At 42.0% G+C, this 72,089-nt stretch overlaps 5 protein-coding genes and 1 long non-coding RNA gene across 8 annotated transcripts in view; 3 read left to right on the top strand and 3 right to left on the bottom strand.

Annotated features, from left to right (window-relative positions):
* Nucleotides 1-28,408: 28,408 nt before the first annotated feature.
* LOC130140520 (uncharacterized) lies at nt 28,409-29,582 on the bottom strand. Its single transcript, XM_056320106.1, has 4 exons — nt 29,552-29,582; nt 29,163-29,474; nt 29,000-29,087; nt 28,409-28,912 (listed from the first exon to the last, which is right to left on the bottom strand). The coding sequence occupies exons 1-4, from the start codon at nt 29,566-29,568 to the stop codon at nt 28,409-28,411; spliced, it is 921 nt and encodes a 306-aa protein (XP_056176081.1). The 5' UTR covers nt 29,569-29,582.
* Nucleotides 29,583-39,122: 9,540 nt separating this feature from the next.
* Nucleotides 39,123-39,710, top strand: LOC115663377 (uncharacterized). The gene has a single exon (XM_030585386.2). The coding sequence runs from the start codon at nt 39,123-39,125 to the stop codon at nt 39,708-39,710; it is 588 nt and encodes a 195-aa protein (XP_030441246.2).
* Nucleotides 39,711-40,880: 1,170 nt separating this feature from the next.
* Nucleotides 40,881-41,597, bottom strand: LOC130140508 (uncharacterized). Its single transcript, XM_056320061.1, has one exon. The coding sequence runs from the start codon at nt 41,595-41,597 to the stop codon at nt 40,881-40,883; it is 717 nt and encodes a 238-aa protein (XP_056176036.1).
* A 4,580-nt stretch (nt 41,598-46,177) lies between these two features.
* On the bottom strand, nt 46,178-47,662 carry LOC115663378 (uncharacterized). Its single transcript, XR_004003430.2, has 2 exons — nt 47,589-47,662; nt 46,178-46,612 (listed from the first exon to the last, which is right to left on the bottom strand). It is a non-coding gene; the product is annotated as an uncharacterized LOC115663378 (long non-coding RNA).
* A 12,436-nt stretch (nt 47,663-60,098) lies between these two features.
* LOC130140500 (uncharacterized) lies at nt 60,099-60,626 on the top strand. Its single transcript, XM_056320035.1, has one exon. The coding sequence runs from the start codon at nt 60,099-60,101 to the stop codon at nt 60,624-60,626; it is 528 nt and encodes a 175-aa protein (XP_056176010.1).
* A 6,374-nt stretch (nt 60,627-67,000) lies between these two features.
* The window catches only part of LOC115690071 (integrin-linked protein kinase 1), an 8,850-nt gene continuing 3,761 nt past the window's right edge, over nt 67,001-72,089 (top strand). Inside the window, exons 1-5 of one of the 3 annotated variants that reach the window (XM_056314251.1) lie at nt 67,001-67,866; nt 69,039-69,113; nt 69,217-69,312; nt 71,093-71,178; nt 71,315-71,435. In XM_056314251.1, the coding sequence (XP_056170226.1) occupies nt 67,543-67,866; nt 69,039-69,113; nt 69,217-69,312; nt 71,093-71,178; nt 71,315-71,435 (702 nt within the window). In that variant the 5' untranslated portion in view covers nt 67,001-67,542. The remainder of the gene's footprint in view (nt 67,867-69,038; nt 69,114-69,216; nt 69,313-71,092; nt 71,179-71,314; nt 71,436-72,089) is intronic. The other 2 variants (XM_030616308.2, XM_056314248.1) reach the window with 2 other exon arrangements.

Below are 72,089 nucleotides of genomic sequence, written 5' to 3'. Positions count from 1 at the left end.
CCAGGTACGTCCCGCTGATAATTGTGTTAAATGGTTTTGCAGACGGGAGGTATAAGGGGTGCAGTCTTTGTTAACCTTTATTTTGCAGGATGGTGTCGAGAATGAATGTGAAATGATTATTTTAGAAGTGCTGTTTGATTATAAATTGCTATGCGTGCATTTAAATAGTTTTAGCATTACACCATTGGCACACACCACCCGTGGCCCAACCCCGGCTACACTTAGGGCTACCTTTATGAGGTATGTGTTTAGGCGAAACTGTGAGCCGATTGCTCATGGGATCGTTTAAATACAATATCGATCACCGAGATGGAATAATATTCTTTCACTTTAGGATGATTGCCTATTGGGATGGAATCTCTTATTCATTAAGGTGGTGACCTCGAGCCTTTAGAATACCTTACCCTTTTAGGCGTCAAAACCTCACTAGTTGCATTTGCTTGTCTTTGTGGTTGGTATACCTAAAACCAAACCGAAACATTTTGGTAAGCAAGTATCGTTCCATTTCCTTCTTTTATAATTTTGCAAATTAGTTGGCACATTTTCAAAAAATGCCTAAATGATGATCAATGATTGATTTAAATGTCCTTTCCTATTAGAATGAATGATTAAGGCGTCGTACTCCATTATGACCATTCTTTCATTTTTAGATGAAATGTATAGGTCCGCGACATTCAATTGTTTATCCATTCATTTCGATGTATTCGAAATTGTAAACCATAGTTTAGGACTTTATGGTCTATATGGAGTGTGACGAAATGGGCATTTACATCAAACATTGAATTCATCCCTGATTTCAACTATATGTTCTTTTAAGACCTAAACGGATTTAAAGTGACATTTGCATTACTTTTTAAGTATGCAAGTATACGTTACCTCCATTTTACCTCAAAAGGACATATAATTTAAATGGAGACATTAAAATTAATCAGTAATCCATGGTGAATAATAATCAATTTCTTTTACGTGCTTTAGATCGAAATGGGGAAACTAGACATACAAGTCATTCCGATTCCAAAGAAGGAGCTTTTGGCATGGTGGGTAAACATGACAAAAGACAACAAGAGTACATTGTGCCAAGCACGCCAGGTGTAGAGCCGTATGTTCCCGAAGAGGTTGTAATCGACGTGGAAGAATAGGAGACACGAGCCAAGGAATATGAAGAGGCTGAAGCTACCTTAGCTAGCAAGAAGCTCAGACTTGTTTAAGCTAGTGTTCCCCTATTTTGATGTATAGCATTGTAATAGAAATTTTCAAATTTGAAACAATTGCTTAATGAATAATTGCTTAATGAAGTTTCAAAGTACATTTTGCAAAAAGTCACCATGGATTACAATTCTTTGAATTGTATGATTGCTTAAAAAAGATATTGATAAGAAGTTATATGCAAGGCTAAAGCTTGCATAAAAGATCTTATCCTTGTTAATCATAAGAAATCATATAATTAAAAGAATGTAGGGTTTCATGATTCTTTCACTATTCTAACAATGGGTCTTTTTTTGAAGTAGGTTGTTTAGAAACGGAAGGTAAAAGACCTCGAACTCGATTGCAAATAAGAATGGCGAAAGAAGAAACTCGTACTCGACTAACTGAGGTTGAGAACCAAATGACCCAGATGGCCGCCATGATGGCAGAAATGAAGGCTTTTGTTCTCGCATCTCGAGGATCTTATCCTACTATTCCAAATGTGGGAATTTCAAATGCTACTGAAACACCGATTGAAGACCCAGTTAGAAATCAAGAACCAGTTCGAGAGAACCCACCAAAGACTACACCTGAGGTAGTGAATTTGGAAGAAGACAACCCAACCAAGAAAACATCCAAAACAAAAAATGAAAAAGAGGCCAAGAGATTGGCCAAAATTGAAGAATGCCTAGAAAGTTAAGATTATGAACTTCAAAGGTTCGACAAATTCTCGTCATATGCGAAAGTTATTGTTCCAAAAAATTATAAGGAACCGAAATTCGTGAACAAGTATGATGGCACTGGTTGTCCCAAAAGCTATTTGAAATATTATCTCCGTAAGATAGCGAGATATTCAGATAACACGCCACTTCTTATTAGCACATTTCAAGACAGTTTGAGAGGAGTGGCCCTGCATGGTATACCGCCCTCGACATAGAAGACTTCACTGAATGGGACCATTTGCGGGAGAATTTCTTCGCCAGTACAAGTTTAATATTGAAGTACTCCCAACTAGAGAAGATCTCGTCAGAACCGAGAAACGGAAGAATGAAGGGTTTAGAGCCTATGCTCAGAGATGGAAAGCTGTTGCCTCACAAGTAAAGCCTGCCATAAGTGAAGATGAACTCATTGAACTCTTTCTAAAATCATTGCCAATTGAGTACTATGATAAGATTCATGTATCAGGCTATCAAACATTCACCATATTGGTAAAGGTAGGCGAGAGAATTGAATGGGAATTGAAAGAGAAGAAGGCTTAAGAAACAGCAACACGAAGGCCTCACCCTGGGAGAAAAGACAAAGAACCCATCCGAGAAGTGGCTATAGTGTCTAGCCCAAATACTCATCAAGCATCATTTCTAAAGCAATCAAATGTCGCCTGGAAAAATCCAAGGCAATTCAAGCCAAAGAAAAGGCCCGTGAGACAATACACACCATTGCACCGACCTCTGTTGAAACTATTACCAATGCTTCTAGAAAGACATTTGGTGGTCAAAGAGGTACTGAGGGACAATCCTACAAGACTTCCTTGGTACGATGAATCAAAAATCTGCACCTATCACATAGGAGAAAGGGGACATGATGTAGATAATTGTCTCACTCTAAAGTACAAGGTTCAACAGCTCATTAACAAGAAGATATTGAACTTCCAAGAGCCCGAGCCAAAATGTACATCAAAATCCTCTTCCCGAGCACAACACAGTAAACATGATCAAAGATGCAGAAACAATGATCAAGCCTGATGATGAAGATGAATATGAAGTCAAGATTAAAGCTTCTCGATTATGAGATGCCCGCTTTCGTCAAGAAGCGCTCCTAAAAGGCGAGATTGTAGACAACTTGGAAGAAGACTCCGAAGGGTATAACTTCCAAGTGAAATATACCCCACCGCCATGGACATTCAAAAAATGAAGTAATTGTGCCTAATGGCTAGGGTGGTATGGATGACGAAATCGGTCCTGAGGAGAAAGCTCCGTTTAAGAAGGAAATGCTTCAAGATGAAACAGATGAGGATGAAAAGGAGAAAGAAAAAATGTGAAAGGCGTTTCACCCAGAAATCATCCAGGAAAGGCGAAACCATAGACTTACTCGGTCAAGACAGCGGTAGATACAATTACTGTGTCAAATATACTCCACCACCATGGGCGTTTAAAAATGAAGACATACCTGATGGATAGGGTGGCATGGACGAGGTCCCGATCAGCCAACTAAATCTCGAAGAGAATGAAGATCGAGAAGAGAAAAAGAAGAAAAAGACTCGCCAAGGTGATAGGCGATTTGCTTGCAAAGCACGGAAACAAGGTGAGGTTGTTGATTTCCTGGATCAAGATAGTGGCCGGTATAATTACCGTGTCAAATATACACCCCCTCCGTGGGCATTCAAGAATGAAATGATCATACCTGATGGGTGGGGTGGAATGGATGCTGACGAAGCCAATAGAAGCATGGTATCCATGATTACACCATTTCTGATCAAGCTTGATGAGGTAGATAAATATAAGGAGGAAGAAGGTCCTGTCAAACTAATCACTATCCAACTTCCCATTGATCAACTAAGGATTGAAGGAGAAGAAACACAGCCTGTGATCATCACTCTCCCTCCAAAAGAAAAGTTTGATACTAGGCATGTACCTTGGGATTACTCTCCTAAAGAAGTTGATGCCATAACCCGATCAGGGAGATGTTATGTCCCGAAAGAAGGTGAGCACGAAAAGAAAGGAACAACCGAAGAAGATGTCAAACAATTACTTCTAGTCATGAAGACGAGCGAATTTGAGGTAATTGAATAGCTAAGAAAGATGCCAGCACAGATTTCTCTATTGGATCTCTTCAAGACTTCAGAAAGCCACAAAATGGTGCTTATGAAGCTTCTCAATGAAGTACACGTCCCGGAGACAATTAATGAAGTACAATTGGAAAACTTTATTGGCACTATTCTTCTGAAAAATCAAATTGCCTTCTCCGATGAAGATTTCCCAATCGACGGGCGTTTCCATAATAAGGCTTTATATATTGCCGTCAAATGTCGAGGTAAAGAGGTATCACGTGTGCTGATTGATAATGGTTCCGCACTTAATTTGTGTCCACTAAGCACACTGCATCGCTTGGGGATTAGCGAAGAGCTCATCAAACCTTCTAAGGTAACTATGCGCTTGTTTAACGGAATGAAGAAAGACGTTATTGGCGATATCGAGCTCGAGGTGAACATAGGCCCTGTGCCTTTCCTAATTGACTTCTAAGTAGTGGATATTCCGAGGACTTTCAACTAGTTACTCGGAAGACCTTGGATTCATATGGCTGGTGCTATTCCTTCAAGTCTCCATCAGAAGGTCAGGTTTATCATTAATGGCAAGATGATCACCGTACATGGGGAGACAAATTTCACCACTTACAAAGAGAGTGCAATACCGTATGTCAAACCCGAAGTGAAAAAAGAATCAAGCTATCATTCCTTTGAAATGATCTCAATGGTGCAAATCCCTGCTGGGTGCATCATAAAATCCCCAGAGTTCTCAACATCATCCATTATGTCTGGAAGGGTGCTATGCTGGTATGGATTTACTCCCGGTAATGGTCTTGGATTGAAATCCTAAGGAATCAAGGAACCTATCACTCCGCTTGCCACAAGAATGAAACACGAAGTAGGTTATATTCCAGATAGCTCTAAAGATCACCATGGAGGCCAAGGTCGTGGTCAAAAGAACCATGGAGGCTATGGAAGCCGAGGTGATCACATCATTAATCCATCCGTATGGAAGGGTAAAGTTAAAGAGCCTCCCTATCATCAGATTCACATCAAAGAAACTTTTTCTGGACCTTCCAAACTACTTCAAGAAGAAGACTTACATGCAGAGGAAAAATATGTTCTGCTTGGTTTATTCGAAGAGAATACCATCAACATCATTATAACCGAAGCAAAAGATACCTACGCATTAGAGTAGGAAGATTCTCTTGAACTTTTGCTACCAGCCTTTTCCATTGCATTTTGTTAATTACAGTTTCAAATTTCTTGTGATTTCATTTGCAATTTTAGTTCAGTTGCAATTTACATTCCTGTTGATATAGATATAATCACGTCTTTCAATTCAATAAAAGTGAGCAAATATTTTGTTAAAGACATATAGAAACGAAACCAAACCTATGATGAACATTGTCCTCATTCGTGAGGCTTGAGACTTTGGGTTTCTATATTGCTCCTCATTGCGAAAATGATTTTAAGAGCAAGAAAGTCTGATGATATGAGGACTAGCTCTGTCTTTATATTCTTTCAAAATGAATTTCAAAATGAATTTCCAAAAGGTTTTTCATAAGACCACATGCATTATTTTACTTCGTATGTGATTACTAATCATGTTTGTTACATGTCAGGCATGAGCATTCACATATCCATAATAGGTTCTTATGTGGCCCAAATCTTTCCGAGGAGATCGCTTGCGATGTTGAAGAAGATAACGAGGATGAGGAATGGGTCGGAAAGGAATAGATTCGTTATGAAGAATCAAAGCCACTCATATTAGAGAAAACGATCACTGTTAATCTGGGCGATAAAGAGAATCTCAAGAAGGTTAAGATTGGAGGAAGTCTTCCCTCAGCGGAAGCAGAAAGAATCATAGATTTGCTCAGAGAATATCAGATATATTCGCATGGTCTTATACTGACATGGCAGGCCTTGATCCAAGCATAGTTGAACATGTTTTGCCAATCGATTCAAGTATTCTGCCAAAGAAACAAAAACTTAGGCGAACGAAGCCGGAATTGGCAAAGAAGATAGAAGAAGAAGTCATGAAATTGCTCAAAGTCGATTTCATTGAAGTGGTACCATATCCAGAATGGGTTGCCAACGTAACACCTGTAATGAAAAAAGATGGTCGAGTACGAGATATAATCAAATCCTCATGAAGAAAGAGGATAAGGCGAAGACATCCTTCATAACACAATGGGGCACATTTTGTTACAAGGTGATGCCTTTCGATTTGAAAAATGCTAGTGCCACATATCAAAGGGCAATGGTAACTTTGTTCCATGACATGATGCATAAAGAAATCGAAGTATATGTGGACGACATGATCGCAAAATCCAAACAAGGAGGGGATCATGTTGAAGTGCTTCGCAAGTTGTTCGAAAGATTCAGAAAATACAAGTTGCGATTAAACCCCAACAAGTGTGTATTCGGGGCAAAATCTGGCAAGCTGTTAGGATTTGTGGTCAGTAGCAGGGGCATCAAAATAGATCCCTCCAAAACCAAGGCATTTCAAAATAGAGGATTTAGTAGTGAAGAAAGTCATCGTCAATAATTCAGATCCTCGTGGCAAATTCACTCTGAATTATGAAGGTCCATACATTGTCAAGAAAGTCATTCTTGGAGGAGCATTGATTCTTGCAGATATGGCTGGAACAGAATTGGTCTATCCTGTAAATGCAGATGCTGTCAAGGTTTTCTACCCATGAAATGAAGACGAACATTCAAGAAGAGATTTGGGTCACTTTAGAACATGTGCATATCATGCATACCATGCATTTCATGAACATGTTTATCTATTTTGCAAAAGAAAGCAAAAGGAGTCCGAACCAATGATGGTTTCATAATCTCCAACGAAGTTGTCAAATAATAGAAGGAAGTATCACTTCTAATTCAATTTTTCCGTTGATATTCTCTAATGTGCTTTTCTTTTTTTTTTATCATCCCCAGGGAGACAAAGAAAGGGGAGCAACAAAAGAAGAATCCCCAATGGAACCAAAACATGCAAACAAGAGAGATCTTGGTAAGTTGATCAGACAGGTATCCCTAAATCGTGAGTACATGTGTTAAAAAAGTTGCCTTTCTAAGAGAAAATCGAACTTCTTCTTCCCCAAGCGAAATGACACTAAGACTGAGCAAAACAAAACAGATTGTTTTGAAAAGAAAATACCTCAGAAATGTTTCTGTTGACATCTATTTTTAAATTGCCCAAAGTTTATTATACAAAAATTAGGAATTAAATTTTTAATTCCTAAAAAAAATTCAAAAAATATATTATAAAAAAAATTTCGGATTGGGCCGGGTCGACCCGGCCTTCTCTTCTTTTCCCCGCACGACCCAACCCGTCCTTCTTTTTTTTCTTTTCCTTTTCCCCGCGCGGGCTGGGCCTGGCCCGACCCAGCTCCCTTCTTTTTCTTCTCCCCCTACGCCGGCCTGTCTCTCTCTCTCTCCCCTATTCGCCCCTGTATATGGCCGTAGAAGCGATGACCGGTGGAGCAGCCTTGACGTCCCCATCGAGCAGAAGGTAGACAAAGGGGGCACGGCAACGGGACTGGCATTGATGGCCAGTCCCGTCCTTCCCCAATTCTCGGCCTCCTCTCTCTCCTACTTCCTTCCTTCTTCACTGACTCGGAGCAGCCCCTGCACCGGCCTAAACAGCCACAAAAGTCTTGAGCAAGCCTAGGCCGGTGCAGGCCATTAATGGAGAGGATGGAGACAGAGGTGAGCAGCCAACATCTGCTATAAAAACCGGCGAGGAGGCCAGCCAAACGGGTCGGCCGTTTGAGAGACAAACAGAGAGAGAGAGAGAGACAAACAGAGTGAGAGAGGGAGATTGAGAGGGTACCGAGAGCAAAAAAGGCGAGTGGGTGATTTACAGGGACCGAAGGAGAAGCAGCCCGTCTCGCCGGTGCCCCCAGATCAGCCGGAGACCTCTCCCAGACGCACCGCCGACCGATGAGCAGTCTCGGCCCTGTTTTTACCCTGTTTTTGTGCACCGGTCGGCCGGGACTCGCGCCGGCCGTTAGGCGTGAATCCCGGCCCATAACGGTCCTCCTCCCGAAACATAGTCGCCGTCGAGAGCCAGCCGTGGCCGTCGGAGTCGTTCGGAATCTTGAAACAGGTCGAAATCTCTCGTTTTAGTCTGTGCACGCCATGTGTTTGTCGAAATGCCTCAGTGAGGCCGAACTGTTTTTGGTCGCCGGCCGGCGAGCGGGTGGTCGGACGGCAGGCCTCGTGGTCGGAGAAGGTAAGTTGGGCGGAAACCAAGGCCATAGGTGGCCTGGGTCGGCCGGCGAGACGCTGGATCTCGCCGGCCGAGGCTCCCGCGTGTCTACACACGAGGGAACCGTCCCTGGACCGGCCTGCAAACCGGTCCAACCGATCTGCAGGCCGAATAGGGCCGGTTCGACCTGGTCGGACCAGCCCTATTTTGTCCATATCTATCGGACCGGGCCCCAATCGAGCCCGACCCGGTCCAAACCCGGGTCAATGAGCCGAGTTGACCCCTGACCCGGTTTGGATCCGGAGATCCGACCCGGGTTAACGCGATGGGTCGAGTCCGTTGACCCAGGTCGGTTTCGACCAACCCGGATCCGCCGACCCGACCCGATTTTTAATATTATATTATTATTTTATTAAAAAAATATTATATATATATAAAAAATTAAAAAAATTTTCTTTTAAAATTAGGTTGTAATTTAGACATAGTATTGTATGATTTATTTTAATTATGTGATATATCGTAATGTTTTAAATTATTGTTGTATTATTATGTATGTTGTTTTTAATTAGATTAATTGCATAAATTGTTGTGTTTTAAATGTTGTTCGCCTTAGTTAGGGCTAGAACCTTAGGTTGCATGTCTATTTTGACTGCTAATCGTTTATGATTATGCACTCGTTTGATCACCTCACATGTTAGGAGAAAGGTCCTAAAATCAATCCAAATTGCCTGACAAACGTTTTCCGAAATGGACAGGGTAAAAAGGTACCGAAAGGGCATTAGTTATCCAACTAGTGTAACCAAGTCCACGAACTCATTTAATCTCTGGTTCGTAGAAATAGGGTGATTCTCCCATCACCTTATTTGGGTTTCTAATCGACCTACCCCAAATCGATTAGTGGCGACTTCTTAATATAAACCACTTGCAGGTTAAAAACCTAAACCCTAAGTCGCGATATGGTATGGGCTTGAGAGAGCTCGAGTTAAGTCCCGAACTTAGACTTAGCGTGCATCAGGCAAGACCCCTTTTTTGTATGTTGAGAAAAACGAAGGTCGGTCGCGACAGTTTCAAATCAAAAGTTTTGAAACACGCTTTCTTTAAGAATGCATTAAGTATCAAAATTCCCTAAAAGGGATAATTTGACAAAAGGCTTTGAAAAATTTCAAAGAAAAAGTTTGGATCAAATCAAATGAAAAGACCTTCAAATGATGAAAGGTAAGCCGTATCCAAACACGTCCCCTATACACTCAAAGTCAAAGTGAAGGAGTGAGTGAGAAAAAAAAACTCATCCAAAGGAAATAGGGGATGTTCGCAACGATTACATAGATTGAAATGATGAAAGGTAGTTTCACTATCCCGAACGCATGCTTATCCTTGCAAACCAAATTTGAGCCGAAACAGTGAAGAAGTTTTTCCAAAACAACCCTGTTAAGAACCACCCCACATTGGGGCAAACCAGAAGGTTTGTGGTTGATAGCTATGGAGAATAGGATCAAGAAAGATTCTATTGCATACTCTTGCATCAATCTTTCTGTGATAACTTCATATGAAGTCATATGGAAGCTCAAGACATCCTAAGAGGAAGAAGAGCACTTCATTTCTTATACCCAAACACATTACCTTTGGCAAAGCCCAATTGAGCCTGAATATTCATTTCAGAACCCTAAATTGGTGATCATCTCTTCACACTGGAGCATGAGCATATGATCCACTTTGAATAGATAAGAAACAAAAGGCATGACACAGAGTCCTTAGAACTCAAACCGGTCAAAAGCTAAAAGATTAGAGGATGCAAAAGAATCAGGGGCATGAAAAAGCAGTGTGCTTGGTAAAAGCAATGCCAAATGCCCAAGAAAAATGGGAAAGAAAAAGAGGGTTCAAAAGAAAGCTCGAAATGACAAAAAAAGTCATGATAAAGCAAAGCCAAGATTGTGAGAGATCATAAATCACAACAAGTGGGTCTAAGCGAAAAAAGAAATCTTAATGAACATTTAGGGGACTCTGATGTTCATAAAAAGAAAGATCCCTAGTAGACAAAAGAAAAAGGGTGGCGATGCCAAGAAGATCACCAATTTCATAAAAACCCTGAATTCAAACAAATGAGCCTTTTTTGAGCCTACCCAATACCAATAATACAACCTCTCCCCAAAGACTCTTTAGATTGGGATGTTGAGAGTAGAAACATGACTTTATGACAAGAAGTCATCGCTCAAAGAAGTATGCAATAATATCTTGTCTTGTTCTCGAGGTTCTTAACTTGTAGACTCGAAGTCAGATATGATGAAATCCCTTTTCGTGGCCTCAAAATGCCTATCCTTTGAATAGCCATTGACCAAGCCAATATTATAGTCCTCCGAAAGACCTTATCGAATCAATTGGATTGTATACATTGCGAACATCTCCGAATACCTGAGGATTGGTTAAGAGAGATAAAATTAAGGGATATCAGACAATTCCCATTTCAATTAGATAAAGAAAAGACCAAGTTCATAGATTAAGACAAATCCTTTCTAATGAAGGTCTTCCAAATGATCATTTCAAGTATTTCTTGAAAGATTACAAGCACTTTGTTCAAATAATTCCTTGAAAAGGAAATTTGATTGTCTAAAATGCATTAATGCAAAGAATGCATGCTTCTAAACCATGTTTCAAAAGTTTTTGGTCAACTTAAAATCAAGTTTTCAAACAGTTTGTGGTAAGCTAAAAAAAAAAACCGCACTTCATACAGTTTTGATTAATTTCAAAACCACTTTTCAAAATAGTTTTTGATCAACTAAAAACCATACAAAGGTTAGTGAAACCTTAAAATCACATAACTCATGGTCAAGGCACTCATTGTTTGAAGCCTTCTTAAATCCTGCTGGCGAGGAGTCACCAGGCAAATCATCAAGACCTCAGGCGAGAAGCCCCAGGTACACATTGTTCAAGTTCTTTTCAAAGTCCTACTGGCGAGGAGCCACTAGGCAAATGCCAAAGTCCTACTGGCGAGGAGCCACTAGGTAATTCCCAAAGTCTTACTGGTGAGGAGCCACTAGGCAATTTCCAAAGTCCTACTGGCGAGGAACTGTCGCGCCGCGCTTTTTTTGGGACTTTCGGGATTTGCGCGCTAAGGAGCTATTTTCGTGTAAGGGTCTCTCCCAGATCATACCTCACGTGACAGCAGATGGTAATTTCCTATTTGATCTAAGTTTTTTATTTTAGAGTCGCCACTAATCATTATTGATAGGTTAACTAGAAACCTAATCGGGATATGGGAGAAATACCACGATTCTACGAATCAGAGATTCTGAGTATGGGGACTTGGTTATGCTAATGATCCTGAATGGAGATCCCTAACGCCCTTTCAGTACCTAAGAACGATACGATATCTAACGTGTCATGCAAGTTTCCAAGGCTTACCCACTAATTCTATCCATTCTAATCGCGGGGAAAATCAATCAACAATTAAATGCGCAATCAATGTCAATCAAATCAATCAATCCTAAATTGTCTCTAAAAATTAAAATCAATCAAAACATCTAAACCCTAGTGAAGCCCTAAAAGCTTATTTATTTCATGATTTGTGTCTTTTTAGGGTTTTAGGGTTTTTTAAGGGTTATAACATCTGAATTTGGGATTTTTCTAAAAATTCCATTTGGGCACTTTCAAAAATTCAAATTTCACTTTCTAAGGTTGGCCACAGTGTTTTTGAATCATTATGTGAATTTTTGAAATTTTTTATTTTTTTATTTTTTTTTCGAAAAGTGAATTTCTGAGAATTTCATTAACCGAGAATTGATTTTTATGAATTTTTGAAAAATTTTACGAATTTTCCAATTTTTTTAGATTTTTCTGAATTTTTCACATTTTTTATTTGTATTTTCTGAATTTTCTGAATTTTTATGAATTTTTTTTTTGAAATTTTTGAAATTTTATGAATTTTCTAAATTTTCTATTGTTTTATGAATTTTCTATTTTTTCTGAAATTTTTTGTTTTTTTCTGATTTTTTTTTAATTTTTTAATTTTTTTAATTGATTTTTCAATTTCTAGATTTTTTATTGGATTTTTTTTAAAATTTCCTGCCGAAAAGAACGAACCAGACTGGCCCGGTTCAACCTGGTTAGGCTGAGTCGAACCGGGCGTCGCCGGTAGTCTTCTTCGGCGGGCACGGTGCCAAAAACGACACCGTTTGGATTCGATTTTTTTGGGGCATTTCCTCGAGCACCTGGTGTGCATGAATTTGGTACAAGTGTTTTCGAGGCCGCCGGTTCAGGCCCGTCGCCGACGACCTTCCGGCGACTATTTTGCCGCTCCAATTGGTTCATTGCAAAGTCCACGTGTTCTATTTTTAATCTAACCTACTCAGGACACCGGCGGTCATTTGCCGGCCGGCGAAAAACCTAGTCAAAAAACCTAACTTGTCACTGACCTAAGATTGCATTTCCAGAATATATGTAACTATCTTACTCGCCTTAACCATCTAAATCGGTCAAAATAAATTCCAAATCATCAATCAAAGCCAAGAAACACTAACTTGGGATGGCCTGTGGCCACGGCAATGCTCCGGCGAAGATCTCGGAACTCCGGCGAAGGGTTTCAATGGTGGATTGATTCGGTTTATGCATATTTTCAATCAAAAATGCAAACAAACAACACAAATGTGATCAGAAACTCTTTACAAGCATTAAGAAACTCAGATTCGCAAAGAAATCACATGATCGGCAAAGTTTAGTTCAAAATCACTTTCTAGAATTCTAGAAAAATAGTGTTGAAGACTGAACTTTACCTGTTTTGGAAGTGAATCAAATGGCTCTCTCGAGCTGATTTGTGGCCATGGGGATGTTCTACAACACCTGGACTATCGAACTGTGGTCTCCACTTCGCCGGAGAGTCCCTGGATTGATCGACCGAAGCACTATTTCAAGCCTTCACAGTAAGCTCAGTTGCAGGTTTGTCGGTGAGGAAACTCACCAGCGAGACCTATTTGCCGGTGCTTTCCTTATCGGAAAAGCGCCGATCGCTAGGCCTTAGGGAGTCTCAACTCACTCTCGCACTAGAAATCGTTCTTTCTTGCTTTATCTTTCCCTCCTCTCTCTTTGGCATTTCACCGAGCACGTTCTCCCCTTCGCGATCAGTTTTTTTCTTCTTTTTGTTCCTTGATTTTTCCCGCCCAAAGTTCGTTCCAACGACTTCCGATCGGTTGGATCGAATATCTGGTGCTAGCGGGAGATTCTCCAATTGGCCAAGTCGATTTTCACGTGCTAGATTAACAGGGGAAGATTCACGAAGTCATGGGTTTGAGTTAGAATTTTCTGGGTTTGGCACGTTCTGGGGCGAGTCGGGTAAGGAAGATGGGTTCCCGGGTCGGGTCAAGTCGACCCGGCTGACCCGGCAGGCCCGATTTTGTTTTAAAATCCAAATTAAGCCCAATTTCAACCGAATTTTCAAAATTAAACCCCAAAATTGAATTCCTCATCATATTTTGAACCCACACATGTGACCTTCCCCAATTTTGTCATAATCATATCCAAGATTCCCAATTTTTTATATTCGGGTTATTAGGATTTTATTCAATTCGATGTCTTAATGACATGAGTAGGCAAAATTGGTGCCAAAATTGAATTACCCACATATGATTAACCCTAGAAATGATGGTCTCATGGTTCGACAATTTCGTATTGGGCATGATTCCCAATTTGGACTCAAAATTTCTAATTTTTAATTGACTTTTGGGGTTTTCTGATTTCTTTGACAAATTGTGCAATTGGACTAACCATTATGTAATTCAAGGTCCCAGAATCATTTGTTGTGAAGACATTATGACTAAAAAATGACTAGAAAAGATTTAATTGCATTTTTAGTTCAATTCGAGTTTGATTTTGCCCAATTTTGGGAAAAACACATACTCGATTGAAATTTTTCAAAATTAATGATGCATTGATGAAATTGGATTTAAAATAAGACTAATGACTATTTTTATGGAATTTTCTGATTCCATTTGCTATTTTTCTTGATTTTCTCACTTATTTTGACTAAAAGAAATTAAAAGAAAATGCAGGAAAATGCTAAAAAATTTATTTTTGGTTTAGAAGTAGGTTTCTAGGCTTGGCCAAGATTCCTAGTCCTAATTTTGAGATTTTTTAAAATATAAAAAAAATAAGCCAAAAATCAAGTGTCAACGGCTGCCCCTTTTTGAGATTGAGCTCATTAGGGGTTGATCTCAAAGATAAGGTGACACTTGAATTTTTAGTCGACTCAATGAATAAGATAAGATGGAAATTTTACACCAACTGATTAGGGATTTTGCTTTTGAAATTCGTGATCTAATCCAAAGATTCTCTTTTCATAACATATTTTGAAAGGTTGTTAATGATTGAGGGAAAGAAACTTACCTGTTTGTTAGCGTCTCTTTGTTGCTTATCCAAGAGTATGAATCGATGGCGGTGATGATTATGATGATTATTTAGATTTCGTGGTTTAAGGACGAACCCACGAACCATGAACACCTGAGGCTCCTCGCCTGAGGATTTGGAAATTTGCCTAATGGTTCCTCACCAGTAGGACTTTAAAATTTGCCTAGTGACTCCTCGTCAGTAGGACTTTGGAAATTGCCTAGGGGCTCCTCGCCTGTAGGACTTTGGAAATTTGTCTAGGGGCTCCTCGCCTGTAGGACTTGAATTTGCCTAGGGGCTATGCTAAATAGGTGGCCTAGAGAGATCTAGAGTCCGAGTTTACAAGTCAACAAAAATGCTTGTAACTAGCTGGTGATTGCAGGTTGTCTTCATTTCCAATGGAGGAGACCAACTTCACCCGTCCTTGGATAGCAAATCCTTAGTTTTCTTGGACAAGAATCACAAGCCACTTCAACTGGGAAGCAAGTTAAGTACTCTACTTGGTAATTACAAGGATTTGAATAAGAAAAAAGTACAAAAGAAGAGCCGACAAGGTTGCAATGATTGCTAATTTAAATTGGTATGCATATATATAGATCCTAATTTATCTTCGCTGTACTTGGGTGTACTTTTACTCTTGTAAATGAGCCATAGACCTCTATACATGAAAGAGCTAATACGAATTGTAGGCAAGGTGTATGAGTTTTGTGTCACGGGTCAGTTGTTTGGGATTGGACCCGTGCGGCGACTTAGGCTTCCTTGGATCATTGGAGTGCCCAAGCCAAGCCTTTTCTCGAGGGATCGATCGGTCACTCGCTTGCTCGGATTGTATAGAGAGAAACTTTGGGAGATAATGTTTTCTATTGCTTCAATTGTTGGATGGTTCAAATGAGGGGGAGGATACCCCTACTTATACAAAGACTTGACTCGTTACATCCGTTGATTGACATTCGATCTAGCAAAACATGGCACAATTACTGTATCATCAGTCCCTGAAAATGTTCCAAAAGCTCTAGAATATTTGGCCTGTTCTTTCTCGATCGTGTCACGGTCCTTGGCACATGGAAGACCGTGACATATGCATGAGTTATCTGTGTATTATGTTTGAATTCGCGTAGTATATGTGAGATATGAGCTGCGTGTGTATACTGGTTTGAGTGCCATGTATATGTCACAACCGCCAGTTCCTTGGCCGCGAAATAGCCCGTGTAGCACTTGATGGGACGTTCACATCAGGCCAACCTTCGTTCTATAGGTATTCCAAAGAACTGTGTGGCGAATAGCTTCCTCATATTGGATCGTATCATGCCCAACATAGTTCAAGCATCTAGTCCATCAAGAGATACACGCAGAATACTTTAGGCACAACAATTGGTTTTAACCTACCATGACCTCATTAGGAGAGCAGCATCAGTTTCGGACCAGTTTGTGCACAAGAGGTCAACCCTGCCTTCAGAGCTCCTAAGAGTATATTCATTCCATCCTAAAACTCCTAGCACCAACCATCCTGAAGCAACTCCCACAAACCAATTGTATTCGTCCCTTTTGCATCACTCACTCTTCAACCGATAATCTCAAACTCCACTCACAAGGGTTGCAAGTACGAGAAAATCATGGTCCGTGACATTCTCCTCCACTCAATTCCATAATGCCCTCATTGCGGGCTTTTCTATCGCTTCCCTGCGGTCTCAACCATTGATGCATCACTTTGGATCTTACATCGAATGGCAACACTCACCCAACATAACAGCCCACTCTACTGGTAGCTTTTTTCAATCAGATTCGTTCAGCACCTTCAGTCACTTGTGCTTTCCCTGATAAGTGTGGCATTGTTTGCCAACTGCACCTTTTGGCAACACCATCCTTTGCCTACTCGGTTTCTCATGATCTCAACAGACCAATGGCGGTTTCTCTCTTTGTTGCTAACATGGTAGCAAACCTATCTTGAGATTCATTAAATCGATCTACGAACGTTTTCCCTATTATGTAAAGAATTGATTCTTTCTTGTGCCTTTATTATCATCCTAGAAGCATGTCAAGAGCCGCACATTGTCCGAGCACGTTTTGCCCCAGGATTTACTTTATGCTCTCATGGGACCAGGTAGACCGCATGTTTTTTTTCCGACTCAACTCACCTACCGGAAGATCCTGCTCTGATACCATATGTCATGGGCCAGCGGTTCCTTGGCCACGAAATAGCCTGTGCGGCGTCTGATGGGTTGTTTACACCATGCCAGCCTTAGTTCTATATTTATTCCAAAGAACCGTGTGGCGAATAGTTTCCTTGTATCAGATTGTACCACGCTTAGCATAACTCAGGCATCTAGTCCATCAAGTGACACACGCAAAATACTTTAGGCACAACCATTGGTTTCGGCCTACCATGGCCTCATCAGGAGATCGGTATTAGCTCCCGACCAGTTTGTACACAGGAGGCCAACCCCACCTTCAAAGCTCCTAAGAGTATATTCATTCCATCTTAGAACTCCTAGTACTAGCTGTCCCAACATCACTCCCACAAACCAGTTGTTTTCATCCCTTGTGCATCACTCACTCTTCACCTGATTGTTCCAAGCTCCAATCACGGTTCGTGACATATGCATATGAGTTGAGTAAGTGTGTTGTGTGAGTACGCATGCAAATTATTGGGTGTGAGTTGGTCTAATTTGCTGGTTTGTATGTGAGTGAGTTGTGCAAGAGTTGTTAGTGTGTGGGAATTGTGTATGTGAGCTGCTGTGTTCTAAATTGCAGGTGGTGATTCAGAGTGAGTGTGGATGACAATACGAGTGCTCTGAGTCTTTGCATATGTATGAGGTAGAGCCTGTCCGGCATTCTGTGGCCCTATGAATTGCAATTCGCAGCTTTAAAGAAGGGAATGAAATGGTTTTCAATGCTGGATTTTACGTGTTTTTGGCTTGATGAGCGAACCACCTTAAATAAACATGAACTGATCTTGGTTTATTCATACCATGTGGATGTACTCATGTTAACTTGTGATGTTCACTCATGTAAGGATCAACGTTAGAAGCTGTGCCGCATTGTTGCGACCCTCATTTAGGACGTGATGTGTGTAACATCCTCAATTTCAGTCCCTGGGAGATGGCTATGGTTTAAGTTTGGTAGTTTTCCAATTGGAACCAATTTTACTCTTGTTATGGAAAACTCAGTTTCGGATCCATTGTACCCCTTCGTTTTGTTATTTTTGTAGAGACTTTTGTGATCCGAATTTCCAAACACTTCCTTCTTGAAAGTTTCTCCAAATATCTTGAAGTTTTACATACTTTAATTTCAGAATTTTTGGACTTGATATGAGTAGTACGACGGCCTAATTTCCGGATCGTGTAAAACTGCCCAGAATGGGTATTTCGGTGATGTTCACACTTTCTTTATTTTATACAAGCTTTTCTAGGCCGATTTTGGAAAAGTTTCCTTCACAAAAGTTGTTGAGAACTTCTTTTTCTATAACATACATAAATTTGGGAATTTTTCGAGATTGTTATACGTGTTTTGTCATGGAAACCCTTGGAAAATCTTGAGAACTAAGCATGATGCGGGTTGTGATTTTAGTGCCAATGAGTCTATTTTGTGTGACCCGATTGGCCCGAATCAATTACGCAAGAAACCAGCAAATCCAAAAGGCTCTAGGGAGTCCACGGTCTGGAAAAGTTTAGAAGAGGCTAGAAGATAAGGCTTTGACATTGTCAAAACTTCTCCTTCAAGCTTCCATTATTGAGGTTCATTAATGACATTAAATGGCCCTTGACTTAGAAGCCCCATTTATGATGACAAGCCTTAATTAGTTGGACTTTGGAGGCACCATCATCATGACATGCATTAATGGCCTAGAGTGATGACCAAGAAAGAACTTCTATAAATAGGGAGAGAGAGAGAGAGAGAGAGAGAGAGGGAGAGCCTCAGGTGAAGCCCTCCTCCCTCACGCCACTTCCTCTCTCAAGTTCTCACGCCATCACCATCTCGCTTCTTGCTTGCTTCTTTGCTTCTTGTTCACGCCGAGAAAGAGAGGGAGAGAGAGAGCTCACTGACTAGCCCGTGTCTCTCCTTGTTGTTCGGTCAATAGGAAGCCACGTTCAAGGCCTGTGTGTTCGTGTTCAAGCCCGAGAACCGCCGAGACTCCCGTGTTCCTTTCTTGTTCTAATTCTATTCCGTTGTGTAAGTAAACTTCCTAATAACGAGAAAGGAAGTTGTGATGCGTTGTGACACGGTTTGCTTGGACCGTTTCTCGGTCGTTTGGTTGGTCGTAGTTGGTTCAATCCCTTGATTTGATCATGTTTCATGTTTGATGTTTGTCTTGAGCTAGAACCGAGATTTGGCTAGTAAAGTGCACACGTTATAGCCATGCGTGGTGTTCTCTTGTATGAACTTTGCTATTGATCTGCCATTGATGCGGGTGTGGAAAGAGCCGACTTATGTTAACGGCGATCCTCTCGTCCTCGCTTGATATTAGTAGATTTACTTGTTGAGTCTCCCTAACTCATCCCCTGTTGTTTCTTTTTCAGGTCCGAAGAATGGCGTCTCCCTCGACCCGGTTTGGCAATCCCGTGGAAATAAGAGCTGAAGTGCTCACCATGATAGATACCCGAGAAGGCCGAGCCTACCGCCGGATCATGACGTATGTGATGGTCGATGAGGGCCTAACGGACTTGGTGCCTCACTCGTACGTAGCATGGCATGGCTACACTGACGGAGAATGGGTTGGACCCCTACGTGGGTTCAATGGACCTTTTGGCGGTGTAGGCGGGCCGGCTCCGGGGCATGCCACGGGTGGGGTGTAGATCGGCCATGCGGACGGGAAGTGGGGAGGAGATGTGGATGGAGTTAGAAGCGAGAAGATGAAGTAGAGGGGATAGGACCACCCAAGCCAAGTTTTGCTATTCATAGTCGGCTAGGAATGGATGAGCCTCTAGAATATGCGTGTGAAATATGTGTTGTTTGCTATAGCCCGAAGGGCTTGTTAAAATATGTTTGCATGCACCGTAAACATAAGGTTTGCTCATGATGCTGCTTGTCTAAATTTCGCTGTTGTTCTGAATGTGATTGTCCCGAAATTATGCTTCCGCTTGTGTGTAAAGAAAAATAATAATGAACGGGACGTCACGTTAATGACCCCGAGGTAGGGGCGTCACAATGTGTCGGGGGAAAAGGACGAAAATATAAAGAAATTCTACAATTCTACATTCTCTCTTTCGCTTTAAATTATTCTCAACTAAATAAATTATGTCGTTTGATCCTTCACACTTTTAGGTGCTAAAGTTCCATGCATAGGACGCCCACGAGTCCAGATGGAGGCGAATGGCCTCGATTGGCCCTTCTTGAAGTCGCGACCACGGTGGGCCGGCCAATCAAACTCAATTGTCTAAGTGTATCTAGGATAAAGTGGAAGAATTTTCACACCTCGATTCCACCTTGAAAGGGTAATAACACAGCCGTCCTCTTACCCTAAGGATGCAGCCTAAAACAAAAACCAAACGTTCACAATACACACACACATCTATATATCTAATAAAATAGGGAGTTGGTTTTGGTATTAAAATTTCTAAAATCTATTAAAGAGGATAGGGATAAAAACACCACAAGTGCATGAACTTTCGCACGACGCTCACTTGAGTGTCAATTTTTTTTCCCATCACTTGAGTGTCATAATTAATGTACGATGCTCACTTAAATGCCATAACTATATATCTAATTACTTGATGTCTATTTAACTTTTCAATCGATCACTTGAGTGACGTAACTTTTTAAAAACGTTCCCCACAAGTGCCATGCCACGTCAGATTTTCAGCACTTGAGTGAACATTTTTTAAAAAATTTGGCACTTAAGTGATCAATTGAAAATTGTGACCCTCAAGTGAACGTTTTTCTAGAAATTATGGCACTTAAGTGGTTGAAAAAAAAGTTATAGCACTCAAGTGAGCGCCATATGAAAGTTATGACAATTGTAGTGTCCTTATTTCAAGAGGATGTGTACATCTCAAAACTCAAATAAACCCAACAACTATCATCACACATCGCAACTCATACCCAACCGTGCCCAAAATCCAACTAACGAAATCCTCATTAATATCTCTCTCGTCCTATTTGCCTGTGACATCCCAAAATTCCATTCACTAGTTTAACGAACGTACGTAACGGAACGTTACGTGGGAATTTAAATAATCGACGACGAGCTACGGAAGTGTCAATTTTGGAAGACGCAGACGTTATTATGAAATTACCGTACCATTGCCTTGTCAACCACCGCAAGACCATCTTGACTTCTCAATGTCTTCCGTGCACATTATCCATTTTAGTCACGTTTTCCTCTCGAGTCAAATTTCATGCACACCAATTCCATGTGCCATGTTGCTGTTATCTTTGTTTGTATGCCACGTTGGAAGCGTTTTCCCCAATCCACACCACCAGTACACTTATTCATTCGGTCACCTCCCTCATCACCGCCACTCACCCTTTTCTTCATGCCACACTTGACCCCCTTCCACCATCACAGCCAGCTACTCCCTTGCATCACCCCAGCCAGCTGTCCATTTGTTTTCTTCAGTCAACAATTATTCTGCCATTCTAAGTCTCCACGCCACTTGCTTTCTATCACTAACAGCATCATCATCACCACCGCCCAGCTGTCCCATATTTTTCTCCAGTCAACAAAATTCTGCTCTTCCTCAGTTGACCGGCGAAGGAGATCAGTCCAGCAAAGCCCCCAAGTCTTTGATTTTTCAAAGACTTTCGCCGACTTAGTAGTCTTCTTCATCTTCTTAGTCCTCTGCCCTTCTAATTCTCTACCGCCCAAAAAAAAAACAGAACAACCCCCTCTATTTATCATTTTCTGTTCTGATCGTTTCTTTTCCCCCAACACCATCACATACCGTTTTGTCCTCCACGACACTACAAAAAAAGCCGGGTTTTGCCACGAATTTTGCCACGAAAAATTGCGACAAAATTCGTGGCAAAATGAATTTGCGACGAAATTAGCGACGGAAAAAAATTCGTCGCTAATAGGCCGTCGCAAAATTTTGCCATGGAAAATTCCAATTTTCGTGGCTAATTTGCGACGAATTTTTTTCGTCGCAAAATTCGTCGCTAATTATTCGTGGCAAAATTCGTGGCTAATTTTGCAACGAAAAATAATTCGTCGCTCATTATTCGTGGCAAAATTCGTGGCTAATTTGCCACGAATAATATTCGTGGCAAATATCCGTGGCTAATTTGCCACGAATATTTTCCGTCGCAAATATCCGTGGCTAATTTGCCACGAATATTATTCGTGACAAGAATCCGTCGGTAATTTGCCACGAGATCTATTCGTGGCAAAAGTCGTCGCTATTATTTTGATTTATTTTTTGGTCGCGAAATTGCGACGAAATATTTTCATGGCAAAAAGTCGTTGCTAATTATCACGTGGCTAATAAAAAAAAAAAATTTTCGACAAGTTTATTCGTGGCTAATTTGCCACAAAAAAATTTGTGGCTAAATTCGTGGGTAATTTGCCACTGGAATTATTCGTGGCTAATTTGCCACTGGAATTATTCGTGGCAAAATTTGTGGCTAATTTGCCCGACATTTTTTTTTTTATCAGTATTTTGCCACGAAAAATTTTGACTATTGCGGCGCGGCCGACATTAATCGAAAACAAATTTGGCGACGAATTTTAATGAATACTTTAGCGACGAATGTTGTTTAGGAACGATTTCGATTTGAAATCTGATTAACATTGATAGAAAATCACAATCAAGACAAGAACAAACCCCAAAAAGAAAGAAATGAAACAATGTTCTAAATTAGCGAGTTCGCAAACCGTTGTGGCAAACTATTGATCTTGCCAAGAAGTTCTTTCACGTTGTGGCAAACCATTGCGGCAAACTATTGATTTCCAAGAATCGAAGTCCTATCCATTCAGCGCAAACATCACAATATCAAACTCCTAACCCCTGCTAATTTTTTCACATCTATTCAACAGCAGAAGCACAAAGCAGAAGCACAAAGATATAAGTACCTCTTGGAAATTTAAACTAGCAAGGATCATCATCATCATCATCATCATCATCATCATCATCAGGAATCTCACTATCATCACCTACTGGATTAGTAGGAGGTACAGGAGGACCGTCATCAGCTTCGAGGTTGAGGTGTTGCATGATCAATTGCAAACGTTGGTTCACTCCTTTCATTTCTTCGTCTTTCTGTACAAGTAATTGTTTCATTTCTTCGTCTTTCTGTACAAGTAACTGTTTCATTTCTTCATCCTTCTATACCAATAATTGTTTCAAGCGGTTCAATTCTTGGTCCGTTCGCTCCTCGTGTTGTGCCCTTAAAAAAGCCGCACTGGAGGATGAAGTTGCAGCAGCCGGCATTCTGTACATCCTTGACAAGGATCCCATCCCAAATATTTGACCTCTTCTCATTCCACCCGATGCCTCCATCCATAATGCCATATCACAACCGATGGCTCGGACGCAGCAAAGACTATCACCATCACCATCACCATCACCATCACCACTAGCAGCGGCCGTGCTCATTACAAGTTCATCATATTTGTCCTACATTAACAATATTAATAAAAATTAAAAAAAACTTCATATATATAAATACAAAATATAACCTTACATACCTTAATAACTTTTGCTCGATTGCCGGTCCATGTCTTATCTTTTTTCTGAAAGGTGCGTTCAAATGTAGCCATAAATGTTGGTTCCGTCCGCAATTCATCCGCCTACAAAATATAAACATAAATGAAATGAGTAATTATTGATTTAACTTTACAACATGTTTAAAAGACTTACCATTCTTTTTCTATGCTCCCCGATATTAATAGAGCCCCCAGCATATGTGGCAGACCCTTCACTAGAACTAGAAGCTCGATTATGCTTATTAATTTCACTGATTTGCTTATGCTTTTCGGTGTCCCAAATTCTTTTGATTTCCGCCCAATTGTCAGCTGTAATAAAATCCGGCTTTTCTTGTCTTCTCTTTGCTCTATTCATCACATTTCGCATGTGATCACCGGCTTTCTTCTTAAAAATTCTTTTAACTTCTTTCTCTTCCGCTTCATCCCACCCGAACTTCCGCCGCAAGCAATCAATAGAAAAATAATTGTACGCTCGATGCTAAATCGAACTTAGTTTGTGAGGAAATAAAAGGACAAAACTTACCTTGAACTCATTCCACCACAATTCCTTTACTTCTTTTGGAGCAGTGGTCCAACTACTAAACTGCCCCATCCAATAGTTATCGATTATTTTATTAAGTCTCCTCACAACACGCGTAGAATCTGTGAATCTGCAAACGGGTTATAACTTATTTCAACATACGTAACATCCGTAAAGCATACAGACAATTCAGTTGACATCCATAATAATTCACATATATTTAAAAAAATGAAATACTTACGAATCTCCAAATGGGGCTATCATGAATCGGGTATCTTCTTCATAATTCGAGTGTTGCGTTGAAGAAGAAGGTGGAACCAAAGGCGATGGAACTGAAGTAACTTCAGTTCGCATTTGAGGGTCGGAGGAAGGGCCAATGTGTCCATGTACTAGTTGAGGGTTAGATAAAAGGGCAAGGGCAGGGGAAGCGGAAAGGGATGGGGATGAGGACGAGGAAGAGGAAAGGCCTGATCTTCTTTGTGAAGAATCATCACGACGCATGTGACCTCCACGTTTATACTAAAAGGTGCAAGGTTAGACAAAAATAAAGAAAATTATGAACATATATTAAGGACACATAATGACGTACGTCGTGAAGCTTACCATTTTGTTATTGAGAGCAAGAGAGATGGCCCCTGAAAAAAAGGAAGCTGTCCGGAAATGTCTACGAGCTAAATTTCTGGTCCTACAACGGTAAAAAAGGAAGAACTCATCTAGCTAGTCAGGGTCATCAAATTTTCAGTTAATTTCTGTAATTCGACTTGTTTTAAAATTTAATTGCATGTTTTGAAAGCCTTAGAAATTAATAAGTTACACTTTCACAACAAATTTTATGATGCAAGTAAATCACTAAGTTCTGTTCAAAATGAATATATCAACTTCAACAAGAAAATCAATAAATTTTTACCTCGAAGGGAGCCACTCCAGAAAACGCAAATGTGACGGAAATAGTTTTACCCCGATGGCCAAAGCTTCAACCTAGGCCAAAAAAGGTTTGGAAATAGTTTTCAAACCTAGATAATGATAAAATGACTCCGAAACGAAAAAAAAAAAAAAAAAAAAAAAAGCGGAAATGTCACGTAAAACACTATTCACCATAATCATTTTTTGCCAAAAAACCCATCTAAACGACTCCAAAAAGCCAAAAAATGGCTTGCGTCATAGCCATAGGCAGTGAATTTCGATCAGCGGGCCGTTTTCACTTGACCGACCAAATTTCAGCTCATTCCGACAACATTTCACCTTATTTCAACCGAATTTCAAACGAATTTCAACTAAATTTCAACCTAAATCCGACCAAATTTCAACCTAAATATGAGAAATTGATTATGTTTCGCTCTGCTTCGTGGGCGAACGAAACAGATTAGGTCCGTTTCGCCCACGAACAATCAAATTCGTGGGCGAAACAGAACAGAACCATTCTGCTTTCGCCCACGAACGTAATCAAATTCGTGGGCGAAACAACAAACCATTCTGTTTCGCCCACGAACAAATCAAATTCGTGGGCGAAACAGAATGGTTCTGTTTCTTTCGCCCACGAATTTGATTCTCGTCGTGGCGAAATGCACCCAATTTGTTTCGCACGTAAGCCAACACAACACCCAACACGTAAACGCCCACGAAAGCCAACACAAAAGGGCCGCCAGAAGCGCCCACGAATGGGTTTGTTTCGCACACGAATAGAACCAAATTCGTGGGCGAAACAGACCCAATCTGCTTCGGCCCACGAATGTAACGGCGTACCCAACACAAAAGGTAGAGTGCGTACCCAACACGTAAAATGTATGTATGCACCCAACACAAATGTAAGTATGTATGTACTCAACACGTGTTTACCAACACAGTGATTTGCACCCAACACGTAAGCTTCGCCCAACACATTAGCAGGCGTGCTTAGCGTATGTGCGTTGCAGGCGTGCGCAGGCGTGCATAAAAGCTGAAGCACAGAGCGTGGCCCAAACGTAGACCCAACACATACATTGAACAAGCATAAGCATAAGCAGACGCAAACGCCAAGAAATAACGGCGAAAAGCTGACCCAAATGTAAGCATACCGAATGTAGGCACTCGAACACTCTCTGACGCCGCCGAAGAACCCAATGTAAGGCACCGCGGCCGGGTGTCTCGCTTCCTGGCGTCCGCCGAAGAACCCAATGTGGCGCACCGCTACCGGGTGTCCTCGCTCCCGGCCGTCCCGCCGAAGAACGCCAAGAATCGCGCCGAAGAACCGCAACAGAGACAGAGAAGAGGGAGAAGACAGAGACAAACAAGATAGGTTCGCTCGTGAGAACAGAAAAGAAGAACCCTAATTTGTACTCGCTCATGAAGACGACGCCGTTTGGTGAATTTTCGCTGAAATTAACCACGGATTTAAAATCGTGGCTAAAATCGTGGCAAATTAGCCACGGATTGGAAATCGTGGCTAAATCCATGGCAAATTAGCCATGAATCTTATTTCGTGGCTAATTTGCCACGGATTTAGCCACGATTTCCAATCCGTGGCTAAATTGCCACGATTTTAGCCACGAATTGTTATTATATCGCGGCAAATTCGAATCGAAATATAAAATTGTCGCAGTAATTTTGGGGTCTTTTTCAAATTCGTAGCAAAAATCCGTGGCAAATTTGCCACGGATTTTTGCCACGAATTTCCTCAAAAAGCTTGCACACGATTTTTTTTTTTAAAAAAAATATCCGTGGATAAAATCTGTGGCAAATTTGCCATGGATTTTTGCCACGGATTTCCTAAAAAAGAATACAATAGAATTTTTTTTTTAAAAAAAATCCGTGGAAAAAATCCGTGGCAAATTTGCCACGGATTTCCTGAAAAAAGAAAAGAATACAATATAAATTTTTTTTTAAAAAAAATCCGTGGCAAATTTGCCACGGATTTTTTCCACGGATTTCCTAAAAAAGAATACAATATAATTTTTTTTTTAAAAAAATCCGTGGCTAAAATCCGTGGCAAATTTGCCACGGATTTTTGTCACGAATTTCCTAAAAAAGAATACAATATAAATTTTTTTTAAAAAAAATCCGTGGCTAAAATCCGTGGCAAATTTGCCACGGATTTTTGCCATGAATTTCCTAAAAAAGAATACAATATAATTTTTTTTAAAAAAAAATCCGTGGCTAAAATCCGTGGCAAATTTGCCACGGATTTTTGCCACGAATTTTCTGAAAAAGAATACAATATAATTTTTTTTTAAAAAAAATCCGTGGCAAATTTGCCACGGATTTTTGCCACGAATTTTTTTAAAAAGAATACAATATAAATTTTTTTTTAAAAAAATCCGTGGCAGATTTGCCACGGATTTTTGCCACGAATTTCCTAAAAAAGAATACAATATAATTTTTTTTTTAAAAAATCCATGGCTAAAATCCGTGGCAAATTTGCCACGAATTTTTTAAAAAAGAATACAATATAAATTTTTTTTAAAAAAAAATCCGTGGCTAAAATCCGTGGCAAATTTGCCACGGATTTTTGCCACGAATTTCCTAAAAAGAATACAATATAATTTTTTTAAAAAATCGTGGCTAAAATCCGGGCAAATTTGCCACGGATTTTGCCACGAATTTCCTAAAAAGGGATACAATATAAATTTTTTTTAAAAATCCGTGGCTAAAATCCGTGGCAAATTTGCCACGGATTTTTGCCACGAATTTCCTAAAAAAGAATACAATATAATTTTTTTTTTTAAAAATCTGTGGCAAATTTGCCACGAATTTTTTAAAAAAGAATACAATATAAATTTTTTAAAAAATCCGTGGCTAAAATCCGTGGCAAATTTGCCACGGATTTTAGCCACGGATTTCCTGAAAAAGAATACAATAGATTTTTTGTTTAATAACAAATCCGTGGCTAAAATCCGTGGCAAATTTGCCACGGATTTTTGCCACGAATTTCCTAAAAAAGAATACAATATAATTTTTTTTTAAAAAAAATCTGTGGCTAAAATCCGTGGCAAATTTACCATGAATTTCCTAAAAAAAGCCTAAATCATGCGTACGGCCTTTGTTTACGAAATCCGTGGTAAATTGCCACGGATTTTTGCCACGAATTTCTTAAAATTAATTTTTGGCTTTTCATGAAAAATTACTTAGCCTTGTGAGTGGGATTTTTTCATGAAATTCGTGGCTAAATTTCGTGGCAAATTTTCCACAGATTTTAGCCACGAATTTCATTTCTACTGTCCCACACTCGCGTAATTCATTTTTTTTTTCCGGACAATGACGTTTCATTAACAATAATAGCAATAATAATATTCAACAACAATTACAATAATAATAATAATAATAACTACAACAACAACAACAACAATACTAATAATTACGGCAACAACAACAATAATAAATATGACAACAACAATAAACTTTGTCATAATAATAATAATAATAATAATTACGACATAATTAGTAAAAAGTCTCAAAAATCTAAATCTTCGTCTTCACCTTCGTCTTCATTTTGATCTTAATCTTCTTGTTCAAAGCATCATCGTCATCATCGCCGCCGCCATCATCGCCATCATCATCATCGCCATCGTCGCCGCATCATCATCATCATCATCATCATCATCGTCCGAAAATCAGCTTCTGCAACACCTTCTAAATTTGATTCGCGAATTTCAGTTACATCTACATCTATCATTGCTCCACATGGATCTCGTAGAGTAGGAATGTTATATTCCTCGCCTTGAACCGCATTATAAACTTCCTCTTCTTGATATGTCAGTATCCTTCCAAGTGTTCCTCGATTTTTCTTCGTGCTTTGGTTTTACATACAGCCCACCAATCAGCTTTGTCACGTTTCAAACTAGGATATGATGCATAATATACTTGAATTGCTTGTTGTGCCAACACAAATGGTTCATATTTCTTATACCTTTTCTTGTGATTTATTTCAACCAAATTAAACTTCGTATGTACCTTCGTTCCTTTGACGGGGTCGAACCACATGCACTTAAATAACACAACCCGCATTAATGGTCCGGGGTACTCTATCTCGATGATTTCATCCAACAAGCCATAAAAATCATCTTTTGAACTACCACAATTGGATGACCGAACACACACACCACTATTCATTGTGGCTTTTTCCATTCCATATTCTCGAGTGTGAAAATTGTACCCGTTTATGAAATATGCTGGCCAACTTCGTATGCTTGACTGTGGACCCCATGACAGATAATATAGTAATCCTTGCTCTTCAACTTGATCATGATTACTGTGAACCTAAGATTACACACGCAAAGTCAATAATATATATTTAAATGATGTATAAAATATTAATAACTTGGTTTTGGTCTATAGGCAACTTACATATGTTTTGAACCATGCTGCAAATTGTTCATCGCATAAACGGTCGAACTCTTTTGGTGGTAGTCCATACATTGAATTTTGAAAAATCCTATTAACAATTTACATTTAAATATTAGTAAATATTTGACACGCAATACATATATTTGCAAAAATATACACTTACTGGAAGTATGGCTCCACTTCTGGACAGTTCAGTAAAATATAGGTATGGGCTGCCTGCCGTTCTTCGCCTGTTAAGCAACGAAACTGACATGCGCCGCTTGGTCGACCGAGATAATTGAAAATAGAGAATGATTTGCAATTGGGATCGATGGGACCCTCATCATTTCTTCCTGCTCTCCGCCTCTTGCACTGCACGTGCGGCTCAAAATAGTATGATGCAAATGTTGTCACTTCTTCCACAATATATGCATTACAAATTGAAGCTTCAACACATGCCTTATTCTTCACTTTTTTCTTCAAATGATATAAGAACCTTGTTGCAATAGAAAGAAGTTTATCGAACATAATATATAATAAAGTATTTTGAATTTTATTTTGAAAAAATTTTACCTCTCAAATGGATACATCCATCGAAATTGGACGGGACTCCGCAACTTTAGCCTCATAAGGCAAGTGAACTAGAGATGCTTCATTGAATCAAAAACGCCTGGAGGAAATATCCTTTCTAAATTGCAAAGAATAATTGGAATGTCTCTCTCCAGTTTCTCCATGTGTGATACTTTTAACACTGTTGAGCAAATATCATGGAGGAAATTACTTAACTCTGTAATGGCGCCCCATACAAAGTTTGGTAGAAGTTCCTTCAAAGCTATTGGAATTAGTCTTTCCATAAATATGTGACAATCATGACTCTTTAATCCTGTCAACTTGCATTCGTTCAAATCAACACATCTCCCGACAAACGACTCGTCTCTGCTCCTTATCCAATGTATAAACTGCTTTTGGTTTTGGTCCCCTGCTGCTTGCATCCACATCTAATGTTGGCCGATCACAAATATCTCTCATATCTTTTCTTGCATTCAAGTTGTCTTTTGTTTTTCCCGTGACATCCATCACAGTATTTATGACATTGTCGAAAACATTCTTTTCAATGTGCATAACGTCAAGATTATGATGAATAAGATGAGCTTTCCAATATGGTAGATCCCAAAATATACTGCGTTTAGTCCACTTATGTGCACTTCCGTACGCAATAGTTGTGCCATGAGGGTTTTCAACAACAGTTGGAAAGTCCCGCACTCGCCTCCCATATTTGATCACCAATCAACCTCAATGGTGGAGGAGTTCTTTCAATCCTATTCTTGATGAACTCTTTTTATTCCTTCCGAATGTATGATTCATCGGCAAAAATTGTCTCGAGACAATCAAAATAGCAAGGCTTCTTACCATGTCTTAATCAATGACTTCGACATCTCCAAACATATCGGACATCCTAAGATCCCAAACTCCATCCGGATAACATTCCATAAGTGGAAAGTCATTTATCGTCCAAAGAAGAGCAGCCTTCATTACAAATGTTTGATTAGTAGAAACATCATACGTAACGACACCTTCATTCCATAGCCGTTGTAACTCTTCAATCAATGGTTGCATATAAACATCTATCAACTTTTTCGGATTTTGCGGCCCTGGTCCACGATCAATGTCAAAAACATATAAGGTGTCTTCATGCACATACCGGGTGGAAGATTGTACGGAGTTAAGATAACTGGCCAACATGAATAACTTTTCCCTGATTTTCCAAATGGGGCAAATCCATCAGCACAGAGACCTAACCTAATATTTCGAGACTCTATCGCAAATTCAGGGTATGTTCTATCAAAATGTTTCCATGCCTCTGCATCTGAAGGATGACACATTAGACCCTCTTCTCTTTCATGATTTGCATGCCAAGTCATGTGTTCAGCAGTGGCTTGAGACGCATAAAGCCTTTGTAATCTGGGGATTAAGGGCAGATAAAACATTTGCTTGCATGGTCTACGCTTCTGATTACGACCTTGCCTCATGTTCCTGTTAATCTTGTACCTAGGTTGGCTACAGAATTTGCAAGATTCTGCATTTTCGTCATCTCTCCAATATAACATACAACCCCTGCTACATACATCAATCCTTTCAACTGGAAGACCTAAGTTATCCACTAACTTCTTCATATCGTAAAAATCACTTGGCATTATGTTATCAGGAGGCATTGCTTCTCGCATTACTTCAACAAAAGAGTTAAAGCAATTCTCAGACACATTATGCTCTGCCTTGATATTTAACAATCTTGTTGTCGCTGATAACTGAGTATGATTGTCACAACCTGCCCATAAAGGTTCATCTGCTGCTTTCAACACTTCCCAGAACTGATTAGATGGAAACGTTTCATTACACACATTCTCATCAAAACCTGTTACTCCTATCTCTTCAAATTGTTCAAGTCTTGGAGTAAAACTAGTACTTGCATGGTTTGGATCCGAATTATGACCAGCTGCATCAATCACCATCCTCTGGTATGGGTTCATTTGGTCATAATAGCTACATTCTTCCCTAACTGAAAATTGGTCACTTATTCGATATCCTTCATCAGATATAAATGATTCACCATGACAAGTCCAATTATAGTAGTTCGGAGTAAACCCAAATCTACAAAGATGTTCTCTAACTGTATCACATACATGAAATTTACCATTACTGCACTTTCTACACGGACACCTTAACTTATTTCCATCCATCAACTCATATTTACTACTAGCAAAGTCCAAAAATAGTTCCAACCCAAGATTTAAACTCATCGGTCAATCCTCGACGTCCAGTAAGTTCTTATTATACATCCAAGCCCCGTCTCTTTGCATTGTCTATATAAAAATAACAAAATCTCGTAAAATATTAATGCCAAAAAATTTTCGATATTAAAACCATAAAATTCTAAAAATTAAAATTTTATTTTTGCCTAAATAAATTATTTTGAAATTGAAAAAATTAAAACAATTGACTTACCCAAGTATTTGACTGAAATCTTTGTAGTACAAAGTGCTCAATTTGATGAGAATTGCAACGTTCACTTCATCCGCGAGACTTTCAAACGAATACGTACCTACAAAAAAAAATTGACTTCAGATTTTATTTTTTTATAATAATTTTTTTCCCCAATTTTTTTAATAATTTTTTTTTCGAATTTTTTTCCCAAATTTTTTTCCTTCATTTTTTCTCCGGTCGCCGATCCGGCGACCGGCCGGCGAGTTGGACCTCGCCGGCCATGGCTGATCTCGGACCTCGCCGCCGATCCGGACCTCGCGGCGAGGTCAGCCGCCGCCGCGACCTCCTCGCGGCGAGGTCCAGGCGCGCCATGGCCGCCGACCTCGCCGCGAGGTCCAGGCGGCGCCATGGCCGCTCGACCTCGCCGCCCGGATCCGGGCGGCGAGGTCGAGCTTGGGCCTCGGCGCCCGATCCGGGCGGCGAGGTCGAGCTTGGGCCTCGCCATGGCCGCCGCGAGGTTCAGCGGCGGCCATGGCGAGGTCGAGCGGCCATGGCCGCCGCTGGACCTCGCGGCGAGGTCGAGCGGCCATGGCCGCCGCCGACCTCGCGGCGAGGTCGAGCGCGGCCCCATGGCGAGGCCGCTCGGCCTCGCCCGATCCGGGCGAGGTCCAGCGCCCCGCCCATGGCCGGCGAGCCTCGCCGGTCGCCGCGTTTGACCGGCGACGGCGACGAAGTCGAAAAAAAAAAGAGAAAAAAACTCAATAAAATAACAAAAATTTGAAAATAGTTTTGCCGAAATTAATCACACCACTTACCAAAGAGAAAAGGTTCACCGAGATAGATTTTTGCGCGTGCGGAGAGATTTATCGAGAGGAAGGGATAACAAAGCAAATAGGGAGAGGAAGGGAGAATGCTAATAGGGATAAGAGGAATTAGCAGAGAGAGAGAAATTGGGTCTACAAGTAGAGGAGAATCAGCGACGAATAACAATTGTCGCTAATTCCGTCAGCAAAATAACCACGAATTTTTTTCGTGGTAAATTTCGTCGCAAATTAGCGACGACATTTATTTTTCGTCGCAAATTAGAAACGGAAAAATATTCGTCGGAAATTTGGTCGCAAATTAGCCACGAATTTTTTTTCGTGGCAAATTCCGTCGCAAATTAGCGACGACTATTTTTTCGTGGCAAATTCCGTCGCAAATTAGCCACGAATTATTTTTCGTGGCAAATTCCGTCGCAAATTAGCCACGAATTTTTTTCGTGGGAAAATCCGTCGCAAATTTTCCACGAATTTTTTTTCGTGGTAAAATTCGTCGCAAATTTGCGACGATTTTTTTTCCGTGGCAGATTCCGTCGCAAATTAGCCACGAATTTTTTTCCGTCGCAAAATTCGTCGGAAATTTGCGACGAATTATTTTTCGTGGCTAATTTGCGACGGAAAATATATTCGTCGCAATTAGCCACGAAAAATAATTCGTCGCAAATTTCCGTGGCTAAACCCTTGTTTTTTTGTAGTGCGAGCTGCCCAAGATCTTCACGCCGACGGAACCTTCGAACCGTGAACCGAGGAGCGCGACCAGAGAGCTGAAAAGCTCGGCGACATCCCCATCTTCCGCGACAACCGTCCTCGCGAGCCGACGTCAAGGCAAGTGAAATTCTGCCTCCCTATAATAGATCGGAATGGGTTGCATGTTGGCGTGGGTTTAGGATATTGATGGAAATGGATGGTGGTGATGGAAATTAGCTGCTGGTTTGGGTGTTTTTGAACACCAAATTCGTGTAGATCAAGTCATGAGTTATTCTTGAACTTGAGTTGTGATTTCCAGATTCGGTTTCTACTGGACCTTTACTGCTTTCTAATTTTTTAGAGATTTCTGTGGTTAGAATTTTGCAAGACTTCCTTCATGAAAGTTGTTCAAAACATCTGGAAGTATAACATATTTTAATTTCAGAATTTTTGAAGTTGTTTTGGGTAGCACGAACGCCAAATCTCTAACCCGTGCTTGACTGCCCAGGTGCTCTGTTTCAGTGACCTTTCCACATTCTTGAATTTTTATAAAATTTTCTAGAATGATTCTGAACAAACTTCCTTCACAAAAGTTTTTGAGGATGTCTTTCTCTACAACATATTTAAATTTTAGAATTTTTGGAGAGGATTTGGATACTGAAATGAACTCATTTTAAGAGTCAAGGATTCTGTCCCGATGAACAGTTTTTAGTCTGACTTTAAGCTCCCGAACGAGGCATTTAAAGAAATAATTAGACTTTGAATCCTTCATGAAAAATGTTTATCAAGGTGTCTTCGGTGCAAAATTCTAACCACAGAAATCTCTACAGAATTGGAAAGCAGTAAAGGTCCAGTAGAAACCGAATCTGGAAATCACAACTCAAGTTCAAGAATAACTCATGACTTGATCTACACGAATTTGGTGTTCAAAAACACCCAAACCAGCAGCTAATTTCCATCACCACCATCCATTTCCATCAATATCCTAAACCCACGCCAACATGCAACCCATTCCGATCTATTATAGGGAGCTAGAATTTCACTTGCCTTGACGTCGGCTCGCGAGGACGGTTGTCGCGGAAGATGGGGATGTCGCCGAGCTTTTCAGCTCTCTGGTCGCGCTCCTCGGTTCACGGTTCGAAGGTTCCGTCGGCGTGAAGGTCTTGGGCAGCTCGTGGAGGACAAAACGGTACGTGATGGTGTTGGGGGAAAAGAAACGATCAGAACAGAAAATGATAAATAGAGGGGGTTGTTCTGTTTTTTTTTTTTGGGCGGTAGAGAATGAGAAGGGCAGAGGAATAAGAAGATGAAGAAGACTACTAAGTCGGCGAAAGTCTTTGAAAAATCAAAGACTTGGGGGCTTTGCTGGACTGATCTCCTTCGCCGGTTGACTGAGGAAGAGCAGAATTTTGTTGACTGGAGAAAAATATGGGACAGCTGGGCGGTGGTGATGATGATGCTGTTAGTGATAGAAAGCAAGTGGCGTGGAGACTTAGAATGGCAGAATAATTGTTGACTGAAGAAAACAAATGGACAGCTGGCTGGGGTGATGTAAGGGAGCAGCTGGCGGTGATGGTGTAAGGGGGTCAAGTGTGGCACGAAGAAAAGGGTGAGTGGCAGTGACGAGGGAGGTGACCGAATGAATAAGTGTACTGGTGGTGTGGATTGGGGAAAACGCTTCCAACGTGACATACAAACAAAGATAACAGCAACATGGCACATGGAATTGGCTTACATGAAATTTGACTCGAGAGGAAAACGTGACTAAAATGGATAATGTGCACGGAAGACATTGAGAAGTCAAGATGGTCTTGCGGTGGTTGACAAGGCAATGGTACAGTAATTTCATAATAACGTCAGCGTCTTCCAAAATTGACACTTCCGTAGCTCGTCGCCGATTATTTAAATTTCCACGTAACGTTCTGTTACATACATTCGTTAAACTAGCGAATGGAATTTTGGGATGTCACACTCTCCCCACCTTATGAAATTCCGTCCTCAAAATTTAGGTCTTTACTTGTTCCTTCAAACAATTGTGGGTACCGAAGTCTCATCTCTTCTTCACTTTCCCATGTAGCTTCCTCATCACCATGATGTTGCCACAGAATTTTAACAAGAGGAATGGTTTTATTTCTGAGAGTCCGCTTGCCATGATCCAATATCCGTATTGGTCTCTCAATGTATTTTACCTTGTCGTCGACATCTATGGTCTCAAAATCTAGCACGTGTGAGGAGTCAGGCTTGTATTTCCTCAACATTGATACATGAAATACATCGTGTATATTAGAGAGCTTTGGTGGTAATGCTAACCGATATGCCAATTCTCCGATTCTCTCGAGTATTTCAAAAGGTCCTACAAACCCGGGACTCAATTTTCCTTTCTTTCCAAACCTTGATATACCTTTCATTGGTGATACTTTCAGGAACACATGGTCACCCACCTTGAACTCTAAGGGTCTCCGACGTCTATCGGCATAACTTTTCTGTCGACTTTAGGCGGTTTTGAGCTTATCTCGTATCAGTTTCACGGTTTCCATCATGACTTGTACTAATTCTAGTGCTGTCAACTTTCTCTCTCCTACTTCATCCCAACAGACTGGGGTCCTACAGGCTCTTTCATACAAGGTTTCAAATGGAGCCATCTGAATACTTTTCTGAAAGCTATTATTATATGCAAACTCCACTAAAGGTAGCTTCTCGTCCCAATTGCCTTTGAAGTCAATAACACAAGCACGTAACATATCCTCCAATATTTGTATCACCCGTTCTGATTGTCCATCTGTCTGAGGATGAAATGCAGTACTACACTGAAGCTTAGTCCCCAGAGCCACCTAGAGATTCTTCCAGAAGTTCGAAGTGAATCTTGGGTCTCGGTCTGACGTGATGGTCACAGGCACTCCGTGCAATCGCACTATATGTTTAATATATAAGTCTGCATACTTCTCAAGTGAATAGTCTATTCGTACTGCCAGAAAATGAGCAAACTTAGTCAAACGATCTACAATCACCCAGATGGAATCGTGACCACTTGATGTCCTTGGTAAACCTTGCACGAAATCCATTGTTATATGTTCCCATTTCCATTCGGGAATTTCTAAAGGTTTCAGCATTTTAGCCGATTTACGATGCTCTACCTTGACTTGTTGACACGTTAAACACCCTGCAAAATGTTTAGCTATATCCGACTTCATTCCATTCCACTAGTAATATTGACGAAGATTATGGTACATCTTCGTATTCCCGGGGTGAATACTATAATTACTCCAATGGGCCTCCGTCAAGATTTCCCGCTTTAATTCTTCATTGTCAGGCACGCATATGCGTCCACGGAATTTCACGACTCCTTCATCCGTTACGTGAAATTCTGACTTCTTTCCTTTCATGATTTCTTCCCAAACCTTTGAGATCTCGGGGTCCGTTTGCTGTAATGCTTTATTTCTTTGTATAATTACAGGCTCAACTGTCATCGTAGCCAATATACTGGAAAGATCATTAATCTCAAGTTTAAAGTCTGATTCTGAAGCCTTCTCAAGTAAACACCATTCCTTGACCATCAGATCGGCTACGGTCAAAGCAGACTTCCGACTAAGAGCGTCTGTCACTTTATTGGCTTTCCCGGGATGGTATAAAATTTCACAATCATAATCCTTTAATAACTACATCCACCTTCTCTGTCTCATATTTAACTCTTTATGAGAAAACAAATACTTCAGATTCTTATGATTTGTATAAATTTCAAACTTTCCTCCATATAGGTAATGTCTCCATATCCAAAATTTAGAATTTTTAAAGTTCATTCACTATTTATTTAAGTCTGATTTTAAAATTGGTGCAAGGCTGTCCAGTTTTACCAATTTATAAAGACTTACTATTTTCCATATGAAATTGTTGGAATCTCAATTTGATGTCTTCTGGAGATGAAATGTATAAACTCTGATCTTTCCAATGAGTCATGCTAGAGCTAGACCTTGATGTGGTTAGCCACGTGTCGTGGGATGTGTTGTTGACGATTAGTCAAGGCGGTGCTCTAGTGAACGAGACCGCGAATGCGACTTACGATATGTCCTACTAAAGTGGTAAACTGTGAATTATGTGATATTGAGAAAGGATGATTGTTGTTGACGAACTGTGTACTGCACGAAATGATTAGTTTGTGTGGGCTTGCTGGGTTATTAAATGCCGTCGATCAGTGAACCGACGATGCCCCGAGGAGCCGTAGGGAATGCGGGATGCCGTGGTCAGTGGACTACGATGCCTAGGATGAGAATGCCCTAGATGCCCCGGTAGTTTGATCGGGATGCCATGGTCAGTGGATCAAGAAGCCTGCGCGGGCCGTTGAAAATTCCGGCGTACACCGCGGCGGATCGGAGTGCGCACCGAATCCCGCTAGACGGGAGTTTTCCTCCTTGCGTGTCCGGCGAGCGCACCGGGCATGTGACTTGGAGTGAGATAATGATACCCAAGCAAGAGTGAAATTGTGTGTGTGTGTGTGTGTGTGTGTGTGTGTGTGAATCGTGCTATTGATTGTGATTGTGGAGTAAAGTATCTCACTTGAGATGGTTACTAACATAGGTACAACAAAATGTGTTTATTGTGATTAGTAAATCCAGCTAGAAGATTGTTATACTTATGCCTGTTGATATGCATTCTATTCTTGTTAATATAGGTTGACAGACATTTTACTTGTTGAGCCTAGCTCACTATTGTTGTTAACAACTTTTACAGATTTTTAGCTATGCCTATCCTACCCGCCTCCTCCTCAGTTAGCTATGGGGCCTCGATCGACTTCTCGGGACACCTGTCAGAATTCGAGATTCCTGATGTCCCCGGGATAGTGTTCGTGCGATGTATCTCAATATTGACCATAGATGTTAGGCCCCCCGTCTGATCTATATTGTTAAGTTTTTTGGCAGTGTATGCTCGTATTGGTGGGCGACTGATAGGGCCCCTATTGTACGTGTCCGACGACGAGCATGACGATGCTTCTAGTGGGGTGGATTGAGCTGTAGTTGGAGGATAGGGAGGATCATTTTTGGGACATGTGACCGACACTTTTTGGAATAAGGTCACGTGATAGGTGATACGCTTTTGATAGATGAAATTGTGAGTCTCATGTTGATAGGATAGTGATGGGAGTAGCACTGTACATAGTCTCCCTAGCATGAACTCACTCTTGTATCATCCATGTATATAAATAAAGAAATGTTGAAGTTCAGTGCCAATGATATCTTTATATTTTTGATTAGTTATTAATTCAAGATTTAAATGCTATTTTTAAAAAGAATGTTTCCGCGTGCGAACTCTTATAATCGCGTGAGCTTAGAATGACATATAGGAAGGGGCGTGCCTGGGATGCCACAGCCCTGTTCGAATGGTATCAGAGCTTAGGTTTACATTGGAGTGATAAGGTGAAGCTTGCATTGGAGGGATAAGGTTGGTTATATGGGAGTGATAAGGTGCTTTAGTGACGAACAAGCTAAGTTGTGTCTGCCCTAAGACTTCTAATGCATGTGTTTATTAGTATTGTGTTAGGGAGATACAAGTAACTATGGTTACTTATGTGATATAAATAACGTTTGTTACTTATTAGTTAGCTACGACAATTGATCATCCATAGTAACTGGTGATCAATTTGTAGAACTGGGCAATACAAGATGGTGAGGTTTGGTGCATCATCTTTTGGTGCCACTCAAGGAAGAGAACCTCGAGTAGATGGAATCCTGGAAGCATTGGCCAATGTAGGGGCATTGTTTGAGCAACAAGCCAAGCAGCAAGCGGTAATAGGGAATGGTGATCGCCGTGTGCAAGGACTTATTGAACAATTTCTGAAACTGAAGCCAAGTAAGTTTGCTGGAGTGGGAGACCCCAACGAGGCCGAAAGGTGGATATGTAGTTTGGAGAAAATATTCAACCTGTTGACTTGTACTGATACTGATAAGATACTTTTGGCTGAGTATCAACCGGAAAGAAATGCGGAACACTGGTGGAGAGCATCGAAAGAAGCAGTGTTTCCTATGGGTACGGAAATAGCTTGGGAGAAGTTTGTGGAGGCATTTTATGAGAAGTATTTTTCTGACCGTACGAAAGATCAGAAAATAGCAGAGTTCATACAGCTATGTCAGAATAATATGACGGTGGATCAGTACGAGGCTCAATTTTCTAAACTATCTAGGTTTGCGCCTCATATAGTGGAAAATAGAGAGGACAAACTTCAGTGCAAAGACAACTGCTGCCAATTCTAAGTCATGCGTCGGATAATTCAACTCATACGGTTTTAATTGCCTGGATGCATAAGCGATGATCTTCCCGTGTTGCATCAAAACACACCCAAGGCCCTTGTGGGAGGCGTCGCTATACACAACAAATCCTTTCGATCCATATGATATTGTCAGAATTGAGGCGGTAGTCAATTTTTTCTTAAGCTCTTGAAAACTTCGTTCACACTCGTCGTTCCATTCAAATTTCGTGTCCTTCCTCGTCAATTGAGTCAATGGACCAGTCAGACGTGAAAATCCTTCTACGAACCTCCGATAGTAACTAGCAAGTCCTAAGAAATTTCGAATCTCTATTACTGTCGTTGGTCTAGGCCAATTGACTATCGCTTCAATTTTAGCTGGGTCAACTATTATACCTTCTCCAATTATTATGTGACCCAGAAATGCTACTTAATCCAACCAAAATTCACACTTACTAAACTTCGCATACAACTTATGTTCTCTCAGAGTCTGAAGTGTAACCCTTAGGTGTCGTTCATGCTCTTCTAGTCCTTTCGAGTATATCAGAATATCATCAATGAAAGCTATAACAAACTGATCCAAATAGGGTTTAAACACTCTATTCATTAAATCTATGAATGCAGCTGGCGCGTTAGTCAACCCGAATGGCATTACCAAAAACTCATAATGTCAATATCGCGTCCTGAACGCCGTTTTAGGAATGTCTTCCTTCTTAATCCTGAGCTGATGATAGCATGATCTTAAGTCAATCTTTGAGAATACGGATGCCCCCTGCAATTGGTCAAATGGGTCATCAATCCTAGGCAAAGGATACTTGTTCTTGATCGTCATCTGATTCAATTGCCTATAATCAATGCAAAGACGCATTGATCCATCCTTCTTCTTTACAAATAAGACAAGTGCGCCCCATGATGATGCACTTGGCCGAATAAATCCTCTATCAAGCAATTCTTGTAATTGTACTTTTAACTCCTTTAGATCCGTTAATGCCATCCTATATGGGGCTTTCGAAATGGGCTCTGCTCCTGGGGCCAATTCTATAACAAATTCAACTTCTCGTTCCGGTGGTATTCCTGGCAACTTTTCAGGAAATACATCCGGAAATTCTTGGACCATAGAAATTTCCTCAAGTTTCAATTCATTCTTAACTTGATCCCTAACCATTGCTAAGTATCCTCAATAACCATTATTGAGGAGTCTATGTGCCTCGAGTGCTGAGATAAGTGGCAATGAAGAATTCATTCCATTCCCGACAAATTCAAAGCTAGGGTGATTTGGTGGGTTAAACTGAATCACCTTCTCATAACAATCTGCATTTGCCCATTGCTTACTAAGCCAATCCATTCCTATGATAACGTCAAAGTCGTACATAACTAAAACTACCAGATCTATCCTCTGATCCACTCCACCTATAGAGATCTTACAATCCTTACATGCCAATGTTGATAATATCATATCCTTTAGAGGTGTAGAGACACTCAAAGGCACTTCAAGCAATTCAGACTTCAATCCAACTAATCGCATAAATCTTGCAGATACAAAGGAATGCGTAGCACCTGTATCAAATAATGCGTATGCCAATTGATCACACAAGGAGAGCGTACCTGAAATAACAGTCTTGGAAGCTTCCGCTTCCTTCTGAGTGATCGCATACACTTTTCCTTGCATTGGAGGTCTTTGCAAATTCCTTGGTGGTGGTGCTCCGCCCTGAGTTGGTTGTTGTTGTTGCCGCACTGGCGGTGCACTAGGTTGTGGTCTCCCTTGAGGGCAATCTTTAACAACATGACCGAGTTGTCCACACCCAAAACACCTCTTTAGCATTGGACACGGCACATTCCCGTGTTGTCTCCCACACTGGCGGCAGTTTCCATTTGGGAATGACCTCTGCTCCATCGACTGGTTATTCCACGATCTCATGTTGTTGCGTCTCTTATTATGGACAAAAGAAGGTTTTCCAAACTGGAGGGGCCTTTTGCCAAATCTGACGTTATCCCGTGTGGCTTGATGACTTACCTTACCTTGTCCCATGGCCTCTAGTTCTCCTTTCATCAACTCCTATTCAATGAGTTGGGTACGTCTGCAAAGTACATTATAGTCCCTTATATCGAAGGGTACTAACTACTTTCTGATATCAGTCTTTGCAAGACTTCCTTCATGAAAGTTGTTCAAAACATCTGGAAGTATAACATATTTTAATTTCAGAATTTTTGGAGTTGTTTTGGGTAGCACGAACGCCAAATCTCTAACCCGTGCTTGACTGCCCAGGTGCTCTGTTTCAGTGACCTTTCCACATTCTTGAATTTTTATAAAATTTTCTAGAATGATTCTGAACAAACTTCCTTCACAAAAGTTTTTGAGGATGTCTTTCTCTACAACATATTTAAATTTTAGAATTTTTGGAGAGGATTTGGATACTGAAATGAACTCATTTTGAGAGGCAAGGATTCTGTCCCGATGAACAGTTTTTAGTCTGATTTTAAGCTCCCGAACGAGGCATTTAAAGAAATAATTAGACTTTGAATCCCTCGTGAAAAATGTTTAGCAAGGTGTCTTTGGTGACATATCCAAAATTTAGAATTTCTAAAGTTCATTCACTATTTATTTAAGTCTGATTTTAAAATTGGTGCAAGGCTGCCCAGTTTTACCAATTTATAAAGACTTACTATTTTCCATATGAAATTGCTGGAATCTCAATTTGATGTCTTCTGGAGATGAAATGTATAAACTCTGATCTTTCCAATGAGTCATGCTAGACCTTGATGTGGTTAGCCATGTGTCGTGGGATGTGTTGTTGACGATTAGTCAAGGCGGTGCTCTAGTGAACGAGACCGCGAATGCGACTTACGATATGTCCTACTAAAGTGGTAAACTGTGAATTATGTGATATTGAGAAAGGATGATTGTTGTTGACGAGCTGTGTACTACACGAAATGATTAGTTTGTGTGGGCTTGCTGGGTTATTAATTGCCGTCGATCAGTGAACCGACGATGCCCCGAGGAGCCGTAGGGAATGCGGGATGCCGTGGTCAGTGGACTACGATGCCTAGGATGAGAATGCCCTAGATGCCCCGGGAGTTTGATCGGGATGCCGTGGTCAGTGGATCACGAAGCCTGCGCGGGCCGTTGAAAATTCCGACGTACACCGCGGCAGATCGGAGTGCGCATCGAATCCTGCTAGACGGGAGTTTTCCTCCTTGCGTGTCCGGCGAACGCACCGCGCATGTGACTTGGAGTGAGATAATGATACCCAAGTAAGAGTGAAATTGTGTGTGTGTGTGTGTGTGTGTGTGTGTGTGTGTATGTGTGTGTGTATGTGTGTGTGTTGAATCGTGCTATTGATTGTGATTGTGGAGTAAAGTATCTCACTTGAGATGGTTACTAACATAGGTACAACAAAATGTGTTTATTGTGATTAGCAAATCCAACTAGAAGATTGTTATACTTATGCATGTTGATTTACATTCTATTCTTGTTAATATAGGTTGACAGACATTTTACTTGTTGAGCCTAGCTCACTGTTGTTGTTGACAACTTTTACAGATTTTTAGCTATGCCTATCCTACCCGCCTCCTCCTCAGTTAGCTATGGGGCCCCGATCGACTTCTCGGGACACCTGTCAGAGTTTGAGATTCCTGATGTCCCCGGGATAGTGTTCTTGCGATGTATCTCAGTATTGACTATAGATGTTGGGCCCCCTGTCTGATCTATATTGTTAGGTTTTTTGGCAGTGTATGCTCGTATTGGTGGGCGACTCATAGGGCCCCTACCGTACGTGTCCGAAGACGAGGATGACGATGCTTCTAGTGGGGTGGAGTGAGCTGTAGTTGGAGAACGGGGAGGATCATTTTTGGGACATGTGACCGACACTTTTTGGGATAGGGTCACGTGATAGGTGATACGCTTTTGATAGATGAAATGGTGAGTCTCATGTTGATAGGATAGTGATGGGAGTAGCACTGTACATAGCCTCCCTAGTATGAACTCACCCTTGTATCATCCATGTATATAAATAAAGAAATATTGAAGTTCAGTGCCAGTGATATCTTTATATTTTTTATTAGTTATTAATTCAGGATTTAAATGCTATTTTTAAAAAGAAACGTTTCCGCGTACAAACTCTTATAATCGCGTGAGGTTAGACTGACATATAGGAAGGGGCGTGCCTAGGATGCCACATTGCCGCTATAAGAAAAACTTGAAAAATGTTCGAAAGAATGGTGTGAGCAACTATAGCTTAGTCTAAGCAGATCAAACGCCTACTAAGCATACTTCAAAATCATATCGAAACTTATTTAGTTCAAATCCACAATATAACTTATGTTCAAGTTTAAAAACAAGTTTTATGTTTTTAACAAAGCTTTATACATATTCGAAATACTCATTTACTCAGTAATATCAAAACAAAATATCAATGGTTCAATCCATTGATCAATCTCATTAACTCACATATCAATGGTTTATTCTATTGATCAATCTCATCAGTTCAAATGTCAATGATCTATTTCACCGACTAATCTAATGCTCAATACCTAACTATGGTCACTTCTTAATGCTCATGACAAAGACAACCAAGTTTAGCTAAGTCTACCACATATATTAGTTGTTGATTCAGCCAAGAAGGACGTTCTGAAATAGTATGCATGCTTCCCCCTCAATGGGTTCTTATCATAGCGATCATAAATCTCATTCTCCAATAATCCCACAATCAAAACCATAATTCATCTTGTAAATCGGTTTCACAAATTGAATCAAATCAACTTTCGCAACTTAACTTATCCAATAGAATGCATTTCGTAAAGCATTTCACAAAAAATCATGTATATATCATTTCATAAATCATACTCAAAAGTCAAGAGTTTTCTTAATTCTTTCACCAAAATTTTGCAAACAAAAAAAATACATAATTTTTCTCAGCCCCATTCATCAAACTAAATATATATTTCACATGACCTTTCTCACCCTATTTCGGAATTCATTTGGTAAACTGGTAACATTTCGAAACTCCTTTTATAAAACGTTTCTTGAACCTTTCACAAATAATCGAAAAGTAGTAAATGCTCGATCTAGACTTTTATGCAACTAAATATGCTCTTTTTAGTTCAATAGAAATTATAATCAAATCATTATCACTTTAAGACAAGAGCTTTATACATTTATAGAAGAGATAATACCACTCACCTGGAAAAGCCGAAAATCGATTAGCCGAAAATCAACTTACGAAGGTCACTCCAGTTGTTGCATTCGTATTCCTATCAATTGGCCAATAAACGATATCAAAATCCAAGTAAAACACTATTCCAATGAACAACTTGACTAAACTATGCTCAATCGTCAACAAAACGCACCAACTAAGAAACTCGTTTATAGCGTACATTCATCTTTTTCCTTGTGCATATAATCCATTATGCGTGGCTCACACACAAAACTTCCAAATTTCGTTCCAAACAACCAAACTTTGAAATCGATTTTCGTTAAACCCCGTCATTCCACAATGCCCTAGACTACTATTTCCACAAAAATTGCAACTCAAAAACTCCTCAAATTGAATCTCGTAGTTCAAAATCTACTTAACTTGAAATTTGTGCCCTAACTTCCAAAATTACTTAGATTAGATGAATAATCTACTTGATTACTTACTCAGCGTTACAATTCGCAGTTGATTCGGCTTGTCAAGCTGTCCGTATCATGAATGCGCGAAGATTCTCTCTCTCTCTTATTTCCTCTTTCACGGACGAGCAACTTCTTCACTTCCCATGTTTTTGTCGCCGATGTTCTTCTCCTTTTTAAGCTCACTTGCACGATCTGTTGAAGAAGAATGAGCTATAGTTGGACTTGGGCTTGAGCTTTACTAATAAAATAATGGGCTTATGGGTTACTTGGGCTACATTTGGTTCAACTTTCTCAAAGGGCTTTAGGAAAATGCAAAGCAATTTAGCCTAAAGGACTTTGGAAAAATGCAAAAACTGTTTGGCAAACTTTACTTTGAGAAACAACTTTGAAAGAAATGCCGTCTAGTAGATAACACATTTGAAAAGCCCATTTGGATGATTAATTTAAGCTTTTTAATTTTTCATTTATTGAAAATTGAAAAAAATAATCTGCAACTTCTGTATTTTAAATGTTGACAACAATGTTAAAGATATGTATTAAAAAATTATAAATAAAAAATTACATTTCTTTTTTTGCTAAAAAAAATTCAAATGGAAAAATTTCACCTCAAAGTGGACTCTTTCTTATAAAAAATAGAGTGCTTTCATCATAATGAAAGTTGAAACATATGCCCCAAGGAAAGAAATTCATTATCCTTAAAAATTACGAACATCCTTAAATATTTCCTAAACTTATAACTATCTACATTATCATTTGAAGCACTACCCTTCTCATTTGAACAAGTGTCGATGTACATTGCTGCATCAAAGCAAGTGTCCATAAACATTCAAAATTATATAGGAAAGACGAGAAATGTTGTCGAATTTGCAATTGCAACAACACGATATAAATTAACTTGAATGGGGAATATTGATCCGTCACCTGATTGCTGCACTAAGGAAAAAGAACTCTAGTGTTCAGATAAAACCTTCCCACCAATTTAACACTAACCAATACTAGAACTTGCCACACCATACATTCAGCTTTACAAACCCCTTTCTCTTGTGAGGTCTATGTTAGAACAATTTGTACAGCTAAAATGATCCTCCCATCTATTCTGGAATCTCACAAAAGAGTCCAAGATCTATGGCCGGGCAACTACTCCCTCAGCTTGGCGTGATGAAACTTGAGCCTACGACCGGCACTACAGTGAAGTCCATTGTTGCCATGGCTTCCAACTCTTGAATTGCATCAACAGTGCTAATCGAACTAGTCAAGTGAGGCCACAGTACACCAACTGCTTCCTTGATCTTCGATTGCTACAGAACATATACATAATTAAACGCTGGACAAAACATTGCGGGCATGGAAAGATTATACAACGAGCCTCCGTACAAAGCTACAAGCAAGGAACGCAGATCCAACTACTCATCACGGTCAATTCATAGCATTCAAACAACTGACTCGTTCACATTATTCAATTCAAGATGCTGTTGTTTCAATGTTAGAACATAAAAGTCATCATCACTAACCTTCAATTCTGCTGTGTAAAAATAACAAATGATTTCCTCTACCTACCCATTGCTCTCTCGCTGCCACCACCAACACAAACTATAATCCATGACTCATCATCACTAACCTTCAGCCTCAGTAAAGCCAGAAATTTTATACACCCTCTCATTCCCCAATTAGATTTTTCCCCCGCAAGAAAATTCTAAATTGTTTAGAATCCCAATTCATCCGTCATTGAAAAGCCAAAAACTGGCACATACCCAAAAATTTGCATAGTTCTAATTCGAGAGGATTTGGCCAGTATGCCTTGGATCATCATATTTGACAAAAGCCCAATTCAAGATATAGAGAAACAATAACGCCCCATAAAAACCCCCAATTTTCTCATCGTGATTATGTCAATCCATTATCACACAATCTTCGCACATTGTTTATTATCAGAACCACAAATAAATATGTCCAAAACCAGCCAACTTGCAGCCAAACAAGTTGGGTCAAAAATTATGAACAAAGAAAAACTCCAAGAAAAATACAATCCATAACAATTCCACCAACGCAAATCACTACGGCTATTACTGAGAACTCAATCATTGCAACAAAAACGACAAGCACGACGAAAAACGAGCGAGGGCTCGGGTTACTTCTCAGCTCAAACATCACAAGGCAACCAAAAACAACAAGCACCATTCATCACTCGCTCGGGTTACTTATCAGCTCAAACATCACAATGCACAGATTTAAGCAATCGAAAGCAGATCTACCGGGGAGAGAGAGAGATTGAACCTGCAGAGAACGAGGAGTCGAGCAAGGAAAGGAACGAGCGAAGGAACGGAGCAGTGGAGCGAGGAGTGCAGTCGGCAGGAGCAGGGAGAGAGCGAAGAGCAGGAGCAATCGAGCGAGGAGCAGTCGAAGTGAGGGAGAAAGCGAAGAGCAGGAGCGAAGGTGTGTAATGATATGGGAAGTAGGGTTTTACTTTTTATAAGGGGTAAAGTTGGATTTCTATGAAGTTTTTTAGGACAAAAAAGGAAACTGACCAAATTTCATTAACGAAGGCTTTCAGCATTGGGAATGCTGAAGGTCTTCCCAATACTAGCTTTGGCTTGAAAGCCCATTGAGAATAATTGCTAAACACCCCAAATTTCTCCCAAGGGACTTTAGGGCTCAAAAGGGCTTTCAAAATACTGAACCAAACGCACCCTTAAGCCCCTTATTACAAGAATAATTGTTAGATATGTGCAATTACCAATGTGACTATTCACTTTGATCCCAAAAAAAAATATTACTAGTCACAATCATTCTAAAGAAAAAAAAAACTCTCGAACGAACATTCTCCATAGAAATGGACACTTGGGTTGTTGCCGTAGAATCTTCAATGTGATTGAACACATGATCGAGACCAAGTCTCTGGTAGAAAATTCGTGCTGCTGGGGACTCGAAGTCGTTGCCGATTCAGCCGAGATCGAGACATCAAGACAATCCTAGTCAATTATTTTATTTTTTATTTTTTTTCTGAGTAAGCAAGAGGTTTTGCTGATAATTTTATCAAAAAGTCTAATATCATATTTGCCTTTTCATCACTTTTACTTTTGGTTTCCACTTTAATGAATAATTATCGATGGCAATTTATTTTAATTACAGTTTTTTCCTTATCCATCAAAAGCGTACTTTGTTATAGATTGAATTTACATAAAGACTCATAAAATAATCCTAGTTAAGCTGTTTAAATCTAGTACAGGTGAAACTTTTCATTGCGAGCAATTTATGCGCCAGTATATTTTAATAATTGAATGGATCCCATTTTTTCAAATTTTCCTTTAATATAGCCGTATGATGTTCTCTGGTCTAGATGTTAATTCCGAGTTCATTTTGTTATTTATTTATTTCTAACAGAAATGTTTATATTATTATTTGTTAATTTGAATACGATTTCTAACGTAAATGCCAATTATTAATTGGTTATTTGCGTTTTTAGTATGTTTAATTAGTTATTTATATTTTTTAAATTCTTGTAAGAATTTGATCTTTTCTAATTTTTATCTTAATTGGTCCATTGCTTGACTGTACTTTAGTTTTCTAGTACCAACAATCCCATTATTTTTTAATATTTGATTTTTCTATTAGTGTTCATCTTCTCGCATAGGGAAAAAAAAAATTATCATAATATCAAAATGACACGATTGACTTAACGCGGTCCATGTATGAAATATAAATTTATTAGTCATGGGTCAATACTCGGTTTCCGGATCCCTGGGGATAATGTTGTGAAGATCCAATCAAACGCACGTAGTCATTCTTTTCCATGCTTTCACATTTAATTTTGTTGGGTTAAGTTGTCTAACTTTCTTGATCTAAACGACTTGATTCTATTAAGTTTTATTTTATGCAATCAACTTTTTTTTAGCTTTCTTGACTTGTGCAATTCAATCTTTCGGTGAACTGCCCTCCCTAAACCGTTTTTAATTAATGGCGTGGCACTATCAATGGCACAAAATGGCATGTGAATCATGATGTTAGTGTGGAGTCAAATTAACAAGGAAAGAAAAACGAAACCCTAATTTGATAGCGTTAGTTAAGCCGGTAAACAAGACACTCGATTGGACGAACGAAGAAAGTTATAGGGCTTGATTGAATAAATAAAAACTTGTAGAACCACATCGCACATAATGAGAAAAATAGACTCCATTGCATACAATAAGAATTAGATAACCAAATCGAACAAATTCTAAAACTTAGGGGATCAAAACTGCACTTAATCCGAAAAAGGGATAATCGGGCTGGTGGTTTAGCAAGAAAGTGATCGAGAGTACGGTCGAGGAACAAAATTAACCACTCCTATTTAATTTCGAGATAGAATTTTCAATTGATGAAAATTGATTTTTCGCTGTAGGCAATAATTAAATTTTAAATTTTTCGGTGAAAGGGAAATCTCGGCAATCCAACCGGGTTGTTGGAGGCCCCTACGACTCTCCATTCTATAGTTGGACTACGAACCCTTAACGTCTCTAACCTCTTACAACATGATGGATTGCACGCGTTGTCGCGTCGAAAGTTTGGATAAGTGTTTACAAAGAAGGAAATTGCGGTGATTTTTCCAATTAATAATAGGGATTAAGCACCGAATTGAAGGGGATTTTTAGATAAGATCCGAATCAACCGACAAGGATGCGTGCGGTCTTTCTTCAAACTTCCTCGGAAGATATCCGTAATTAATTTTAAGAAACTAGATTCGACCGGCCGACAAGGATGCGCGGGGTTCCACGAATACGGCAAGGAGCCAAAGGAGGTTCCCACGTCACGCACTCCTTTTCTTATTTTATGGCTTCTCTTTTCCGATCTTATTATAGTACTTTTTTTTGGTCGGAGGTTTTAATATAGTGCTTTCTGATGTTATTGTATTGATCTTTATTCCACCCTCTGCCTTAATTGATTTTTTTTTTTAATTTTTGTTAAAAGCACGGACGGAAAAATTCGTGCTATTTTATATAGGTCACATGGGTCTTAGGCGTGAGTTTTTTTTTTTCGTTGTTTTGATAAGAAAATCTTTATTTGGTGACACTGTACGATTCAGCCTAGACACCCATACAGACGAAGATGTCAACATAAAAGAGCTCTCGTGGATCATATGGATTAGGTCATTATTAGTAGGGGTGATCGGTTTCTAGTCCGGTCCACTTTCAAGTTTCGGTCCAGTCCAGTCCTATTTCAAAGTGGAAGTGGAAACCAGAACGGAGAACCGGTTCTCAACTTTGGGAACCGAGGACCGGACCTGTCACGCCCCGCACCCCACGAGCGCGCGGTCATCCCTCGACGGTCGTATTGAACGCGACGTCTCAGGACGCGTCGCCGACCCAAACGAAACACCCAACGATAAAGGCAAGCGGAAGCGAATTTAAAACAACCTGCATAATAAAATATGACAAAGGATAAAGACAAAACAATAATTCCAAATACACAACATCAAAAGGGAATAGTGGTGGGGTATCCTACTTCGCTATACAAAAGAGGGGCACATAAAATATGGGGTAATCTCGACCCGCCCTCCATCCCCGAGATACCCCGGTGTCGTCTCCAATCAATCGTGGTCGCAGATCTCGAAAATGGTTATATAATAACCGTGAGAACGAGTCTCAATAAGTAACCCCCTATACCCCACATAGGCCAATGCGTACCCGGACATGCTCGTACATGCAATCTACCCGATTACATATATATAATTCACATAAATGGACTTACCTCGCCATCCAACCACATGCCCACACCGCACATTAGTCAAATCATAATAATGCAATAATAGTCAATGAACACATCAAAATCATTCGAGCGCCATACACACGTACGTTCATCCAATTCAACCCAAACACATCTCACATGCGCATCCATCCAACTTTCACACGACCCGGTCAACACCCCACAGTGTCGCCCTCCGATCGATCTCGGCTCGTCCCGGTCAACACCCCACAGACCTTTCAAAAACAAACTTTCACACGACCCGGGTCAACACCCCACGTCGCCGCCCTCCGATCGATCCGGCTCGTCCCCGGTCAACACCCCACAGACCTTTCACAAACAAACTTTCACACGACCCGGTCAACACCCTACGTGCCGCCCTCCGATCGATCCGGCTCGTCCCGGTCAACACCCCACGTGACCTTTCACAAACAAACTTTCACACGACCCGGTCAACACCCCAGTGTCGCCCCTCCGATCAATCCGGCTCTATCCCGGTCAACACCCCACTGTGACCTTTCACAAACAAACTTTCACACGACCCGGTCAACACCCTACGTGCCGCCCTCCGATCGATCCGGCTTTTCTCATGCACATGCACCACAATACAAAATTCACCATGCTCTTAGTCATATAAATCAATTTCAATCACCACCCATTCACCAATGTCAATCTAGCACGCCACATCGCCCAACTCAATTCATGCTCCCGACATCGCCCACCGACCCGACATTCATGTCGGCACATTCAATTAATTCAATTCACCCACAAGCGCCACAACAATTCAACAGGCATATTTATCTCAAGAAATCACTAAATTAGTCACACAATTACCGCCACAATAATTCACAAATTGGGCACCCTCAATCTAATTAGCCCACGCCTAAATTAATTCCTAACCCGATACTAATCACATCCTAAACAAGTTTAAAAATACCCAAAGTACTAGGTAGGGTTTAGGAAGTCACTTACTTGGTTTTGGCCCGGAGAAAATCGGCTCGGGCCTAAAATGGCCCGGGTGAACAGTGCCGAACTAGGCGCGGGCACGGGTCAATCAAGGCGCGGTGGCCGGCCAACGCGGCACAATGGCTCGGACGGCGCCCGGGCGCGCGGCGTGGTGGCCGAACGGCATGCCCGGCGCACGGCAAGTTGAACGGGCGAGGTGCCTGGGCCGAACGGGCAAGGCGCCGGGCCACGGCCGGCGACGCGCTCGGGTCGGACGGCGACGCGCCTGGTCTGGACGAGCACGGCCGGGAAGTTTCGCCACGGCCCGGACGCTGACCGGGCGAGCTCGAGCACGGCCGGGCACGCCGGCCGGCGAGCCGCCTCGGCCGGGTGGCCGGGCCGGCAAGCCGGGCTGGCCGGACGACGGTCGGACGGCGACGGAGGCGAGCTATGGCGGCGGGCAAGCACTGGTTTGGGCGGCCGGGCGAGCTTGGCAGCCGGGCCGGCCGGCCGGGCTAGTCAAGCCGGCTGAGCCGACTGCCGGCCGGTTGGCCGGCCGGGCTTGCGAGGCGACACGACTCTGCTGCAACTGAGACCGTAGGGGAGAGGAAGAAAGCAAGTGGGCAAAGTGGTGGCGAGAGGGCGAGCCGGGGCCGAGGGGGTCGAACCTGCTGGGCGGCGACAACGACACTCTCAAAGGCTTGGCGTGAGCCGGGAGCCGGGCCGGACGATCGGACGGCGGCTGGGACTCGCCGAACGCGGCGGCAAGCGGCGGCGAGCAGGCTCGCGCGCCGGGAGGGGGAGGAAGGCGCTGTCGGGCGGAACCGCCGGCGACGCGGCGGCTCGACGACGGCGAGAGGAGGACGGCGGCGACGGCGACTCGGTGGGCGGCGGCGTGAGGCGAAGGCGGCCGAGCAAGGGGTCGCGGAGGCGGGAAGGAGCTGCGGTGGACGGGAGTCGGGAGGGAGATTGACCAGGTGACGGGCGGCCGAGGAACCGCAAGCGGCCGGGTCGCGGCGGCGCGGCGCGGCGGTCGAGCTAGCTACGGCGGGCGCGCGACCGGCGAGCTCAGGCGATCGGCGGCCTGGCAACGTGGGAAAAGGAATGTGGGGACGCAGAGGCCGGAATGTGCGCGGCGAGGAAGAAGAAGAAGAGAAAGGAAGAAGAAGAAAGAGAAGAAAAGGAGAAAGTAAGAGAGAGAGTGTCGTGGTAGGTCCGCATGGGCGTGGCCGAGGGAGACGCGTGCGCGGCCGCAGGAGAGAGAGAGAGAGAGAGAGAGAGAGAGAGAGACGTGCGCGAAGGGACGTTGCACGGGGGTGGGTGGCGCGGCGCAGAGGAGAGAGGAGAGAGAGAGAAAGAAAAAGATAATTTTTATCTTCGAGTGCGATCCAACGGACACGGTTTAAACTAAAAATCGATTTAACGGTCGCGATTCAAATATTAAATGCGATCCGATGACCCAAATTCAAAACCGAAAGCGATCTACCGGTCCAAGATAAGCATCGCATATAAAAAGGGATAAAGGCCGAATTAATTAAATCAAACTATATCGAGGGAGGTCTACTAGTCCAAATTCGCACCCGGTCAAAAACTCCCCTTTTTCCATTATTCCTGACAATCTCAACGCTGGCTACGATAATATTGACACCGTCCAATTTATTTCGTCCTGAAACTCCCGAAAATCGACTGTCAAGTTCGGGGTCTAAATAACGGCCAAATTCGATCGAATGCGATTCTAGCGAAATCTCAAGATTTAAAAATAATAACCGGAGTGATCGCTTCCGGCGAGATTTTTACTATAAGCGCACCGACGAAATACCCGTTTTATAAATCCCAAAAATGGGCCAAAATTCGAATGTCACAACTCTTCCTTACAAAAATTTCGTCCTCGAAATTTACAATTCAACCCAACTATTCAAACAAATGAGGGTACCGGTGTCGCATCAACTCTTCACTTTCCCACATCGCATCTTTGGTTCCATGGTGTTCCCAAATCACCCCGATCGTTTCAATTGATCGCGAACCAACTTGGGACCCGTGATGCTCCTCTCACCCACTCATCCCAACAAACCGGTGTTCTCGCAAACCCTCGCCATACCATGCCCCAAACGGTGCCATTCTAAAACTCGCTGATAGCTATTGTTATAGGCAAACTCAACCAAGGGCAATTATTCTTTCCAACTTCCCCTAAAATCCAATGCACATGGTCGCAAAGATATCTTCCAAAGTCCGAATCGTCCTTCTCGTACTAGCCATTCGTCTGCGACTAATAGGCCGTGCTAAACCGTAACCTTGTTCCTAATGCCGTATGAAGACTTTTCCAATAAGCGGCAGTAAACTTAGGACCACGGTCCGAAGTGATCGTCACTAGTACTCCATGAAGATGAACTATCTCGTTGCACGCACCATCTTGCGTACCTTCCTAACGCGAAGTCCTTTCGCATTGCCAGAAAACGTGCTGATCTTATTAGCCGATCTACTATAACCCAAATTGAATCATGGCCCCTTTGGCTTCTTGGTAGTTTCATAACAAAGTCCGTCACGTTATGCTCTCATTTCTATTCGGTGATTTCCAATGACCGCAACAATCCACCCGGTTTACAATGCCGTGCCTTCACTTGTTGGCATGTTAGATACTCGGTCACGTGCTTTGCTACATCTACTTTCATGCCTTCCATCCACAATGTTGCCATAGGTCCTGATACATTTTCGCGCTACCCGGGTAAATACTGTAATTACTATGGTGAGCTTTTGACAAAATCCTCCTTAAGCTCGGCATCACAGGGTACACTCAACCGTCTACGGAACTTCGCATTTCCATCCTCGATACCCGAAAATCCAATTTCCTTTTGTGGCATCCTTACTCGAATCTTTTGAATCTCCGGGTCCGTCGATCGTAAAGCATTAATCTTAGTTTGGATCTCCGGTTCAATCCTCAATACGACAAGTAGACTTGAAAACATGGCTCACTTCAAACTTAAACTCTGAATCTCGGACTCATTCCAACAAGGTCCATTCTTTGACCATCATATGCGCAATGCTCGATTTCCAACTCAGTGCATCCGCTACCTTATTAGCCTTTCCTGGGTGATATAAAATATCACAGTCGTAGTCTTTAAGGAGTTCCATCCAAGGACGCCTGTCTCGAGGCTAAGTTCTTTTGAGAAAACTGATACCTTTAAACTCTGATAATCTGTATAAATCTAAAATTTCTCCCTACACGAGTAATGCCTCCAAATCTTAAGGACAAATATAATTACGGTCAATCCCAAGTCATGCATCAGATAGTTCAGCTCATACGGTCTCAATTGACACGATGCATATACCACTACTTTCCCGTGTTGCATTAGCACGCATCCCAATCCTCCTAACGACGCGTCACTGTGATTCTCAATTCCTCCCGGACTTGACGAGATCGCTAACACTGGCGCGGTCGTCAACCTCTGTTTCAATTCTTGGAAACACCTTTCACACTCATCCGTCTATTCAAACCTCGTCTCCTTCTTTATCAACCGTGCCAACGGCGTAGCTAGTGCCGAAAACCCTTCCATGAAGCGCCTATAATAGCCTGCTAGACCCAAGAAGCTCCGAACCTCGGTTACTGACGTCGGCCTCGGCCAATTCGTGACGGCTTCAATCTTTGTCGAATCCACTACAATCCCTTCCCCAGTATCGCATGTCCTAAGAACGCCACTCAATGAAGCCAGAATTCGCACTTATTAAACTTAGAATAGAGTGCGTGTTCCCTTAAAGTCCATAGATCTCTTTTCCAAATGTAACTTATGCTTAGCGGGACTCTGCGAGTATACCAAGATATTGTCTATGAACACGATTACAAACTAATCCAGAAATTCCTTAAGTACCTGATTCATTAAATCCATAAAGGTCAGCAGGGCATTCGTCACCCAAACGGCATCACCGTAAACTCATAGCGTCCATACTGCCCTAAATGCCGACTTCGGCACGTCCTCCTTCTTGATCCTCAATTGGTAGAAACCACCCCTCAAGTCAATCTTAGAAAATATTGATGTCCCTTATAACTGGTCGAACATGTCATTTACCCTTGGCAACAGGCGTTTATCCTTAATAGTCACCTGATTCAACTGTTTGTAGTCACTACATAACCTTAACGATCTGTCCTTCTTCATCACGAATACAACTGGCGCTCCCCATGGAGACTTACATAGACGAATAAAACCTTCTTCCAATAATTCTTGCATTTGAACCTTCAATTCCTTCAATTCTGGACAACGACATCCTTAGGGCGCTTTCGAAATTGGTTCCGTCCCTAGGGCCAACTCAACCACAAACTCCACTTCACTATTAGGTGGCAATCCCGGCAATTCCCGAGGAAAGACATCGGGAAGGTTACACAACTCGGTTATGTCCTTTAGCCTTGGTTCCTCAACCAACTAGTCATCCACAAAATAATCACCTTTTTACACCTCGAAGACAAAGCTCAACCCATCCAATTTCAATCCAATGGTCTCTCAAAATAATCGCCTTAGTCCTTTACAAAATCTGAAATCTCCAAGCAACACATATCCTTCCCGACTCGTCCAAGAATATCGTCAGTAATTTAGAAATCCTTAAACCTATTGCGCCTACCCATTATAAGCAATTATACGTCGTGCATCACATAATGCATCTAGGCTTTTAAGACAAATTCTCTGATTCCTTCCCAATCACAACATACACATTTCCTTACGTCCGTAGCCGATTCTGATTATTCTGCGGGGCAGTTCCCGCTTAATGTCCTACTTGCGGTTGCTGCAATTGCATCAGTGGTCTAACCTGTTGAATCAACAATTTCTCACTTGGTGACCATGTTGGCCACATCCAAAACATGCTCCACTTCCACCTTGGCAATGGTCATTCCTACGCCTCTTTCCCTAAGACCGACATGCGGCGTTGGAATAGTAATTCGGCTCCCCAAAGTTCTTTGTTACTAGAGGGACAAATCTCTGATTCTCTGTCATAGGCTTCTTTCCAAAGTTCCTATTGTCCCTAGTCGGCGTGTACCACGATCCATTTCGGTAGCCCTTTCACTCGTATCCGTCTCAACCATCGAGCTCTCTCATACAACTCATTGTAATCCCTTAAGACTCAAAAATACTAACTGATTGCGGAATTCCAGTTCCAATCCATCCCGAAACCTCCTTGTCCTATCCACATGGTCCTTGACCATCCTTGGTTCGTACTTAGGCAACCTTATAAACTCGACCTCGTATTGATCGATTACATCCGAATCTAGCGAAGCCAAAGAAACTATATCATTTTCTGTCCTCACGTGCTCTCTGAAAGTACCTCCCATTGAAGGCCTCGATAACGACACCCCAGCTTGGAAATATGCCCTTCGAAATATCCTACTTTTGGGATTCTCTATCCAAAGTAATGTAGCTTCAGGGTCACCTCTTCCCATTCAACCTTGCAGGTTTCAACCTCAAAAACTGCTCGACTAGCTTGGACATTGGCATGTTCACATTTACTCGCACTGGACCAGGATTTTTACCGATCACATTATTCCCCTGACCTCCATTATTCCCAATAATCTCGCTGGCAGCTGCAGCGGCGACAGTAGCATTTCGCTCCTCAATTTGCCTTCTCATTAAAATTCCAACTTCCTCGAGTGCCCTCAAAATCTCATCCCATCTGGGATCCTCTGCAACTCCAACTTGCGGACCTACACGACCTCAACCTCGACCTCTACCTCGACTACTCAACCTCACAAGGTTCAAGGGTTCACACCACCCACTTACCTGCTATAATTCCCCTCGGGAATTAAAGACCTAGGCCAACTATACCAATCCCAAGCCCTAGGCAGTGAATCACCACAATTCACTTAGCAGATAGTCAATCATCCATGACACCAAATCACAACCACAATTCACAAAGCAGCAAAGAAATCACCAACATCACTCAATCACAACCAACGTGTTTCACGCACTTACCTCAAGTCCCGACGCACCCGCATTTCACATGTCATTGCATATAATCACTCAAAGAATCACAATCACACGGTCCTGGGGGTACGCATGGCACACAAATCTCCCTAACTAGCTACCCCAAAGTCATCGCTCCTTATCACTCCAGTGTTTCGACCACTTGGATCGAGCCGACCTTGCTCGATACCAAATCAACGGGGATGTCACGCCCCGCACCCTACGAGCGCGCGGTCATCCCTCGACGGTCGTATTGAACGCGACGTCCCAGGACGCGTCGCCGACCCAAACGAAACACCCAACGATAAAGGCAAGCGGAAGCGAATTTAAAACAACCCAGACAATAAAATATGACAAAGGGATAGCACAAAACAATAATTCCAAATACACAACATCAAAAGGGAATAGTGGTGGGGTATCCTACTTCGCTATACAAAAGAGGGGCACATAAAATATGGGGTAACTTGACCCGTCCTCCATCCCCGAGATACCCCCGGTGTCGTCTCCAATCAATCAGTGGTCAGCAGATCTGAAAATGGTTATATAATAACCGTGAGAACGAGTCTCAATAAGTAACCCCTATACCCCACATAGGCCAATGCGTACCTGCATAAGTCGTACATGCAATCTACCCGATTACATATATATAATTCACATAAATGGACTTACCTCGCCATCCAACCACATGCCCACACTGCACATTAGTCAAATCATAATAATGCAATAATAGTCAATGAACACATCAAAATCATTCGAGCGCCATACACACGTACGTTCATCCAATTCAACCCAAACACATCTCACATGCGCATCCATCCAACTTTCACACGACCCGGTCAACACCCCACAGTGCCGCCCTCCGATCAATCCGGCTCGTCCCGGTCAACACCCCACGTGACCTTTCAAAAACAAACTTTCACACGACCCGGTCAACACCCCACAGTGTCGCCCTCCGATCGATCCGGGCTCGTCCCGGTCAACACCCCACGGACCTTTCACAAACAAACTTTCACACGACCCGGTCAACACCCCACAGTCGCCCTCCGATCGATCCGGCTCGTCCCGGTCAACACCCCACGTGACCTTTCACAAACAAACTTTCACACGACCCGGTCAACACCCCACGTGCCGCCCTCCGATCAATCCGGCTCATCCCCGGGTCAACACCCCACAGGACCTTTCACAAACAAACTTTCACACGACCCGGGTCAACACCCCACAGGTCAGCCCTCCGATCAATCCGGGCTCTGTCCCGGGTCAACACCCCACAGGACCTTTCACAAACAAACTTTCACACGACCCGGGTCAACACCCCACAGGTCAGCCCTCCGATCGATCCGGGCTTTTCTCATGCACATGCACCACAATACAAAATTCACCATGCTCTTAGTCATATAAATCAATTTCAATCACCACCCATTCACCAATGTCAATCTAGCACGCCACATCAGTCAACTCAATTCATGCTCCCGACATCGGCCCACCGACCCGACATTCATGTCGGCACATTCAATTAATTCAATTCACCCACAAGCGCCACAACAATTCAGTCAGGCATATTTATCTCAGTAAATCACTAAATTAGTCACACAATTACCGCCACAATAATTCACAAATTGGGCACCCTCAATCTAATTAGCCCACGCCTAAATTAATTCCTAACCCGATACTAATCACATCCTAAACAAGTCTAAAAATACCCAAAGTACTAGGTAGGGTTTAGGAAGTCACTTACTTGGTTTTGGCCCGGAGAAAATCGGCTCGGGCCTAAAATGGCCCGGGTGAACAGTGCCGAACTAGGCGCGGGCACGGGTCAATGGGCGCGCGGCCGGCCAACGCGGCACAATGGCCGGACGGCGCGCCCGGCGCGCGGCGTGGTGGCCGAACGGCATGCCCGGCGCACGGCAAGTTGAACGGGCGAGGTGCCCGGGCCGAACGGGCAAGGCGCGGGCCACGGCCGGGCGACGCGCCCGGTCGGACGGGCGACGCGCCCGGGTCGGACGAGCACGGCGCCGGGCAAGCTCGGCCACGGCCCGGGACGCCGACCGGCGAGCCTCGAGCACGGCTGGGCACGCTCTGCCGGGCGAGCTGCCCTGGCCGGTGGCTGGTCGGCAGCCGGGCTGGCCGGGACGACGGCCGGACGGCGACGGAGGCGAAGCTACTGGCGGCGGGCAAAGCAATGGTCGCTGGCCGGGCGAGCTCGGGCAGCCGGGGCCGGGCCGCTGGGTTAGCCGGGCCGGGCAGCCGACCGGCCGGGCCGGGCTTGGCCGGGTCTGGCCGGCGAGGCGACACGACGGCGGCAACGGAGACTGTAGGGGAGAGGAAGAAAGCAGGGGCAGTGGTGGCGAGAGGGGGCGAGCTGGGGGCTCAGGGGGGTCGAACCGGCGGCGGCGACAACGACACTCAGGCGTCGGGGCGGAGTTGGGAGCCGGGCCGGACGACCGGACTGGGCGGGCCGGGACTCGCCGAACGCGGCGGCAAGCGGCGGCGAATGAGCTCGCGCGGCGGGAGGGAGGAAGGCAAAGGCTGGGCGGAATCGGCCGGGCGACGCGGCGGCTCGACGACGGCGAGAGTGAGGACGAAGGGCGGCGACGGCGATCGTGGGGGCGGCGTCGGGCGGAGGCGAAGGGCGGTCGAGCAGCGGGCTGCGGAGGCGGGAAGGAGCTGCGGTGGACGGGAGTCGGGGGAGGGGAGATTGACCAGGTGACGGGGCGGCCGAGGGAACTGCAAGCGGCTGGTCAGGCGGTGCGGCGCGGCGGTCGAGCTAGCTACGGCGGCGCGCACGGCCAGGCGAGCTCGGGCGATCGGCGTCGGGCAACAGGGAAAAGGAAGAGCGGACGCAGAGGCCGGAACAGAGCGGCGAGGAAGAAGAAGAAGAGAAAGGAAGAAGAAGAAAGAGAAGAAAAGGAGAAAGTAAGAGAGAGAGTGTCGGGGTAGGTCCGCATGGGCGTGGCCGAGGAGACGGCGCGCCGAGGAGAGAGAGAGAGAGAGAGAGAGAGAGAGAGAGAGAGAGAGAGAGAGAGAGAGAGAGAGAGAGAGAGAGAGAGAGAGAGAGACGTGCGCGAAGGGACGTTGCACGGGGGTGGGTGGCGCGGCGCAGAGGAGAGAGGAGAGAGAGAGAAAGAAAAAGATAATTTTTATCTTCGAGCGCGATCCAACGGACACGGTTTAAACTAAAAATCGATTTAACGGTCGCGATTCAAATATTAAATGCGATCCGATGACCCAAATTCAAAACCGAAAGCGATCTACCGGTCCAAGATAAGCCTCGCATATAAAAAGGGACAAAGGCCGAATTAATTAAATCAAACTATATCGAGGGAGGTCTACTAGTCCAAATTCGCACCCGGTCAAAAACTCCCCTTTTTCCATTATTCCTGACAATCTCAACGCTGGCTACGATAATATTGACACCGTCCAATTTATTTCGTCCCGAAACTCCCGAAAATCGATCGTCAAGTTCGGGGGTCTAAATAACGGCCACCCGATCGAATGCGATTCTAGCGAAATCTCAAGATTTAAAAATAATAACCGGGAGTGATCAGTTCCCGGGCGAGATTTTTACTATAAGCGCACTGACGAAATACCCGTTTTATAAATCCCAAAAATGGGCCAAAATTCGGAATGTCACAGGACCGATTGGTCTTAGGACTTGGAGTCAGTCACTTTTTTTCCCACTACTTGATACCATATATTTTGAAACTAGAATTGTGTTTTTCATGCTGACTACACATAATCACAAAAACAAGCATGCAATTCGAGCCAATGCAATGACAAATTGTGTTCCTCATGCTGACTACAAATATGTTCTAAAATTGGAATTATATTCTCCATATCGATTACACATAATCACAAAAAAAAGTATATGTAGTCGATTCGATTCGGTCGGACCAGTTTCCTTTGGAATCGGGAACCGGACCGCCCAAACACCGATTCCACTTTTAGGAACCAGGAACCGAATCGACACTCCTAGGAATTGGATCAAACCGGCCGGTCCGGTCTAGGCCATTCTCGGTGTGAGCGGTCCGTTTTGCACACCTCTAATTATTAAGCCAAGTCTACATCTAACTGAAAGAGAATATGAAGTGCAAAAGGGTTTGTTCTTTTTTTGTTTTGTTTTGTTAATATCACGAAAAACTCCAAATTGGTATACTTATGACAAAATTAACCCCAAACAGATTTTTTGACCACGAAATTCCTCAAACTGGTAAACCTATGATAATTTTATCTTCTATTAATTTCAGTTAAATTTTACCTTTAAATTTCTGAGTTGGATAACACATGGCAATTGACAGGTGTATCAATTTAGGGTTTTACCCTCCATTCGTCATAGGTATATCATTTTGTGATTTTTCGTGATATTAATCCAATTTAACGGAAGGCAAATTTGTTATAAATGTATCAGTTTAAGGTTTTTTGTGGTTAAAAAATTAGTTTAGGATAAATCTGTTACATGTGTACCAGTTTGGGGTTTTTAATGGTCAGAAAATTAATTTGGGAAAAATTTGTCATAGGTAACATTGGGGTGGTTTTTCGTAAATTAACCCTTTTTTTTCACTTTTCTTGTCTCCTTTTCCTTGAATTAGAACATGGGTTTTGATTTCCACTTCATGGACCGATTCACTAAGCTCGACATGACAAAAAGAAATAAAAATAGAAAAAGGTCCCATATTGCTCGTCCCCAGAGAAATCTCTGAACGACTAAAGTCGAGACCGTGCGTATCTATTTGAATACATAAAACCTCGATACTATTTTTCAATTCGCATTATTGATCCTAACATAACTAAAAGGGTTAATACCACGAAAAACTCCAAACTGGTATACTTGTGACAAATTTACCTTAAACTAATTTTTTGACCACCAAAAACCTTAAACTGGTACACCTATGATAAATTTACCAAAAACTAAATTTTTTACCACAAAAACCCTCAAACTAGTATATTTATGACAAATTTACCATCCATTAAATTGAATTAATACAAAAAAAAATCACAAATAGTACACCTGGGACAAACGAAGGATAAAACTCTAAACTGATACATTTGTCAACTGCCATGTGTCATTTAATAAGCAATTCGATAGTAAAATTTAACGGAAACTAACGGAGGGTATATTTGTTACAAATGTATCAGTTTGGAGTTTTTGGTAATTAAAAAATTAATTCGAGGTAAATTTGTCAAATGTATATCAGTTTGAGATTTTTCATGATATTAACCCTAAATAAAATATAGTCATCCTTGTTCCAGTTGTTCATGACAGGATCTTATGGCCCGCAGTCTATAAACAGAAGAAATGTCCTCTTCAGTCGGGATCATGGCTCACCATTTTCTTGTAAGAGCACTGATATTGTCGGAAGTGGGAGAGATACCATCTTGAGTTTAACTCTATTTTTTTCGAGTTTCTTTTTTTTTTTTAATGAAATTTATGTTTTTATTGAGTTTTTGTTTTTGGACAAAGTTTTTGTTGAGTTGAATGAGAAGTAGTTGTTGGATGGTTGTAACAATGAAATCAATCTTTGATTCGAATAGTGATATCGAAGTGATAAAGTTTCCCACACGAAATTTTTGTGTTTATGTATTAAATCATACGACATTTCATTAGCTAAATTCAAAACATCAAAATTAGGGATCGAGTCTTTATTAAACTGACATATTAGTATGATAGTTTCGATTTGTTCCGTCCATCCAATAAAGATTAGGGATATCAATACTCGGGTGGGTCGGTTCCCGATTCCATAGCCCCAGGTGAGTCGAGTTCAAAAAGTTGGAATCAGGAACTAGATTGGGCAGTTCGGGAACTGGCCTTTCTAGTCTGGTTCCCAATTTTACTAGGTCCAAATTTTGTTTTGTCACAGAGAAATCAGTTCTTTATAATAAAATATTATCGTTACATCATTTTACTATAAAAAAGATATGTTGGTCAAGTGGATATACCGATGTTTCCTCGTGTTGAAGACTATGGCTCAATTCTCCATACGTACAAAAGTGTTTTTTAATAACATGTTTATACATTTTATACCATAAAACAAAATCCTTCTACCATATTCGGTGGATTTTGGACACGAAATCCGACACGCATTTCACAACGTGATTAGTCTCTTTTTTATCATTTTCAACACGCACGAACTTCGGGACATGCAATTTTAAAATCGGCGAACGGCGGGTAGGTTCCGGATTTTTGACCGAGAACCGAGATAGAACCGGACCCGATGCTCACCACCCTGGTGAAGGAGAAAATATTAGGTGGTCCGGGACGTCCACGTCAGCGTGATCCCGGACCAATCATGAAACGCCACCTGGGTATGTGGGGGCCCATTCAACTGAGGTGGAATTTTTGCACAAAAATTAATTTATTTCTCTCTCCTTAGGCCTGCAGGCTAGCCCCTCACCTCTTTTCTCTCCTCTCTCCTCTCTTTCGTTCTTTCCTACTCATTATCAGAAGAAAACCAACGCGTTCGGCGTTGCTTTCAAATTATTTTGAATTTGTAACTTCGCTCTCAAATTTCACTCTCGGCTTCGGCGTTCCTGGTTGCTCCGGCCCTTGCTCCGTGGCGTTGTTGCTGCTTCGGCGTTCCTTGCTCCCCGCCGTCGCCGACGAAGCACGTTAAGCCGCCCCTGCTCCGACGCTCGCTCCGGCGCTCGTTTGAAAAAATCCGACGCTCGCTCGCTCTCTGCTCCAGGAGCCACTCCCTCCCTCTTGCTCGCTCCCAAGAGCCCCGCCGGTCGCATCCCGAGCTCAGATCCGCCTCCGCCATGGCATTTTGGGTTTAGCACATAACTGAGCTGAGCGTTCTCCTTCTCGTGTGTTCATTTTCTCCCCAGCGGCAGATGAGACGAAGTCTAGGTGAAATGGAAGCGCATGGACTTGGGAACTTTCACTTGTATTTGCAGTTTAGTCTCGTTTTGCAAGAAAATAGTGTATCGTTTGTTCTACTTGGGTTTATGAGGGTGGTGTTTGTAACCTACCTATATGTAGGATGTGCCGGAGTGCAACCGGTTCTCTTCAGTTGTTTTTTTGTCGAAGTTTTCCTTCAGTTTTTTTTTTTGGTCGAAAAGTTCTCCTTCAGTTTAGGTAGGCTGTACATTGTTTGTTTTTTAATCAAGCATTATCGCTGTTAACTTGTGTTTGTTTTGCTTTGCTTCATTGCCCTTCAGTGTCCGGCAATTGATCTTGGTGCGCTGTCCTCTGCAAGGCAGCCCCTGGATGTGCCAAATCTCGGACCCTTTGCTAGCTTCGAATGTTTCCAAGGAACAGCAGAAAAACATAGAAAAGCTTTTCCAACTGGCTCATTAGTGTACTTCTCCAGATCTAGCAAACCGACCACGCATAGATGAGGTCTTGGCTGCCCTTGTAAAACTAAAAGGCTAAGCTAAAACTGGAAAACTTTTAATGCTATGATATTTGGAAAGCATTGTAAAGAGCATGTTGACTCCTGCTGCTTCTTGTACTAGCAGAACCAATTATAAGCAGGATAAAGTTCACTGGCTCTTTTTGTCCCCTTTCTTCGTAAATTTTAGCGGGTTCAGTACGATGAAATAAAAAATCGCAACCCACTCTTGAATAACTTTGACAGCCTAGTTACTTGCATTGGATATCGTTATAACATCAAAGAATCCAGTTGCTTGTCCCGAGCTTCCTTCAATATTAAAGATCAAACTTGAAAATAAGATGACAATGACAAGTAGAACAAACCTTGATAAGAGAAAAAAGCCCAGAAACAAGAACTGCGAAAATATATCTTCTCTCTTCAAAGTATCACATTCCGACGAACAAGAGCACGACATAAACCATCAAAAGAAACTGAGAATTCCTCGCAAAAAACCAAAATGATCATGAGGATCAACCTCAAACTATTACACAATTACACGACGGGATTTTCCAAATCTCGGGCCCTCTGCTCGGGAAATCTAAGAGAATAATGCAAAAGGAGGGCGGAGGCTGAGGCGACGTGCCGGAGGCGGGTATGAGCTCGAGACCCGGCAGCGACAATCGGCAGGGGATGGCGGAGGCGGAGCTGAGCTCAAGATGCGACCGGAAGAGGCTCTTGGGAGCGAGAGAGAGGGAGGGAGTGGCTCCTAGAGGCGACGGCGTATGCGGAGGCGGAGGCGACGTGCCGGAGGCGCCGAGTCTGGGCTCCGCAGTCGGATATGAGCACGGGATGCCATCGACGAGGGCTCTTCAAAGCGACAAAGAGGGAGTGGCTCTGGAGGCGACGGCGGATGCAGAGGCGCTGGGTCTGGGCTCGGGATGCGACCGCGGGGCTCTTGTTAGCGAGAGAGGGAGAGAGAGAGAGAGAGGCGGGGAAAGTATTTTGGAAAAAAAGAGAGCGGGCTTCTTCTATTTCTCAGAAGATGCAGAAGAGAAGAGAGAGGAGAGAGAGTGTCATATAATTGAAGAGGGAGCGAGAGGGCTTTCGTGCGAACGAAGGGAGAAGAAGGCCAGCAATTAATGAAGAGAGAGAAAAGAGGCAAAAATTTGAAGAGAGGAGCAATTAGCGTGCAGGGCTAATGGCTAATGAGAGAGAAATAATATTAATTTTTTTTGTGCAAAAAGTTCCTCCTAACGAGTCGGCCCCACAAGCGCCACGTGATCCACGTGGCGCTTCATGAGTGGTTCGGGCCACGCTGACGTGGATGTCCCGGACCACCTAATATTTTCTCTGATTTATCCAATCCCGATTCATGTCAAAGCGATGTGGGTGAACAATTGCCATGTTTGACTTTTGTTAAGCATCGCTGTCAATGCCACCACCAACGAATCGAAGGGAGATCTATCCAAAACGGGTCCGCGGTCGGCGTCGCCGTCATCTCGCGCCGCGGCACCCGTAACGCCGTTACAAATTTTTCCCACGACTTCCAAAAAAAAAAAATAAAATAAAAAAAAACAAGGAAGAATATCCAGCGAAGCCGAGTAAAAGCCGCCAGCTCGTGCCGGGTCGCCCGGAAAACGTACCACCCCCCCCCACGCGCCTCCGCGTGTGGCGCGTGGGCCACACTCGCCGTCATGCTCCTCCTCCGCCGCCGTGCGCGTTCAAACTTTCGTCAACGCTCCTGTGCCTGCTGTGGTGGAGCTAGCTCCTTCCCCCCAACTTGCCTTTGAAGTTTCTCCCTCTCTTCTTCTTCTTCTCCTTCTTCTTCTTCCCACTTTCCTCCATTGTTTCGCTCACCCCATTGGTACTTTTCGTCATCGACGCTGACCCCTCTCTCTCTCTCTCTTCTCTGTGTGTATAAAGTCATCGCCTGAGCAGCAAAGGCTCCATTTTCAGGCATACCCAGATTTCGTTGTCAGTGTCTCTCTAGCTTCGGTCCGCGCCCAACCCAAGAATCTCCGCGGTTTGCTGTGCTTGCTGGGTGTGATTTCTCTCTGTCGCAGCGATCTCCCTGTTCGTTGTTCTGAATTCTGCTGTCTGTTGACCCGCAAGGCGTTTGGAGTTTGTGGGTCGGTGGGAAAATCTGTCCTGATCTCGCTGCGCTCGGTGGGTTGGGTCGTCTCCATTTCTTGACGTGTTTGAGCGGAGATTGTGGGGGTTTTTCTTGCATTTTCATCAAGTTGGATTTGATAGAAGATTTGTTCCCGTTAGCGTTTTATTCGGGGGAAGAGTAGGATTTTAGTGCCGCATTCGATGGAGACGAAGGCTCCGGTGAGGTTTACCTTGGGGAAGCAGTCGTCTCTGGCGCCGGAGCGGCTCAGGGACGAGTTGGAGGGGTTGACCGAGATCGAGAGCGGCGAAGAGGTTGATGCTGGAGTGAGGCTGATGTACTTGGCGAACGAGGGGGACTTGGAAGGAATGAACGATATATTGGATTCGGGGGTGGATGTCAATTTCAAGGACATCGATGACCGGACCGCCCTGCACATAGCCGCGTGCCAGGGTTACGCGGACGCCGTCGCTTTGCTGATCGAACGGAAGGCCACTGTTGATTGCAGAGACCGATGGGGCAGCACTGTAAGATCAATGCCTCCACAAATTTCCTGTTTCTGTGATGGATTCTTTCTGTGTTTGCGTTTTAATGGATAAGTGGTGTATGTTTCCTGCGTGAATATTCGGCGGGTTTGTTTACGCTTGCTCGCCATTGGTGTCTATGACTGAGTGCCATCCCTTTTCTTCTTTCTTCTGTTTTGTCATTACTCAGGGCCTTCAAGCTCTAACTTGTTTTTCATTTACTAAATCTATGTAAAAGGAGGATTGTGAATTTGGTGGCGAAGTAGATGAAAAGAGAACTAATTTTTTGTTGCCCTTCAGGCTGTAAATTCCTCCTTCATGCTGCCTGTGATGTATTCTATTTCGACCCTTTTTCTATGTACTGCATTTTGCCCCCTCAAATTCCTTATTTTCTTTAGCAGCTCCATCATTGCCAGTCCCTGGTAATGTGGTGCTGTTCCTTGTTGTAAGAAGCAATGATTGGCAAGTGCGAGACCATTACTTATGCCTGATGAGCGCGGGAACATTAGTTTGGTGCAGTATCTTAATCAATCAAACTTCTCTGCAGCTACTTTTAAAATTTAGTGGCAGCAATGTGTGAAATACTCTTTCAAGAGAATAATTTGTTCTCCTTTGTGAGCATAAACCAAACAACTTGGTCTCTTCACCATAAGACATTTTATGTAATGACAGGATAGAGATAGAGTGGCCAGGAAAATTGGACTTCTTAGAACCTAAAGTGCTTCTCAATGTTCAGGCAGAAGTTCATATTAACATCACTGCACCAGTCAGTTGTCTGATACATGAGAAAAGATGCCAAAACAGAGCCTTAATATTCAGTCCGATAAGAACCTGAAGCCTGCACATATAGGCTTTAATAAACTGTTTTATAGACAATTTACTCCAACTGTCAAGATGAAGTAGAATCAGCACTCTCTCTCTCTCTCTCTCTCTCTCTCTAAGTGACATTTGTCTCTGTGAATATGATTTAGTCAGCTCGTCTCTAACATAATTTAGTCTGGTGGAGCTAGTACAATGGGCTCCATATACTCTTGTTATGCCCCATTGTCTGTTAATTACTTGTGATTTACTGTGTTTCTGCTATTGCATAGTGCACATATGTTTATACTGTTATCTCTTGATTTCCTTAAGATTTGTCCATGACTATAGTTCAGGATCTAATAATGTTCAAGCAGCCTCTTGCAGATGCTATCTACTATAAAAACCATCATGTGATCAAACTTCTGGAGGAAAATGGTGCAAAACCTTTGGTATGTTTCCTGATTTGTTTTCTTGCCATGGACTGCTTTTGACTCCATTTTACTGACATGAGTTGTTTTTACTATGTAATACAATGCTAATATATGACTTAAGATGGCACCGATGCATGTCAAACACGCTCGAGAAGTTCCAGAATATGAGATCAACCCGAAGGATCTGGATTTTACCAGCAGCAAGGACATAACAAAAGTAAGAAAATCTCTTTCTGATGGCTATTTATATTTTTCAAGTCCTTGAAAAATTTGAGTTTTTTTAACTTCAGAAAAACAAGAGCTCATCCATTTGTTCTCTGGGGGGAAAGAGAGTTTATTCATTTGCTTCTTCTTGATTTGGGGAGAGATTAGCATTCACTTAGATTTTGTTCTCACTGCCTTTATTATTATTAGTGTATTTTGGCACACAACATTCATTTATTGCAAGTCACACGATTCCTTCTCTACATCTCTTCTCGTTGAATATTCAATCACTAATTTACACAGAGGCTGATCTGTTAATAATCGAGCTCGCTTGACTTTGTTTCCTCCAATTTTTCTGTTACATCTAAAAGCATGAGGGAACCGGGCTTTCATTTGCATGATATAATTTTTGGATGCATATACTGCTCCTAGTAAGTAATATCAATCAGATGAAGCTGCACTGCAACCACCCTTAGGTCCTTTGTACTTTTGAATTTCTGGAGCTGGGAATCCATAATCTCCTCATTGACTACCCACATTGACTTTGAAGCCTGATCTTGCATGCCTTATTTCTGGTTAAACCATCTTTGCACTATTTCACAGAACCTAAAGAGTGTAGTACTATTCTCAAAAGCTTATTGTGGGATGTTCTCAAAAACATGAGACTTATGGGAATTCAGAGATTTTGTTTTATGTAAGTTGAGTTCCGAATGCCCAATCCAAAGCTTAACCTAGAATTATCATGACCTTCGATTGGCTGAGTGCTCATTGCGAGGTGATTGCATGGTTACTTTTCTATTTACGGGGTACAAAATACGAATGGTAAGACATGCTCTGAAATTATATTTTATCTCACAGATCTTTTTCTCAGATAACTATAATCTTGAACAAGTTTTATTGATACAGGAGAAGCACTTTCTTAGTAAGATGAAGAAGTCAAAGAAATTGATGGCATTGCGATTGTGTATGTTTGATATATTAATAATAGAGGCGGCTGAATTGTAGGTGGCCTTTGTTTGGTTCTTGAACCCTCAACTTTTTTCGTGCACAATGTGGTGAGAATACAAGCTGCAGTTCTGAGTTAAATATCTCAAGTTGCAAACAGAGTGTACGCATTTTAAGTTGTGAACAGTTCTATGGTGCGGATGCTGCAGCAATGTAACTCGTTACACATTGCTTGCATGATTACATTACTTAATCGGAGAGGATTGCATTAAAGAAGATATGTAGGATAATAGGACAGGAGATGGTTTTGTTGCACGAGTGCTGATATTGTGAACTCGCAGGAATAGTTTTCCCCCCATTTGACCAGAGGATTGAGTTGAGGTTACTTTGGGTGGCAGTTGGATGGAGTTTAGCTTAGATGCAGGTGCAGCCACTGTGATTTTTGGGGGATGAAGCAAGCCGTTCTCTATGTGTTTGGGAATTAAGGAGATTTTGTCTCTCAATCAGAATTCTCATTATTAACCATTTGGTAACTTGAGCCTTTCCTTCATAAATAGAAATGTGCCTAGAGGGTAGTATGCGACATAAGTTTTAGTAATTGAACCATAGGGTTCCAAATTGTTCTTGTACTTTTGGTGCTCTAGTATCTAAAATCCAATGTTACCTATCAGTTAACAAGGAGTTAAGCCTCCCCCCATCTTCTTTCATTATGATTTGCTCTTAATAATTTACATGGTTGAATATTTGCCAAATACATTCTTCTGAACTTTAGTGAAAAGCACACCATGCTGTATCCCCTTTAAATTTTCCAACCGTTCTACCTGAAGTAATCTCTGCATATTTGTCAGGGGACTTTCTGTTTGGCATCGTGGCGTGGAACTGAAGTTGCTGTGAAAAAGTTTCAAGAGGAAGTATTTGCAGATGAGGAGAAAGTGTGAGTTTAAAATGTTGCGATGGGTTTTTGCATGATGATGATGATGATGATGATGATTATTATTATTATTATTATTATTATTATTATTATTATTATTATTATTATGTTTCCTTTTAAAAGAATTGTTTTGGTGCAGGAGAGCTTTTAGAGATGAGCTTGCAATCCTTCAGAAGATTAGACATCCAAATGTTGTCCAATTTCTTGGTGCCGTAACTCAAAGCAGCCCAATGATGATAGTGATGGAATATCTACCAAAGGTTTTAAATCCAGCTATAAAATTACCCATTTTTGTTGAAACTTTGATGCTTTTGGATCTTTCATGCCCTTGTCAAAGAAATATCTGCTCACTGGCTACATTTTACAAATCTCTGCACTTATAGTTTCGCATGGGAAGTAATAGCATGTGATACACATTATCTCGTTGTTTATGCTTTCTTTGGTATGAGTGTCATTGCTCATGTACTATTCTTGAACCCTTCATTGTGCTGATATCTCCTGTCATGTTATTGGTCATGTATTGGTCTTTGAACCCTTTCATTGTGCTCCAAAATTTCATCATTTATTTTATCTGTCTATTCCAATTGTACTCATCTGCCTCTATTCATGGAACTCGTTTGTAGCAGCTACATTTGAGTACATATACATCCACCTGAACATGATTACTGCGTTCTTTTTCAGAAGCGCAGACCTCCGATATTTATATTTTTATAAATATTACAACCCTATTGCTTGTTAATAATCCAATGATGAGTACTCTCTTTTTAATATTTTTATATTTGCATTCTTACTTTGACATGTTCTTTTATAAGATGTTGAAACTGGAGTTATGCAAGTAGAGTGGACGTGTCATGCAGTTGCATTTATATCTCTCCATTATTCTTTATATAATTCAAAGCAAAAGTAACAAATGA

Source organism: Syzygium oleosum, unplaced genomic scaffold, assembly GCF_021117445.2.
Source record: "Syzygium oleosum isolate NSW1041296 unplaced genomic scaffold, Sole_v2.1 Sole_v2.01, whole genome shotgun sequence".
Lineage (NCBI taxonomy): Eukaryota > Viridiplantae > Streptophyta > Magnoliopsida > Myrtales > Myrtaceae > Syzygium > Syzygium oleosum.
The sequence above is the reverse complement of the archived record's forward strand: the minus strand, read 5'-3'. Positions and strand labels throughout refer to the sequence as shown.

Coding starts and splice junctions, on each gene's coding strand:
- LOC115663377 (XM_030585386.2), top strand. CDS start 39,123: ATGGTGAGGTTTGGTGCATCATCTTTTGGTGCCACTCAAGGAAGAGAA.
- LOC130140520 (XM_056320106.1), bottom strand. Junction 29,088..29,162: donor GAAGTGGAGCCATACTTCCA/GTAAGTGTATAT, acceptor AATTGTTAATAG/GATTTTTCAAAATTCAATGT. Junction 28,913..28,999: donor CAGCATGGTTCAAAACATAT/GTAAGTTGCCTA, acceptor GTGTAATCTTAG/GTTCACAGTAATCATGATCA.
- LOC130140500 (XM_056320035.1), top strand. CDS start 60,099: ATGGTCGCTGGCCGGGCGAGCTCGGGCAGCCGGGGCCGGGCCGCTGGG.
- LOC130140508 (XM_056320061.1), bottom strand. CDS start 41,597: ATGGAGCAGAGGTCATTCCCAAATGGAAACTGCCGCCAGTGTGGGAGA.